The 62,500-nt window shown below is 38.2% G+C and overlaps 2 protein-coding genes across 2 annotated transcripts; both read right to left on the bottom strand.

Moving 5' to 3' along the window:
- Positions 1 to 15,093: 15,093 nt before the first annotated feature.
- LOC143022746 (nucleolar GTP-binding protein 2-like) lies at positions 15,094 to 30,741 on the bottom strand. The gene is made up of 6 exons (XM_076181093.1): positions 30,620 to 30,741; positions 24,705 to 24,833; positions 22,643 to 22,813; positions 19,929 to 20,162; positions 19,513 to 19,743; positions 15,094 to 16,091 (listed from the first exon to the last, which is right to left on the bottom strand). The coding sequence occupies exons 1-6, from the start codon at positions 30,656 to 30,658 to the stop codon at positions 15,258 to 15,260; spliced, it is 1,638 nt and encodes a 545-aa protein (XP_076037208.1). The 5' UTR covers positions 30,659 to 30,741; the 3' UTR covers positions 15,094 to 15,257.
- Positions 30,742 to 39,814: 9,073 nt separating this feature from the next.
- Positions 39,815 to 53,663, bottom strand: LOC143022745 (uncharacterized). The gene is made up of 3 exons (XM_076181092.1): positions 52,893 to 53,663; positions 43,586 to 43,603; positions 39,815 to 39,898 (listed from the first exon to the last, which is right to left on the bottom strand). Exons 1-3 carry the CDS (start codon positions 53,661 to 53,663, stop codon positions 39,815 to 39,817), a joined length of 873 nt encoding a protein of 290 aa, XP_076037207.1.
- Positions 53,664 to 62,500: the final 8,837 nt, after the last annotated feature.

The following is a 62,500-nucleotide window of genomic DNA, read 5'->3' as shown; positions in this document are numbered from 1 at the left end:
GGAAAAGTAGGAGATTGAAGAGAAAAAGGAGGAGGAAAAGGAGGAGGAGGAGGAGGAGGAGGAGGAGGAGGAGGAGGAGGAGGAGTGGGTGAAGGAATAAGAGTGTTAGCAGGAGGAGAAGGAGGTGGAGGAGGAAAAAGAGGAGGAAGTGGAGGAGGGAAGGAGAACGAGGAGAAGGAGGTGGTGAAGGAGGAGGAGGAGGTGGAGGAAGTCGAGAAGGAAAGAAGGACGAGAAGGAGGACGAGGAGAAGGAGGAGGTGAGGGAGGTGGAGGAAAAGAAGAAGGACGAGGAGAAGGAGGAGGAGGAGAGGGAGGAGGGGAAGGAGAAGGATGAATAGTTGGAGGAGGAAAAGGAGAAGGAGGAGGGTGAAGAGGATGAGGAGAAAAAAAGGAGGAGGAGGAGGAGGAGAAGGAAAAGGAGGGGGAGGATAATGAGGGGGAAAAGGAGGAGGAGATTGAAGAGGAGGAGGAGGAAAAAAAGGAGGAGGAGGAGGAGAAGGAAAAGGAGGAGGAGGATAATGAGGAGGAGGAGGAGAAGGAAAAGGAGGAGGAGGATAATGAGAAGGAGGAGGAGAAGGAGGAGAAAGACTATCAGAAAGAGTAAAGAAGAACATCTGAAGATGTATTTGACATCTTCTCACTCGCAGATCTTCAGCTCAGAGCGTCTGTGATACCGCGGTGGAGGTGGAGGGGGCCGTGGAGGAGGCATAAAGGCTTTAAGACGTGGAGGTGATGGAGGACATGGAGGAGGATCGGATGAACCCTTCAACTCCAAGAAGAGACAATTCTGAGCTGAATAAAATCGCCCGGCGTTTAGAAAAAGGAAATTTCTTAAAGAATGCAGAAGCTGATGTATACAAGACGGGAAGATGTCTTCTTTTGGTGGACGCCCAGTCATGGTCTCAGGGTCGAGGAGGCCAAGGAAGGCCCAACCGTTCTTAAAATGGTACTTTTTCTTTAAGAATTAAAGTCTTAATAAGCGCCTCAGAATTCTACGGAAACTTCTCCAAGGGGAGAGTAGAATTACGAATTTCATGTGTATCTGTACTGTGTAAGTGTTTGTGAAATGGGTGAGTGTGTGTGTGTGTGTGTGTGTGTGTGTGTGTGTGTGTGTGTGTGTGTGTGTGTGTGTGTGTGTGTGTGTGTGTGTGTGTGTGTGTCTGTGTGTGTGTGTGTGTGTGTGTGTGTGTGTGTGTGTGTGTGTGTGTGTGTGTGTGTGTGTGTGTGTGTGTGTGTGTGTGTGTGTGTGTGTGTGTGTGTGTGTTCATATATTCATCAAAAGCTTCAGTAACACAATCACATGCAAACTGTAAATCTAAATCTTTACCCTTCTGAGCAACCCGCACTTTAAGTGGCTGGGTATAAATGTGGTTCTTAACTCCCAGCATCGCTAGGCACGTCTCAAGCATCTGGTATTAGTTCTAAAAGCTTTCAACAAACTCTATTTGGTTTCATAGAAACGTTTATGAAAGTAGTCAAGTCAACACAGCGATACAATTTGTGTAACGGTGATTTAAACGTTTGTGCAGCTAGGGTAACGTTGTCTTAAACGTTGTGTGTGCAGAGGCATGAACGTTTCCTCTCGCACCCTTGGGTCGTTACCTGTGTTGTCGCAGGTCTAAGTAGAGTCGTTTCGCTTGCCTCTTTGGGAAAGCGTTTAATATCATCTTACGTCATCTTGTTCTATTTTATTTTATTTATTTTTTCTAATCTAATATAATTTTATTTTATTTAGTTTTGTTTTGTTTTATTTCATTTCATATTATTCTATCTTATTTAATTTTATCTTATTCTGTCTTATCTCATGTTATTTTACTCTATTTTATTTTGTTTTATTTGATTTCAATTTCAATAATTCAATTTTTCATTGTTTCTATTTTATTTGATATAATTTTCATTTAGTTTTACACTGTTCATTTTTAATCTATTTTGCTTCATTCTATTTTATCTTATTCTATTTCGTTCTATTCCATTCTATTTTATTTCGCTTTATTTAATCTTGTTTTAATTTTTACTATTCCACCTCTCTATGGCCCAGATGGTCTCTCTCCAGTCAGTCGCCCTCTCGTTCCGACCTCGTTTGACCCAACAAGAGAACAAACATACATACATACCATACCAAGGCTTTTTTCCCCCTTACCAGGGGGGGTAGCCAAAAAGGACAAGGCACAAAAACATTCCCACCCATTTCATCCCCGAAAACACTCCACACCCCTCCACCCTCCCTCCCATCTTAGCACCTCCTAGATGACGGGTCATCCCTGCACCCTGTCCACTGCCCTGGGTCAGAAGCAGTGTCGCAGGACACAGCACATCCACAAAGAGAACAAACAAATAAGGAAATCTTCGTGCTCCGCCTCCAGCCCATCAATAGTGCTGAGACCAACACGCACATTTCATCTAATATGTCCACTAGTCTACCGCGCGGCGCTCGGTCCATTCGTTTCTCTATATCCCAGAGTCTTTGGAGACTTGGATGCTCTTTCCTGTGACCCGAAAGGAGTCATGGACCTCTTTGCTCGTTCTGACGTCCTGAAGGGGAATTATATCTTGTTGGTTTGTTCAGCATCAGGGACCCTACGATGGGCTGCTTCCGTATGGGGGTCGAGGGCAGATGCCAGAAGCGTCGAGAAGATGGGCCAACTTCCGGGTCAGGAGCAATAGACGCGTATTTTAGTTTTTTTTTTTTTTTTTTTTAGTTTTTTTTTTTGAGATGGTGATGCTCCCTCGCCTGACCATATTTTATTATGCCGCTTTATTCTTTGCTTAAGGGCTCAGTTTTTTTTTTTTTTTTTTTTCTTGAGATGGTGACGGTCCCTCGCCTGGCCATGTTCTGTTAGGCAGCTTCATTCTTTGCTTAAGGACTCAGGTGTTTTTTCCGATTTTTTTTTTTTTTTTTAGACTTTTTCTCCTACGGACCTGAGAAATTCTTTTTTTTATTTTTTGTGTGGCATTTTCTTTTCTTTTTTTGGGGCTTGTGGGCTTTAAGTCACTTTTGTTGCTGCCTCAGTATTCAGCTTTCAGTCCCTGTGATAACAAATCCAACATTGAATGTGCAGTTCTTCGGGTCGTTTTAGCTTTTGTTTGATTTTTTCCAGATTTTCTTTTATTTGGCCAAACTTTCTGTCCTTTGGCTGTGGGCTTTCTGTTCCGGCACTTAGACACTTGATCAGTGTGTCCAAGTCGTCTTTATCGCTATTTTCGAGTTTTGTTATGAAGTCACGAGACTACAGCCACAACATTGTTTGTGTTGTTCGCTGTTTGTCTTTTGGCTTTTCTTCCATATTGCCACTGTGGACTTTCAACAGTCCTACCAGTTCTTCCTTCTTTCCTTCTAAGTGGTTTTGCTTTCTTCTATTTTTTTTTTTTTTTTTTTTTTTTTTTTTTCTTGCAGTTCTCAAGCTCGCGAAGTTCCTCGCCGAGCTCTCGGCCTCCTCGAAGTTCTCGGGTTCTTCGGGAGAAGTCTTCGTCGTGGGCCTGAGGTCGTGCCTGGCGAGCCTGAGGACCGAGAGTCGAGTTCGAGTGGTGAAGGAGCTCTTCTTCATGACTTCGACAAACCGATAGACATGGCCCGGTGATGACGTCATATCGGTTAGAGTGAGCGGACGGTGTTGGATAGTAGGAAAATAAAAGAGGTACGTATGCATTTATGTATGTATGTATGTATGTACAGTATGTATGTATGTATGTATGTATGTATGTATGTATGTATGTATGTATGTATGTATGTACGTATATACGTATGTACGTATGTATGTACGTATGTACGTATGCGCGTATGTATGTATGTACGTATGTACAGCTACACAGAAAACTATCGTTAGTAGGGATGTCGAAACATTCGCTAATGAACATAACCTTATGATACCGAAGGGTTGGTATTTCTGGGGTTCGAATTGTTCGAATTCCTTCTGAATGAATATGAATCGAATAATATGTCCGGAGTTCATATGGATTCACTATGACATGATAATCTTATTTCCGATGGAGACTTCAACTTGTCTCAAATAGTTTCGTTGTTTTGTGTCAAAATGATTAGCGTGATTTACTAACGATAGTTTTCTGTGCAGCTGTACGCATGTATGTATGAATATATGTATGTATGTATGTATGTATGTATGTATGTATGTATGTATGTATGTACGTAACGCACGTACGTAGGTACGTATGCATGTATGTATGTATGTATGTATGTATGTATGTATGTATGTATGTATGTATGTATGTATGTATGTATGTATGTATGTATGTATGTACGTATGTATGTATGTATGTATGTATGTATGTATGTATGTATGTATGTGTATATATGTATGTATGTATGTATGTACGTATGTATGTATGTACGTATGTATGTATGTACGTATGTACGTATGTGCGTATGTATGTATGTATGTATGTATGTATGTATGTATGTACGTACGTATGTATATGTGTATGTATGTATGTATGTATGTATGTATGTATGTATGTATGTATGTATGTACGTACGTATGTATATGTGTATGTATGTATGTATGTATGTATGTATGTATGTATGTATGCATGTATGTACTGTATGCATGTATTTATCTATGTATGTAACAAATAATGTAGGTACCCATGGGTTTACATGTGGCATTTCCCCATACTATATTTTTTTTTTTTTTTTTTTTTTAGAACTTGAGTAGTGTTGAGTTATGAAGGTTTCGTGTGTAAAGGAAATTATTATTTGTTGCTCTTTCGTTTACTGTAATGATCAAAACTTGTTTAGAGTGTATCCAGGGGTTTAAGTTGAATCGCATTAAATGACCATACTATGGACACTGACATATGAACACACACACACACACACACACACACACACACACACACACACACACACACACACACACCTCAAGCTGAAAGAGAAAGCGATGTTACAAACGAATAATCCTTATGAGGCTTGCAATGGTAGGTTTTGCAAGTCGTTCTGATGAGCATTTGCCCATTATCACGAGCATGAGGGCACTCATGATTCTAAACATCCGATATTCTTAATCTAGATGTTCCTAGTAGCCGCCTGATGATTTTATTCAGCTGAGGGAAACTTGTTCCACAACAAAAGGGATAAAAGCGAGCGAGTCTTCTGAGGATTGAGCTGAGGGGGCGTGGCCTGCCTGCCCGAAGAATGTCCTTCTCAGTGTTTGTGGCCTTGAAGCGCACTTGACGAATTCCAAGCTTCTCCGGACAGCTTAAAGTGGCTGTAGGAAGATTAAGTTTATTTCCTGCCCTTTGGACGGTTGCTACCCTTGTTGATCTGAAGAATGTGACTTTGTGCTCTTGTTCCTGCTTAAAGGTCGACTGTAGGATTGTGACTTTGATGAGTGTGTCTTGATGGTTGGTAATTCGATTTTTTTTTTCTGCTATAGTTTCGGGAACTATTGTCGGTTTGTTTGTGGTCGTAAATGAATGGTTGGTAGCTGTACTATTGGTTTGAGGATTAAAATCGTTCTGTTTGTGTAATTGATATTTGCTTTGGATATGGTATGACTGGTTTCTATTGTATGGATGGTATGTTTGGTCTATTGCATTAGGTACCTTGATCACAGGGAATAGAGCATAAATCACTTTTTTCTTCACGATCAAGGACCGTGAAGTAAACGTGACACATCACGTATTTTAATTTCATTTTCAGAATTACATTATTTTCGTGTAATTCTTTGGGCTACTTGTCCAGGGCTTTCTGTTCAACTTTTTCTTTTTTCTTTTTGGGCTTTAGTGCCCCCACTTCCCATAGTTCATAAAAGTTTTTTAGGGCTTATTTTTTTAGCCTGTTCCAGAACTGGACCCTTTCCATAACCCTTTTCAACCTCCTTGGCTTTTCACTGCTCTTTTCAGCTTCGTTTAACTCCTTTTCAATTTTCTTGGGCTAAATTTTGTCCTTTACAGTTGTTATGGCTTGTTTAGTTTTCTTTTTTAAAGCCAAATGGGTCTTTTTTAATTTTTTGATCAATTCTTCTTTCTTTTTGGGGCAATTTGTTTCCGGCACTTTGTTTTCACCTTCAAATTTTTCACATTCTGTTTTCGGTTCGAAACTGTTTTCAATCCTTTTCAGAGCTTCTTTTGACCGGTCTCCCTATATGAAATTTGCTTTCATTATGTTGCATTTTTTTACTGTTTTTAGGGCTTGTTTAATCTTCTTTCCTAAAGCCAAACGGGTCTTTTTTGATTCCTTGGGCAATTCTTCTTTCAGCTGTGGGCTATTTGTTTCTGACCCTTTCTTTTCATCTTCAACCTTTTCACTTTCTGTTTTTGGGACGAAACTTTCTTCAATCGTTTTTGGGGCTTCTGTTGATTGCTATTTCAACAAAGAAATATTTTCCATTATATCAAATTCAATGTCCAAGGGCTATACTCGCTTTCTATTGGGCTTTACTTCCCTTTCACCTTTCCTGCCCATTACCTTCTCTACGACATTTAATAATTTTCTAATTCTTTTTATTATTCTTTTTTTCAGGGCATTGGCGAGGCGTTTGGTAGCTCCCCAATGAAGCACCGGGAGAGTCTGTGCCTCGGGAGAAGTCAACTCCCAGAAGACTCGCTCCAGATGTTCCACTCGTCGCACTTGTGCTTCGAGCCAAAGGGTTAATTTCTTCAAGAGTTTTTCGAGCGCGGAAGCTCCCGTGGCTTCCGGCTCCTGAAGACTCTTGGGGATGGGTCCTGGAAACAGGGCAAGGGTCAAGCCCAAGGGCTCTTTGGGTAGAGCCGCGGTCAGGAAATCGACCTGCATGCCACTGACAAACAGGCAAACAAGCGCATTATCATGACGTCGCGATTCCGAGAGTGAACTGTCGGTCCTGGAAAGTCAAAAGAAGAAGAACAAGAACAAGAACAAGAACAAGAAGAACAAGAAGAAGAAGAAGAAGAAACATACAATATTCTGTCTCGCTCCTCCATTGTGATGTAATTCATAATTGACTTTGTAAATAAACATTTCCTTTCGTCTCTTTTTTTTTCAAAAATAAAGAAAATAGCAAAAATACTTCAAGACTTGCAGAATCTAATGAAAATGTCCTTCGACTCTTAAGATGAGGAATTAGGATCCCTCACCTAAATAGAATCACATTGCGTGGGTTTGTCATGCCTGCATTATGTATGTATGTATGTATGTATGTATGTATGTAGGTATGTAGGTATGTATGTACGCATGCATGTATGTATGTATGTATGTATGTATGTATGCATGTATGTATTGATGTATGTATATTGGTACGTACGTACGTACGTATGTATATATATATATATATATATATATATATATTATATATATATATATATATATATATGCTACGTATATATATATATATATATATATATATATATATATATATATATATATATATTACAAATGGAGAGATATTACAAAAGTCTGGTTGTCCACCTGCAAAACAAAACAAAACAAAACAAAACCTTAAAAATAAAAATAAACAATTATTGTCACAGGCCACCGTAGTAATATTATTCACCAAATTCGTTTTAAAGCGAATTTCTTCTTAACCGGAAGTTAAAAATTATAGTAACGACAAAGAAGAAAATACATTAGTAACGCTAATAACACATTAAAGACAATAATACCATAGCATAGGCTCTATAGAATACCATCTAAGAATACTCAAGTTGACTTTGACAAACTAGTACAGAGGGGGGAGGGGAGGAGAAAGGGGAGGGGGAAGGGGGGAAGGAGAGAGGGGGAAGGGGAGGGGGAAGGAGAGAGGGGAGGGGGGGGTCACCCGAAATGAGAAAGATCGTTCCGTCGCGTCGCTTCGGTGCATAAAGCGGCAGACGAGATTCGGCCGAGAGGAAGAAAACGGATCTCTCTGCCCCGTCGCAGGTCCTCGTCATGAATTTTCCAATCAGCTGAGCCAATTTTTTCCGGTTGATGGTAAAATGTGACAAGGCAGAAAATGGAACGGCTTTGTTTCGTTATGCACTTATCTATTCATCTATTTATTCATACAAATAGTATGTGTATATATATATATATATATATATATATATATATATATATACATACATATATATACATATATATATATATATATATATATATATATATATATATAATACATATGGATGAAAATGAGACTAGTACAGTCCTTTTGAACCATTCCATGTAGCATGGTCGCTAGCGTCTTGGCCTCGTGATTATCGACGCACGGGCCAGGGTTCGAATCCCATGGCAGAGCTTCTAAAAATGTTCAATCTGTCTTTAACATACACACACACACACACACATATATATTATATATATATATCTATATACATATATATATATATATATATATATATATATATATATATATATATATACACAGGCTTTCTAATTCCATAGTAAGCCACATAGATACACATGGCCACCTTCCGGACTGGGACAATACAATTGTAATAAATAAAATTCCAACGAAGAAATTAAGAAAACAATAAAAGCAGCATATGTTAATGCTAATAATAACATCAACCACAGAGAAGGTTTTAAATGCTTGGCAAGAGCTATAAGTTTATTTGTAGTCGAAGAAAAAAAAACGGACAAATGTTCCGAGCACAATGACCTTTCCTAGGTACCCTGTGAGATGACATGACTGTGTATAAAATGTCCATGTTGTACTTAATTGTTAAGCTTTGTGATCAAGACTCTAAGGGTTGAAACGTTAAGATAGTAAAATTCTTCCATTATTCTTCGTATACTTCCTCCACCTTCAGTTATATATATATATGTATATATATATATATATATATATATATATATATTGTATATATATATACATATATATATATATATATATATATATATATATATATATATATATGCGAAAAGATCACAAAACCACGTGATGTAATAAATTCCTGATAACCACAAAGGAAACTGGAAAAGAGACTAGGAATCCCAAGCGCTTTCGTGATATTTCACATCTTCAGAGGAATACGTATTCCCCTGAAGATGTGACATAACACGAAAGCACTTAGGAATTCTAGTCTCTTTCCCGGCTTCCTTTGTGGTTACCAGCAACATATATATATATATATATATATATATATATATATACAAATATATAAGAAAAATTGCGCTCAACTTATATCTCTCTTGATAGCCTAGTTGGTAAGTCACTACCACACTTGTCATGAGGATGCTGGGTTCGAGTCCTTGGCAGTACCTCATTTCAATTTCTGCATGTCGGCCTTTGATGGCTTAGAATAAAAGTGCATTGTGGTTGTTAAAATGTATATATATACATACATAATACGCATGTAATCAAACCCGGTTTTTGTGAAGCCTAGATCACGGGGCCTCCTGATCGTAAGACCCGCTCGCTATCATGTTGTTACACTCGACGTTGAATGAGTCTATCCCGGATACGAGATCTAGTATCATGAGTCGAGTCGACTGAAATCTGTAGTACAGATGTCCGTTTTCTACGACGCACAGCGTCATCAGTGTATGTGGCATCAACGAAACCTTCCATTTGTTTTGCCGTTGTAATGTAGCAAAGTTACTCCTTAACCCTTTACCTCCTTAAAAAAAAAAAATCAAATTTTGTTATAATCTTAGTATTATTCTATTGATTGTAAAAAAGATCAGAAAGACACCTAAAGTGAAATTTATATATCGAATATTGAGCTATATATGGTTACCTAAGGAGACAATGGACACAAAAAGTCCACATTCCTTAAACACTGCTTTATTGGCTATAAAAACAAACAATTTTCTGTGGTATACTTAAACATAACAAACGAAAATTGTCTCTTCTACTAAGATGACATTCCATTTTGTAACCTCTGTTGGCACTACTGGAACAAACAAACTTACATACACATGTGTATCTTAGATACGCTTATGGTAAGAAGCAAAACATGGAAAAAAGAAATAGTTTTCTGTAATGTACACGCACCATCAATTTCCAGTATTAATAATGATACATTTTCATCACTACTAGTTCGAATGGGTGACATTAATTAATACAGGAAATTAATGGTGCACGGAAATTACAGAAAACTAATTCCTTAAGGCGTGACCTTGCTACATTATATTACAGTAAAGCCCAAATAGATCGTGAAGCCCTTTCTGTCCTCTTTGAGGAATTTAGTTTTGTGCCGCGAGGCGTGTTTGCTGCGTCGGCCACGTTAATCCACGTGTCCAGATGATGTTAGACAACAAAGGGGAATCCTTTATACGAATCAAAGGCCATCGTCGATCCTTTGTTCCGGTTGACAACCCCTCCCCCCCTCCCACCAAAAAAATAAATGAATAAATAAAAAATGGAAATTGGAAAATCAGGAGACGATATTTGGACGGAAATTTGAGGACAGGAAGTAAGGAAAGTGGACAGATTAGGGACAAGGTAGATGGGAGGATAAAATTGAGAAATGAATATGGTTTTCCAGCGATTCTATATCCATGGGTGAAACCGAAGTAAATGTCGTAGGAAAGGGAAGGATAATACGAAAAAGGATCTTAATCTCTATATTGGAAAAAATGTATAAGATAATCAGAGAGAAACTTGCGTCACAAGTAGAGAGTGGGAAAGGGTGCACGTCAGCGTAGACAGCAGAATCCTGAGACCAAGGGTGTGGCGGTCAGAGCCCTCCAAAGTTCGGCCTTTTGACGTTTATACCTGTGGCAGGGATACCGTGTGCCTGACTGGTGTGCCATTGCACTGCAGGGCATCCCAGGCCGCCCCGGACCTGTGGGTGTCATAGCGGGTAAATCGGTGGAGGTGACCAAAATGACCCGAAATGCCCAAAATCTCAAATTCCCCCATGGAATTTGCGGGAAAATCCGAAGGTCAACGATTTGGTCCAAACTTGCGCCACAAGTAGAGAGTGGGATAGGGTGCACATCAGCGTAGACAGCAGAATCCTGAGACCAAGGGTGTGGCGGTGAGAGCCCTCCAAAGTTCCGCCTTTTGACGTTTATGCAGGGATACCGTGTGCCTGACTGGTGTGCCATTGCACTCCAGGGCATCCCAGGCCACCCCGGACCTGTGGGTGTCATTACGGGTAAATCGGTGGAGGTGACCAAAATGACCCATAAACAAAAAAACTCAAAGGGGGTACCCCATGGAATTTCGGGGGAAATCCGATGGTCAGCGATTTCCTCCAAACTTGCGCCACAAGTACAGAGTGGGATAGGGTGCACATCACCGTAGACAGCAGAATCCTGAGACCAAGGGTGTGGCCGTCAGAGCCATCCAAACATCGGCCTTTTGACGTTTATGCCTGTGGCATGGATACCGTGCGCCTGACTGGTGTGCCATTGCACTGCAGGGCATCCCAGGCCGCCCCGGACCTCTGGGTGTCATAGCGGGTAAATCGGTGGAGGTGACCAATATGACCCAAAACCAAAAAAATCTCAAAGGGGTACCCCATGGAATTTTGAGGGAAATCCGAAGGTCAGCGATTTGGTCAAAACTTGCGCCACAAGTACAGAGTGGGATAGGGTGCACATCACCGTAGACAGCGGAATCCTGAGACCAAGGGAGTGGCCGTCAGAGCCATCCAAAGTTGGGTCTTTTGACGTTTATGCCTGTGGCATGGATACCGTGCGCCTGACTGGTGTGCCATTGCACTGCAGGGCATCCCAGGCCGCCCCGGACCTCTGGGTGTCATAGCGGGTAAATCGGTGGAGATGACCAAAATGACCCATAAACAAAAAAATCTCAAAGGGGACCCCATGGAATTTGGGGGGAAATCCGAAGGTCAGCGATTTGCTCCAAACTTCCGCCACAAGTACAGAGTGGGATAGGGTGCACATCACCGTAGACAGCGGAATCCTGAGGCCAAGGGTGTGGCCGTCAGAGCCATCCAAATTTCGGCCTTTTGACGTTTATGCCTGTGGCAGGGATACCGTGCGCCTGACTGGTGTGCCATTGCACTGCAGGGCATCCCAGGCCGCCCCGGACCTGTGGGTATTCACTTTTGGGCCTGTGGCACTCATACCGTATCCCTGAATGCTGTCAAATTGGACTCCACAGCAGCCGTGGACGCCCTCGACCTGTGCGTGTAATGGCGGGTAAATCCGAGCAGGTGACCAATATGACCCAAAATCCAAAAAATCTCAAAGGAGAAATTATACGAATTTTGCCTAAAATCCGAAGGTGACCGATTTGGTCCAAACTTGCCTCACAGGTAGAGAGTCGGACAAAGTACAAAGCAAGGTTCACATAAACAGGCTTAGCCCAAGGGCGTGGCGATGGCACCCCTCCAAACTTGGGCCTTTTCACCCAGTATTTAATTTTGGGCTTGTGGCATCCATACCGCATCCCTGAGTGGTGTCAAATTGGACTCCACGGCACCCTTGGACGCCCTCGACCTGTGGGTGATATGGTGGGTAAATCTGAGCAGGTGACCAATATGACCCAAAATCCAAAAAATCTCAGAGAAACCATATGAATTTTGCCGAAAATCCGAAGGTGACCGATTTAGTCCAAACTTGCCTCACAGGTAGAGAGTCAGACAGAGTTCAAAGAAAGGTAGACATGAACAGCCTTAGGCCAAGGGCGTGGCGGTGGCACCCCTCTAAACTTGGGCCTTTTCACCCAGTATTCACTTTTGGTCCTGTGGCACCCATACCGTATCCCTGAGTGGTGTCAAATTGGACTCCACAGCACCCTTGGTCGCTCTCGACCTGTGGGTGATATGGTGGGTAAATCTGAGCTGGTGACCAAAATGACCCAAAATCCAAAAAATCTCAAAGGAGAAACCATGTGAATTTTGCCCAAAATCCAAAGGTGACCGATTTGGTCCAAACTTGCCTCACAGGTAGAGAGTTGGACAAAGTACAAAGGAAGGTAGACATGAACAGCCTTAGCCCAAGGGCGTGGCGGTGGCATCCCTCCAAACTTGGGCCTTTTCAATCACTATTCAGTTTTGGGCCTGTGGCACCCATACCGTATCCATGAATGGTGTCAAATTGGACTCCACTGCAGCCCTAGACGCCCTCGACCTGTGGGTAATATGGCGGGTAAATCTGAGCAGTTGACCAATATGACCCAAAATCCAAAAAATCTCAAAGGAGAAACCATATGAATTTTGCCCAAAATCCGAAGGTGACCGATTTGGTCCAAACTTGCCTCACAGGTAGAGAGTCGGACAAAGTACAAAGCAAGGTAGACATCAACAGCTTTAGCCCAAGGGCGTGGCGGTGGCACCGTTCCAAATTGGGCCTTTTCACCCAGTATTCACTTTTGGGCCTGTGGCACCCATACCGTATCCCTAAGTGGTGTCAAATTGGACTGCACGGCAGCCGTGGACGCCCTCGACCTGTGGGTGATATGGCGAGTAAATCGGAGCAGGTGACCAATATGACATAAAATCAAAAAAATCTCAAAGGAGAAACCATATAGATTTTGCCCAAAATCCGAAGGTGACCGATATGGTCCAAACTTGCCTCACAGGTTGAGAGTCCGACAAAGTTTAAAGCAAGGTAGACATGAACAGCCTTAGCCCAAGGGCGTGACGGTGGCACCCCTCCAAACTTGGGCTTTTTCACCCAGTATTCACTTCTTGGCCTGTAGCACCCATACCGTATCCCTGAGTGGTGTCAAATTGAACTCCATGGCAGCCCTGGACGCCCTTGACCTGTGGGTGATATGGCGGGTAAATCGGAGCAGGTGACCAATATGACCCAAAATCCAAAAAATCTCAAAGGAGAAACCATATGAATTTTGCCCAAAATCCGAAGGTGACTGATTTGGTCCAAACTTGCCTCGCAGGTTGAGAGTCGGACAAAGTTTAAAGCAAGGTAGACATGAACAGCCTTGGCCCAAGGGCATGGCGGTGGCACCCCTCCAAACTTGGGCTTTTTCACCCAGTATTCACTTATTGGCCTGTAGCACCCATACCGTATCCCTGAGTGGTGTCAAATTGAACTCCACGGCAGCCCTGGACGCCCTCGACCTGTGGGTGATATGGCGGGTAAATCGGAGCAGGTGACCAATATGACCCAAAATCCAAAAAATCTCAAAGGAGAAACCATATGAATTTTGCTGTATTCACTTTTGGTCCTGTGGCACCCATATGGTATCCCTGAGTGGTGTCAAATTGGACTCCACGGCAGCCCTGGACGCCCTCGACCTGTGGGTGATATGGCGGGTAAATCGGAGGTGACCAATATGTCCCAAAATCCAATACACAACCATTCTCCATTCATCCCTTTCTTCTGTCTTCTCCAGTCTTCCCTCCACAGACATTCCGCTTTCCCAATGCCCCTTTTAGCCCATCCATCTATCTCATCCTTGGTGCCCCCTCCTTCCACCTCTGCCTTCACTCATTCTTTCCATGTGTTCAAACCATCCCAATACTCTTTCATCAACCCTATCTCCCAACTCCCTTTCCACCACTGTTTTCCTCCTTGTGTCTCACTTTATCCAGCCTAGTAACCCCTATCATACTTCTCAGGCACCTCATCTCACTCTTTCAAACTCCTATGTTCCATGTTTCTACCCCATACAGTGCTGTCAGCACAATCACTCCTTCATACAATCTCTTAGCATCCATTCCCAAATGTCTATTACTCATTACTCTTTTTAATCTCCCAAGACATTTACTTGCTTCTCTCAATCTACATTCTACCTCCACTCCTCCCTTTTCCACCACATTTGTACCCAAGTATCTAAACCCATCTACTTCCTCCAGTCTCTCTTCCTTAATACTCACTTCCAGTCTACTGCCACTTTCTCCCCTTGTACATCTCGTCACCTTACTTTTACCCACATTTATTTTCAGCTTCCTTCTTTCACACACCTTCCCAAACTCAAGTCACTAACTTCCTCAATCCCTCCTCTGATCCTGCCACAAATGCAATGTCATCAGCAAACAACAACTGGCTCATGTCCCACTTTTCTCCATTTTCTTTAATCATCTCCAATCCCCGACCCATTACCCTTGCATTTACCTCGCACACCACCCAATCTATGTATAAATTGAGCAACGAGGCAACATAACACATCTTTGTCGAAGCCCCACCTTCAAAAGCCATTCTTACTAAAGTAATAATTTCCAAACTGTAAACACTTCTTTTACTACTAGTTCACCTTAGCTATAACCAAATATAGCAGTTTCCATCAACCCTGAAAATAAAACTACTATTTTGCAAGAGATGACCTTTTATTATCCTATATATCTCCATAATACAATAATTTATTGTGATAACGTGTGTACCCAGTAGATATTATTCTTTAAGATTTATTCAAAATCCAATGATATAGTTAACAAAAATAGAGATGCAACATTCTCCACTATTATTTCCCTTTCTTTTTATGACCTTGATTTCCTGCCTTCCTATAACCTCGCATTCCTAAGCTTGTATCTACTGGCTTGATTTTATTTCTATTTCTGTTCTTGACATTGGTCACTTCATAGAAGTTACTTCCAGTCTTCTTCCTTTTCTGTTCTCTCTCTATTCTTCTCTGCTGTTTGGATGTTAGTTTTACAACTTCCTCTTCATCATTATCATCTCTTCTCTTTTCACCTTTCTTTCTAAATGGTTTAGCTGTACTAACTTCAAACTTTCCTGTATTTGTGGTCTTCACAGTACTAACTTCAAAATTCCCTGCACTTGTGTTTATAAGCTTGTCACCTTTCTCATTTTCATGATCAGCTATATCAACTATATCTTCTACCTGACCTTCATTTTCTGTTTGTGCTTTAGTGTTTTCAACATTTTCACATTCCTCCTCCTCCTCATCAGATTCATTAAAATCACCATCAATTGGTTCCAGTGGCTTTTCATCCTCTTCTGAATACTCTACAGTTAGAGTAATCTTTGACAAATTTTGTTTAACTCCCATTACATCAAAGTGCGAGTTGAAAGTTTTCTGAAGCTCTTCTTCTTCAATCTGCAGCTCTTTTGCAACTCCCTCGGCCATTGCAGCATTCTCCTTTGACTTCAACTCCTCAAATGCTCCTGAATCATGGCCTGGTGGGGCCACAAAGTATGGGAGCTTCCCACGCTGCCAATCATTCAGAATCATCCTTGAAACGATATTCAAATCTGGCTCACCACCTTTTCTAAGCTTACCTGATCTTCTTGCAACTTTCTCCAAGAAATCATTTGGAATAATCCATTCCTCAATCTACAAAAAGTAAAGAAACACACAATTTTAATATTCTACAATGTAATAATGTTCTAAATACCCACAGTTTGAACAACTAAAATATTCAAGGTTGTCCTCCCATTAAAACTAAAATTAATTCAAACTGAACTAAGGTATCATTAATAATTTAGGTTTCTAGTGCAAATTATGATCTTTCATTCTTAGGCCAGTCAATAGGGGGTTGAATAAGGAAAAAAATTAAGGAAAGCTGCAATATGCTTTATTTTCTTCCTAATGTGGTTCTTAATAATGTATTAATTTTGCACCCCTCTACCTTCCCGGATTTAGCCGCCATTTTGAAAAAATGGCGGACAAAAACGGTTTTTTCCAAATATCTCGCTTGAAATGCATTTTACAGAGAAAGTAGTCGAAACAAAAAATAATCTACATAAAATTTCCTATAATATTTGTCCCTGTCATGTTTTCCATAGGTTGCACCGTTTTTGCGCTAGAGCTGTGGAAAGATTCACATATAATATTTTATACTTTCCATTTCCGAGTTTAGTCTCGAATATCTTCTCCCAAGGGTGTCCTTCCTCCTTGATTCTGGCTTAGGACAGACAGTGATTGCTCACTGGCGGAGTTACCACCCTTACACCCAACCATCCACCCAAAATGTGAAGTTATCAATTATAGTTATTGCTAGCCTATATCAGTTATCAATTTTATAGCAATTGTCTTGTTTGCTAGTACTTTTTTGCTTGTTATTTTGTAGAATTACAACAACAAGGAAATTGACTGTTGTCTTACAATATATTTTTTTCTGATTCAATGAGCTGTTTCACTTTCTGGCATTAGGAAGTTTTCTAACATGGCATCAAGAGGATCATCACAGTCATCTTCATGAATGATGATGTCAACATTTGAACATGACAGGCCCTTGCAAGAAGCACATATCATGGAACATTTTAAGCCTGCCTTTCTACAGCTGCAGGAGGTGGTCCCACAACCTTTGTGGCACTTGCAAGATACAATATTTATCAGTTCTGGTGGAGCAGGGTCTTTATCTGTAGTGACTGGTACCAGTCCTTTTGAAGTAGCCTTCCATCCCCACTGCGTAGGTGGCAAGTCATTTCCCAACCACTTCTGCACTTGGTGATAAGTACGTAAGGAATGAAATCTGGCTGCTGCATCTGTTGGAGGTAAAGAAGCCAAAGAGAAATTTATTTTGTTTAGCGCCTGGACAAAACACTGATATCGTGCATCACAAAGGGATTTGCATTCATTAGCTCCATATAGCTGAATAATGAAAGCCTCGCCTACTTCAGCAATCTGTTCAGGTACAGCAGATGGGTCTCTAAATTTACCAACAAGATCTTGCAGTTGTCCCCGTTTTTCCAATAGCTTTATGAACTTCAGTTTACCCTGTCTGAAGAAGGCTGAAGTAGTATCAGCCCCACTAAATGCATGTAAGAAAAGGATGTTGTCCTTGATAACTGAACCAAATTTCATGGAAGATGGTGTGTAGAGTTTACTTTCTATATTTCCTTTACCTGGTTTTAACATATAGATATTTGTGTTTGATTCACCCAAGGCTGTAAGGATAATTAAGAGGTCTACATCTTCTCCAACTATTGTTACAGATTTAGCTTTGGTTGACTCTTCAATAGCAGTTGCAACAATCAGTGTGTCTGCATCTTCAATTGCTTGTTTGACAGTAAACCCCTCGTTGGTCAATTTAGTGCTAAGCATTGCAATAAGTCGGCTCTTATTTCTTTCATTTAGAAGAAACTTACTTTGGCTTAATATTGCTGACATTGTTTCCTGTGTCACGGAAACAGATCACTGGTTTTCTATTTTTGTTCACAGAAACAATAATATCATGTCCATATCTCTCTATCAATTCAGATTTTATGGTTTTATCATTTGGTAGCTCACCCTCATATTCTGAAAAAATCTCACTGAAAGTAAACTGGCATTCCTCTCAATTTTCCTCCAAGTAGTTAAAAGCATGACTCATTGCCTCAGAAACCGTAGAGCTTTTGGGACGACCACGTTTCATACCAGAAGATGTTTGGTAGAATTTTTTCATGCAGGCTGAATGGTACCTTGCCTCAGCAGCAACTAAATCCACTACGTTACATATACGAGTACATACTTCTTTGCCCCATTCATCTTTTCTCATTTCACCAGCTTTCAAAATAGTATCCTTAACATGCAGCATCTCTATACAGTGCACAGATTCACGATCACCTAAATATTTTTTGCTTTCTTTTTTCAAAAAGTCACTTGATGCATCTTTTCCACAAAAGAGACAATCATGAAGAAAATAAAACTGTAATTCTTGACTTATCAGTGACGTTGTCGGCACTTGCGAGGTTTTCTGCCTTGCTTGGAAAGTTTCAGCTCTCCGTTCTTTTGTATACACTTTTCTACATTTTTCATGCACTTTCACACTTTTTAGTCCTTCTAACAGAGAATGTTTTCTGTCTTTCCACTTAATGCTATAATCAATCAGTGTCTTTATTCCTTTCTCTTTAACTTCTCTAGTCTCACCCACAGAAAGCTGTCCATTGCATGTTAAACATTTCCCCAATGAAGACATTTTGCACCAACAACTGCCTGGGGTTTCACTGAAGCTTTAACTATCTATTTTAATAGTTCTGAAACAAAAGAAAGACTATAATCAAGTTAGGAACTTAGATATTTTATTCAGTATAGCATACAAAGGAAATTATTATATGATCTTTGTGCACTGTAGGTATCAAATAAAGATAAACACAATCTTTTCGCACATTTAGCGCAAAAACAGTGAGGTATATCACAAAATTGAATAAAATAACTTTTGTAGGAAATTTTATGTAGAATAAATTTTGTTACGATACATTTTTCGTTAAAATTAGTTTCTAGTGAGATATTTGGAAAAAACTGTTTTTGGTCGCCATTTTTTCAAGATGGCGGCCAAATCCGGGGGGGTAGAGGGGTGCAAAATTAATGTTATTAAGTAAGGTATTATAAACACATTAAGCTTATTGCAGCTTTCCCTGATTTTTTTCCTTATTCGCCTTTTTTTACTCCTCTATTGACTGGCCTGATTTAATTTTAAATACTTCTACTGTATTCTTCTCATATATTGAAACATATTATGATGAAAATACAAAATATAACTCCCAGTTTCATAACCTATCTATATACCAAAAGGCATCTCCCTCCTTACAAAGAAGATAGCAACAGCCATGTAATTTGAAGTGCTCCATTAAGAATAGGGTCCATTTTTTTTTTCATTCTTAACCCAATCCATTTGAATAGCTTTTTTATTACTGTATTTGCAAATATTAAATTCCATTCAGTGAAAGTGAAACATTTTAAGACATGTTTCTTGGGCAAGATGCAGGGATGACCCCTCATCCAGGAGCCAAGATAAGAGAGCACATCGTGGATGACGGGTCATCTTACTTACCTTATAAGTCTTTTTGACGTAGTCATGCTTGACTCTTTCTAACACGACTGGTATATAGTCCTCAGGATTTTCTAAGTATTCTGTACGCACTGCTCCCTTGAGTACTACATCTACCGAGGTTTCATGTGATGGAGGAACGACACCAGGGCAATCAATGAGATATATCCGTTGCATCAGTGTCACATACTGCCATACCTTGGTTTCTCCAGCTATTGGGGCAACATTACACACCTGGAAGATCAAAGCAGACATGATTTGCACAAACTAAGTAAAAGCTGGTTGATGGCATTGTCAAATTGGGTAAAGGTTGCATTTTCTTTCCTCTAATATAACTATACATAAATATATATACATATATATACCAAAGGGCCTTTTTCCCATATATGGGGAATGGCCAACACATCTGGAAAATATACCTTCTTGGCTTTCAAGGTATTGATTATTGAACTCTTTCCAACATTTGGGTATCCGATAAGCCCGACACTAATCTGTTTCTTATCCTCGTGCAACTTTGAGAACTGTCGGAGGAGGGTAATACGTGAACCTTTACCAAATGGGTTGGTTATAGAAGCATGAAAGGCCATCGTGGGGTATTCGCTACTCAAGATTGCAACCCATTTCTGTGTTACCCAAACTGGAATCAGATCGACCTGAAAAAAATATGGGTACTTGAAACATCATGAAATAAAAAACTATACTCTTATTACAAACATTACAATTGGCCACCACATTAGCTAACAATAACTACATACATACATATACCAAGATACCTGTCCCCTTTATCAGGGAGGTGGCAGAATGATGAGGGGGCAAAGAGGGGGAGTCACCGATTAAGTGAAGCAGCGTTGCTGTGGATGTGTTGTGTCTTGTTGCATTGCTTCTGACCCAGGGCTGTGGGCAAGGATACAGGGATGACCATCATCCATGAGGAGCTAAGACGAGAGGGAGGAAAGGGTGGTGGATGGGAGTAGAATGGGTATATGCCTTCTGACTTTGGCTACCTCCAGATTTAAAGCATACACCCATCCCACACCCTCCCAAAACCCCATTTGCTGTCCCTCCCATCTTGGCTCCTCATAGATGAGGGGTTATGCAGTTATCCCTGTCCTCCCTCACACTGCCTGGGTCAGGGGCAAGGCAACTAAATACAATATTTCCACAGCAAGGCCCAACAAATGAAGGCAGTCTATCCCCCCACTGCATTACCATGTGACAACTCCCCTACCAACCCCTTATCCATTAAGAAATATATGGAGCACATAAAAATATCCTTTCAAGTTACATAATTTCTTCATCCATTTACAATCACTCTCGATTGACTCTTATCCTTTTAACTCTATTTTCCTTGCTTAACAGACATTACTCTTGCATACAGCTTTCCCTTCACCTAATCCATTCCATCAATTTCTGCTTCCTACAGTCTTTTTGCTTGCATCTTGCCCACTGCCCTGGGTCAGAAGCAATGCAGCAAGACACAGCACATCCACAACAAGGCTGCTGTGGATGTGCTGTCTCCATACACTCATGCAGAAAAAGAGAAGACGGGGAGAAATCACTTCAGGCTGCATCAAAATATCATTCACTTGTACTCCCTCATCCCCATCTCCCACCCACTCCCTTTCATGCATCCCAGCATCATCCATACACAACCATTCTCCATTCACCCCTATCTTCTGTCTTCTCCCTCTCTTCCTCAACAGACATTACCCTTTTTCCCAATGCCCCTTTTACCCCATCCATCCATCTCATCCTTGGTAGCCCATTCATGTTCATTCCTACACCTCTTTTACTAGTTGTTCTTCACTTATTATTTCCATGTGTCCAAACTATCCCAATACTCTTTCATCAACCCTATCTCCCAACTCCCTTTACACCCCTGCTCTCCATGTCACTTCCTTGTTTCTCACTTTATCCATCCTAGTAATTCCTACCATGCTTCTCTGGCATTTTATCTCACATTTAAACTCTTCCTCTCTTATGTTCCATGTTTCTGCCCTATACTGTGCTGTCTGTCCATTCCCAAATGTCTATTTCTCATTACACTTTTTAATCCCCAAAGGCACTTACTCACTTCTCTCAATTTACATTCTACCTCCACTCCTCCCTTTCGTGCCACATTCACACCCAAGTACCTAAAGCTATCCACTTCCTCCAGTCTCTCTCCCTTAATACTCACTTCCAATTTGCTGCCACATTTTCCCCTTGTGCATCTCATCACCTTACTTTTACCCATATTTATCATCAACTTCTTTCACACACCTTCCCAAACTCTGTCACTAACACACTCAATCCCTCATCTGATCCTACCACAAGTGCAGCATCATCAGCAATCAACAACTGGCTTATCTCCCATTTTTTTCCATTTTCCTCTTCCACCACCCCATCCATGTGTATAAATTGAACAGCCAAGGTGACATAACACATCCCTGGTGAAGTACCACCTTTACCTCAAACCACTCCCTCCCTCCATTCCTAATTCTAACACAGGCTCTACTACTCTCATAAAAACTTTTGACTGCTCTCAACAGCTTTTCTCTTGTCCCTTATATCTGCAATACCTCCCACAGTGCCTTCCTGTCTACCCTGTCATAAGCCTTTTCCAAATCCATATAGGCCCAAAAAACATCCATACCTTTCCCTAACGCTTTCTCACATATGTCTTACCACAAAAATCTGATCCACACAACCCCTACCTTTCCTGAACCAACACAGTTCCTCACCAATTACTCCCTCTGTTCCTTTCCTAATCCTTTCAATCAAAACCCTCCCATAAGCCTTCCCAACTACACTTAGCAAATTGATCCCTCTGAAACTACTACACTCACATTTGTCCCCTTGTAAAGTGGAACTATACAGGCATACCTCCAGTCCTCTGGCACTCTACTGTCTCTTAAACAAACATTAAATAACCTCACCATTCAGTCCACCATCATTGTATCTCTTTTTTTTTTTTTTTTTTTTTTACATTCTTTTTATTTTTTCGTTTAGGAATGTCCCCTGTGGGGCTACAGGAAGAAGGATGCCTAGTCCCACTCCCCATCCCTTTCTTCTTGCCTCTTACGATCCAAGTGGAAATACTTGGTGGCAGTATTCTTTTCCCCCACCACAAAAATAAATAAAATCAACACACCTTGTTCAGCACAAAAATAAGGTGTTTATGTGGCTTTTCAGTCTTCATATATTTTTCCACTAATTTTGATCTTGTGCCTTGTGGATCTCTTGCATCCAATACTTGTATAACAACATCTGAAGAATCAATGACTTTGTACAGTTCATTCCAGATACGTTTGCTTTTTCCAACCTGAAACAGAATCCAAAATAAATACTAATGTAATAAATTTCAATGAAATATATTTTCTATAAAGCAAACCTTACAAAACGGACTTCATTTTTTTTAGATATTTTTCTATGAAAAATATAAATTGTATCAACCATCAGAGAAAACTTTTTCTTTTTCTTTAAGGAAGGCTACTACATGAAGCAGATAATGAAACAAGTAAATCTAACTCCAATTATCCTCAATCTGCAGCTGGATCTAGCATAAATGCTCATGACAGAGACCTATTTAATGCATCTTACTATTAGAACCAATTGCTTTTTATGAAGATGGGTCTACAAAATAAATGAAGAATTAGAAAAAAATATATATACACACTGTTCAATCTTTTAACGAATGACCTCCCAAACCCAGTACCAGAACTAAACAAATGTTCTCTCCTATGTAGATGAAATGACAATAATAGCTCATACATACATATGTATACCAAAGGCTCTTTTCCCCTGACAAGGGAGGTAGCCAAAAAACAAAGGTATAAAAACAACTCCCACCCATTCCATCCCCACATACTCCACTCTCATCCACCCACTTCCCTTCCTCTTATCTAGACTCCTCCTGGATGACAGGTCATCCCTGCATCTCGCCCACTTGGCACAGTAAATATAAAACAGCAGCAATGGACATCCAAGCCTAATGAATAAACTAGAACAATCGGTCAAAAATAACAGAATAGACTTAAGCCCCAGAGAAAAAACCCTCCCTACTGCCATGATTACACTAGAGAATATTGAAACAGTATCAACACAGAATAGGCCTGACCACATATTCAAACTGCCTCGGATCCAACCACCACACAGAAGACAGAACAACTCGTACTTTAATGCTCCACACTAACAATCTAATGACAACAACAAAATACATCTTCCCTGAGTGACTTGTGGACCCATCCAGAGGCTATTGCCAGTTACCTAAAGGCTATGTGTCTTCCACAAGACACCAGGGATGATGGACTAATAACAGAATGAAGCCTCACCCCAGAAAAAAAAAAATATATATATATATATATATATATATACACACACACACACACACACACACACACACATATACCAAAGGCTTCCCCCCCCCTTACATGGGGGGTAGCCAAAAAGAAAAAGGCATAGAAACCACTCCCACCCATTCCATCCCCCTACATATTCCACTCCCACCCATTCCATCCCCTACATATTCCACTCCCCTCCACCTTCCTCTCTCCCTCTCATCTTGGCACCTCCTGGATGATGGGTCATCCCTGCATCTTGTCCACTGCCCTGGAAAAGAACCCTACAGAAAAAAAAAAGACTCCCACATCTGGTAAGAACCACATTGACATACTTGCATTTAGGACGCCATCCAGCACTGAAACAGACCAACACAAAATAGGCCTGGCCACAGATTAATCTTCCCCAGATGCAACCATTACACAGTGGATACAGAACACTTCCGGTTACAATGCCCCACAATAACAACCCCTAGGTAACAACACATCTTCCCTATGTAACTTTTGCATTTGCCCCAAAGCCTGTTACTGGTTACCTGGAGGCCAAACTGCGAGGTTTATTGCCTAATATTTTTATCCCAGTCTTAGGATTGTCCTCAGGGATACTATAGGTAGTAGTAAACACAAGCTGGTAACATAGAAATAGTCCCATACCAACACAAGAAAGTAATAATAAAAAAAGAAAAAAAAATTAAACCAAAAAAATAAATACATAAATAAAAAAAAATCCATGTTTCTTCCCAAAGACTATTGCTAACTACAAGTAAAATGGATATGATTTCAGGTCAGTGAAGTTCAAGGCAACAATTATTACAAATAAAATTCAACAATAAAAATATATACAAATAAAAATGATAGCTAGACAAGCTACTTTACCTTCATGAACCATTCTGGTGGTGTATCTTGGGAATCAGGTGCATTCTGAACTAAATCATTATCCTTCGAAACATCGTATTTTCCCGCCTGCTCTTCAGCATGTTTTGCAAACTCACTAAAATTACTTATCTATAAAAGAAAGAATTCAAGTGCTTACACTATCAATTAAGACATTGTAAGCTTAGACAGCATTAAAGTTCTCATGTTATCAACAAAGGTATCTGATCAAAATATACACATAAATTGAATGCGTGAAATACACAAGGAAACCTAGAGATGCATGAAATTCATTTAACAATCAAAATGTTATACAAAAATATTAGTTTATGCCATGATAAATGGTATCTTAATGGAATTCTACTTTATCTCTTTATGATAAGATCTCCATTTTGTTCTGACTATGGGTACTACACCATCCAGATGAAGTCAGGGTTATTGTAATTAACTCCTTCCATATGATGATACATTACAGATTTTGTGACATATTACAAGTAGAAGATTTTAATAATTTGTGTATAGAACACCATGCCAAAGGAATGTCTGAATTAAGATACAAGCATCCAATATCATTTCCAATGTTCAATGTAGAACTCGAGTTTGTGGTCGAGGAAATTACAGAAAGAAATGAAGGTCTACTGACTGGCTCTCTAATAATATTAAACCTTAGATATAGATATGGATGTGCCAATAACGTACTGATGACTAACATGACCTTTTCACCTTCATAAAGGAAGCAGAGTAAGATTACAACCCAATCAATCCATTACCCCAGTTCTCTTTTGCAGAAGACCTATGGCCTCTAGCAAACTGGCCACAGCCAGTGGTTCAATTCAATAGTAAATCAGTCAAGATGTTTTGTGGAGCTGTCTGGAGTAAGGAAGATGGTACAATATAAAGTGCCCTGTGTCTTCTGTGTGGCAGTATCTAGGATATCTAGAAGACAATCCTGATAATGCAAACATTTCGCATGTAATACAAAATTAAAATCCTGAACCATTTTTGGGCAACTGGAAAGAACTAATACATAAAACTTTAACAACTTAAGGTATCTAGAATAAGTGATGTTACTAATGACATGTGATGGTCACTCATACTCTCTATTTCTCACAGATAGAGAGAGGTGCATGTGTGTGTATTTACCTAGTTGTATTTTACGGGAAGGGGAGCTATGCTCGTGGGGTCCCGTCTTCATATCTCATTTTATCTAAACTATTTTTAAATTCATGTATTGTTTTTGCACACACCACTTTCTCATCTAACTTGTTCCAACTGTCTATTACTCTGTGAGGAAAGCTGTTCTTTTTCAAATCTCTTCTATAGCTGTCTTTTTTTATTTTCTTTCCGTATCCTCTTGTATTTCTGTCATCCCATTTTATCAGCTTCTCTCTATCAGTAATTTCCATGCCTTTCATGATTCTGTAAATAGTGTGTGTGTGTGTGTGTGTGTGAGAGAGAGAGAGAGAGAGAGAGAGAGAGAGAGAGAGAGAGAGAGAGAGAGAGAGAGAGAGAGAGAGAGAGAGAGAGAGAGAGAGAGGGAGAGAGGGAGAGAGAGGGAGAGAGAGGGAGAGGGAGGGAGGGAGGGAGGGAGGGAGGGAGGGAGGGAGGGGGGGGAGAGAGAGAGAGAGAGAGAGAGAGAGAGAGAGAGAGAGAGAGAGAGAGAGAGAGAGAGAGAGAGAGAGAGAGAGAGAGAGAGAGGAGGGGGGGGAGGGGGGGAGAGAGGGAGGGGGGGAGAGAGGGAGGGAGGGAGGGAGAGGGGGGGGCACTGCTAGCACTGGTATGCCTACATTTAGATAATCATCTTGCACTGAAATAGTATGTGTACCTGAGCAGAATCTGTCTGACAACAGACATGCTTTGCATGTAACCACACAGAAGATATAGAGCACATCATACAACACTGTCCTACACTCACTCCAGACAACTCCACAATTTTTTTATTCACAGAGTGACTTCCCTGTATCCTGCCCACTGCCCTGGGTCAGAAGCAATGCAGCAATACACAGTAAATCCACAGAAAGGCTATTTTATTGAAAAAGTGCCAAGGAATTAGGCTGGGATCAGACACTGGTGCTCCAGATACCATCACCATGGAGATGACTGAAGAATTCTCTTCCACTGCCCTGCACTTATTTCAGAATACCAGGCAAGTCCACAAAATCTTTTGAATGAATGACCCATAAGCTAACTTGGTGATTGTGGCCAGATTCCTCAGGACTCCAAGTCTCCATCAAAAGATCGGGGCAACAGACTGATTGATTAACCTTCATTAGTTACTCATACTGGTCATGGCTACAAAAATTTTAAATCTTTTTCTTCTCGCATTAACATTAAATTTTGAAATATTTACATCACAGATATGAAACCTTGGACATTTTCCTTAAATTATGAAAGCAAAGCTTCTCCAGCTTCACTCAACCTTACTTTTAAATTCGGCTTTTTCTGCATCTTTTTTGCACCAAAGACACTCTCAAAAGACTCAGTATCAAGAATGTGTACTCATGCATTCTTTGCTTTAGCCTCCAACAAGGATATAGGTAGTGTTGTCTGTCTCATCACCACCTGCTGAGGTAAAGAAATTTACACATGAACAGTAAGGGACCCAAAACCGAGCCCTGGGGAACTCAATTAATAACACTCCTCCATTTGGATTTTACGCTGTTAATAGTGACCTACTGTTTTCTACCACTGATCCATGCTTTAAACCAGTGGTTCTTAACCTTTTTCACTGCCTGTACCCCTTGACATCTCAAAAATAAAATTCCCATACCCCCACCCAATTTAAATACAATACAAACATATAAAAAGGATAGTGATACGAACCTTGCTTTGCTTTCTCATGGTAAATGTACAGTACCATTGCACTGGCTATCTTGTCATGTACCCCCTCAGGGTTCAAGGTTTCGTATCCCTTCAGGGTACAGGTACCCCAGGTTAAGAACTACTGCTCTAAACCATTCAAACACTTTTCCTCCAATGCCATGGGCTTTGACTTTATTTAGGAGCCTCTGATGGAACACAATTGTTTTGCTAAAGTCAAGGTAAATAACGTCATAACTGTCATGGTTAACTGACACCTTGTAGACATTAGTGTAAAGAGATAGCTGATTAGTTACATTTGACCTACCCTTGATGAACCCTTCATATAATCACCTCTTAGGATCCATTCTCAAATACTGTATCTAATATAAATTTTTTCATTACACTATTTAATCTCCCAAGGCATTTACTTGCTTCTCTCAATCTACATTCTACCTCTACCTCTACTCTCACACCACATATGCCCCCAAGTGTCTAAAGTTGTCCATTTCCTCCAGCCTCTCCCTTAATACTCACTTCCAGTTTGCTGCCATCCTTTCCTCATGTATATCTCATCACCCGTTTATCCATGTTTATCCTCAACATCTTCCTTTCACATACCTTCTCAAACTCCGTCTCTAGTTTCTTTAAGATTCCTCCTCTGATCCTCCTACAAGCAGTGTTGTCAGCAAACAAGAAGTGGCTTAACTTGATTTTTTTTTTTTTACCATCTCCAGTCCCCTTCCCATTACTCAAGTTGTATTTATTTGCATTTACCTCCCACACCACCCCATCCATGTACACATTGAACAGTCATGGCAACAGGACACATCCCTAGCAAGGTCCCACCTTTACCTCAAACCACTCAATCTTTCCACTTCTAATTCTAATACAGGCTCTTCTATTATCATAAAAACTCTTGACTGCTCTTAACAGCTTTCCTCCTAACCTATATGTCTGCAAAAAAAACCTATGTAAATACTGTGATAAAATATTTATTAAATGCCACACTCGTTATTTTCCCTGAATCTATCAAAACATCTTTATCGGCTTTAACCCATTCAACTCCGATGAAAAGATGTCTTGTCATTTGGTCAAATAAAACAAAAAATCATAAAACACCAAAATGTTTGATCAAACACCAGAAAAATATGACGTCAGTCCTCGCTTCGCTGCGAGCGAAGCGAGGATTGACGTCATATTTTTCTGGTGTTTGATCAAACATTTTGGTGTTTTATGATTTTTTGTTTTATTTGACCAAATGACAAGACATCTTGTCATCGGAGTTGAATGGGTTAATTGGGCCTAACATTTACTTATCTTTTGCATTGTAGAGATGATAGAAGACCTATGTAAATACTGTGATAAAATATTTATTAAATGCCACACTCATTATTTTCCCCTTTATGCAAAGGAAATGTTACCAGACTACCAAAATGCCAGACAGCACTACATCCAACCTATGGAATATAACATCATTTTTGGCTTCCAGCAGCTCATTGCTAACATGGCAAGTGTCAGCCACATTTCTACCCTTCAACTTTATTTGCAGAGAGTAGAGGCTTATTTATCGGTGGATCAGCAACCATCACCCATACACCAGCCAGAGGATACTGGCCTCTTGGGGTCTCACTAAACGCCGACCAAAGTCGACCAATGCCGACCAAAACCACACAATGATGTTTTTTTATCAAATGCATAATTTATATATTTAAAATAGCATATGGTTGCATTATTTGACCTATTTTCTTTAAAATGTGTGATTTCCATGTAAAATCATCAAAGATATGTTACGTTTTTATCCTCTGCAAAATTACCAACCGGCAACCAACGCCGACCAAACCCAATCAATGACAGCTTTTGCTCAAATGACAAAAACGTATTCTCTTTGATGATTTTACATGGAAGACACACATTTTAAAGAAAATAGGTCAAATAATGCAACCATATGCTATTTTTTATATACAAATTATGCATTTGGGCAAAAACCGTCATTGTGTGGTTTTGGTTGGCTTTGGTCGACGTTGGTAATTTTGCAGAGGATAAAAACGTAACTTCTCTGATGATTTTACATGGAAATCACACATTTTACAGAGTATAGGTCAAATAATGCAACCATATGCTAATCTTTATTTAAAATTATACATTTGAGCAAAAGCCGTCATTGTTTGGGTTTGGTCGGTGTTGGTTGCCGGTTGGTAATTTTGCAAAGGATAAAAACGTAACTTCTCTTTGATCATTTTACATAGAAGTCACACATTTTAAAGAAAATAGGTCAAATAATGCAACCATAAGGTATTTTATATAAATTATGCATTTGAGCAAAACCCGTCATTCTGTGGTTTTGGTCGGCTTTGGTCGGCGTTGGTCGACTTTGGTCGGCGTTTAGTGAGACCAGCCTCTTGTATGGTCAACCACATGCAATTGCTAAAAGTACTTGGCCCAGCAAGCTTTAAGCCCATCGTTACCCATCAACTGTTCAGACTTTGATCACTTGGATCTCATATTTGGAGCAGAATTTCTCCAGGTCTCAGTATTAAGTAGGTCTGAGGTCATTCACACTGATATCTCATCCAAGGTCTTCAACAATTCATTTGACATACTTCATCTTATCCCTCCTCAACAGAGTTCTAGCCCACCATTGCAGAGTTCAGGATAGGTGTAATACCATGTACAGTGTACAACCTAAGACCAAGGATAATGGAAATCCAATTCACCAAAAGAAGTTCAGATGTTTAAATGTGATTTCAGTAGAATTAAATAAAAGACACTGAACAAAATCACTATTATTTTGCTAATTGCTATCATTCATTTATATCAAGTATAACAATGCCAACAGGCTAAAAATTAAAATAAAATCACCAAGTCACATATTTCACTGAGAACTTAAGCTTCCTGTTATATATTCACACAAAAAAATTAAACAAATCTTTTGCATTTACACCAATAATGCATGCTTTCAAAGATATATTTGGTCATATTCCCAAACAGCATAATACAAGCTATTATTTCTTTTTTAATTTTTTTGACAACACTCATATATCAGTTGCTGCCATGTTATTTTCCTTTTCCAATGATTATGTAACAACTATTTACCTGTTGATTGATATGTGTCTAACCTGCTGATCTCCGAGAGGGAGAGCATTCAAGTCATTCATGTTAGTGGCGATGAACTGGGAAGAGACGACGTGATTTTTAGTGAAGTCATAATGTAACACTCCAGCAGCTGACACCACACACCACAGAACTAGTAGTCACATCTGCATTCTCTGCGATTGAAAAAATAAGAGAAATCATATGACACAATGAAACTGTTTTAACTACTAATGAAATATTCTATTTGTCGATGGTAATAAAGTTTTGACACTTTTTTTAGCGCCATCATTAGAATACTGTACAGTTTTTACGGTCCACTCAACACACATGGGTAACATGGGTGACCATGGCATTTAATTGCCCGTGGTACTTGCGCATGCGCAAACACACTGAACTACCACAAAATCGTTCGAAGAACTCGGTTTTCATTTTTTTTTTTGTAGTTTCATCACCAAATAATAGGTTTAGGGGCCCTAAAAGAGATATTTCTACAGGCGATTCTTTCAATATTCCATACATGTCAAACATTTAGTGAATATATTCAACCCAATGCGTACTTCATATTGGATATGTTTGATATCGTACCTTAAAAAAAACATTGCAGATAGACATTGCATATATTCTTATACAAATGATGAAATTCATCATTTGTATAAGAAAATATGCAATGTCTATCTGCAATGTAGGTACGGGCACAAAATAAAAATAAAAATTAACCCTTAAATTATTGTTGCATATTCTTTCAATATTCAATATGTTGCGATTCTTTCAATATTCCTTAAAAGTAATATTACATGTCAAACATTTGGTGAATATATTTAACCCTATGCGTACTTCATATTGGATATGTTTGATATCGTACCTTAAAAAAGACATTGCAGATAGACATTGCAATTTTCTTATACAAATGATGAAATTCATCATTTGTATAAGAAAATATGCAATGTCTATCTGCAATGAATATAGATTACACTCCTACAAGCAAAGGAATGGAAACAATTATTTGTAATATTGCACATATAACCAATTTGTAAATGAAAAGATTGGTACATGAACCTAAAGGTTAATGTGATTATATGAAAAGACAATCAGGTTATTTCAGGCCCAAAGGTAATTCATTATTTAAATACAAAGTTAAAATAAAAGTTCTGAGCTGTGTATGTGAGCAGTTAACCTGAATATCTCCATATGGTCAGGATACACAGAAGAAAAAGAAAATTATTTTGGATATCTTAAAATAAATAAATTCACATAAACATCATTGTAAGAAACATATTTCCAGAGGCTACAGGGGAGAAAATAACACAGATTTCACACACGAGATAAGGTATAAATAGAACGTGAAAGACTGAATGTTAAATCCTAACAGAGCAAAAGGTACAGTTAGGAAACGGGCTAATGTAAGTTACATGAGTAGCATGATAGTAAATGATCTCATCATGTTTACTAAAGATTACCTAAAATCCTACATTGCACACATACCAACGCATATACATACATAAATATATACGAGTACATATACATGCGTACACACACAATATATATATATATATATATATATATATATATATATATATATATATATATATATATATATAAACTCACCATCCCACTTCCACGAAATGGGAAGTGAAAAACCCCTGGGAGGACAAAGCCCTGTCAGTTGTGGCAAGCCTGATTTTTTTCTTTTTGGGGGGGGGGAGTGGATATTTACGTTTATAGCGGAGATTTGTTAAAATGTGCAATGAAAGGAAAATTGTGACAATGAAGGCAGTAATGAAAAAGAGCTACTAGAATAAGTATACGTGGGGCAGAGTGGTAGGTATGAGTTGAGGAGGCATTAATGAACTATAAAACGGTGCCCAAAATGAGGATTGGAAGAATTCTGGATTAACGTATTCAAAGGAGAGTGCATCGGATTGTTAGAAGGGAAATTGGAAGTAGAGGTTATGTAGAAGGGTCAGAAAAGTTAGGTGGGCAGAGAAGTGGGAAAGGTAAACAAACTAGATAAGGGAGGAAACGAGAGGAGAAAAAGAAAAAATAGAACATAAGAATAAAGGAGACTGCAAGAGACCATAAGGCCTACAATACGCAGCTCCGTATCCATCACCACCTGTCATCCCCATCCATAAAGTTGTCTAATCGTCTTTTTTTAAACAACTGATAGTTTCAGCGCTTACTACATGGTTACTAAGTTTATTCCATTCATCGACCACCCTATTAGTAAACCAATTCTTGCCTATTTCCAAGCAAAGCTGAGAAAATACAGTATGTAGTGAAAGATCAAGAAAGAACAGGAGTAGAAGAACAGTGGGTATGCTGTAAGGAGGAAGTGCTAAAGCTCGCAAAGACGGTACGTGGAATGAGGAGGAGGTGAGGGAATAGAAGGAGAGGGTACAGGCAATGAATTGAGGAATGAAAAGGTGATGGCAGTGTTGATAAAAAAAAGAAGCACATAGATATAGGTTGCAGTGTTGCCACTGTGATCTGTGCCAGTTCCCACAAATGAGCGAGATTTTTTCCACAAAATTCCCACAAGGAAATCTGGAATTCCACTTTTTTCCCACAAAAAGAAGTCATGATTATACAGACGCAAATAAGTTCATTGTAACATATAATTTGCTCACAAAACATCCCCTGTGAGCAAATTTCTCAGGCACAAATGTGTCGAAAATTCCCACAAAATGGCGTTGGTGATAGGTTGTGAAGAAGAAATGAGGAAGCATATGAGAAGTACAACATAAATAGAGTAGAACCAAAACGAGATGTGAGGGAGGAAAGAGGAGGTATAATGTAGGGCAGTCGTTTGACGGAGAAGTTTAAAAAGAATGAATAGATGTTTTAGAGTAGTGGTTCTTAACCTTTTTCACTGCCCTTAGTACCCATTGGCATCTCTAAAAAAAAATCCCGTACCCCCATCCAATTCAAATACAATGCAAACATATGAAAAGGATTTGTGATACAAACCTTGCTTTGCTTTCTCATGGTAAATATACAGTGTCATTGCACTGGGGCTATCTTGTCTCATACCCCTTCGGGGTACAGGTACCACAGGTTAAGAACCACTGTTTTAGAGGGAAATGAAATGTATGAAGGGAGAGGTTGTCTGGCAGAGAAAAGGTCAAGGGTGGAGATGGAAAGGTACAAATAAAAGGGAAGGCGGTACGGGAAATATGGAGAAAGTATTTCAGAGATTTCTTTAATAAAGAGATGGGTAAAGAGAGGCAGTACGAGATGCCAGGAAAAGGACTTTTTTGGGAGAGGAAAATAATAGGCCACAAAGGAATATTGATTAGGTGGGTATTGTTATAACACTTGTGTTAGATGGTTGCTATGTGGAGTGGTGTAGTGGACACCCACACTTTGTATTCCCGTCGTTTCTTTATTTCTGCCGATTAAGATCTATGCAGGTAACGAGGCCGGTCACGGCGTCTTTTGCCCCACAAAGAGCAAGGCGTTGCTGCTCCACAAAGAGTAATTGCCACCTCTCTTCCCCGTCTGACTTCGAGACATAATCGCAGTTTGCACAATAAAGTGAGCCAACACAACCAGTGTTTTTGTCAGCCTCACACCCGTTTGTGCTACTCTATTTCATTTGTACTATTCATATTCGTATCTGACCTGTTCGAGGTCGACTGATTCTAAACCTCCTTGACAATCCCTCCTCACTTTCCTCGAACGGTATTATCTCAACTTCTGACATCACAGATGCATGAACTAGCTGGTTAACAACTTTGTTAAGTCACATGCACACACACACGCACGCACATAGATACCTCCACACACCTACACGACATTGACAAATGTATACAGAACACGGGCGCATATAACTACATAGCAATGGCGGATTAAGGCTCTTGTGGCCCTAAGGCAAATTTCAAGATTTTTTTAAAATATGGCCTGAAATAATGATAACATTTATATCATTGTACAATAACAACTATCCATTAGTAAACATTTATTTCTAAACAAAACCTTATCAATTTTACATATGATAAGGTAAGGTACTACTACATACATGTGTTCTTGTATACATTATTAAATTTTCACTTTTCTTGCGTTGACAGTAGCAAACTCATCAAACTTAAGTCAATTTCGGATAGCAAATCTCTTACAATACACAGAAGTGCCAACACACCAAGGCGGTCCTGACTCATTGTGAATCGCTTTACAAACCAATATTAACTACACCCGGCCGGGGAATCGAACTCCTGATCTCTAGTTCGCGGGGCCAGCGCGTTAAAAATCCGCCACCGAACAATCACTCGTGAATGAGCGTGCGTGTGACTGTATCTGAGTGTGTGTAAAGATGTACAACAAAGTAATTGAGTGTAAATGAATGTCCCGTGGGAATGTCACCAAATCGAGCAGATTGAAAACCTTGATTGTGTAGTAGTACTTGACCTAGCATCTTTGATTTTCAAATGTTACGTTTCGAGGAGTTTACTCTTATCATCAGATCTTTTAAACACAAGAAGTAATATAAAACACACAGGTTACCTCTAAGCAGGAGATCTGGCGAATGATGATTAAAACTCAGTGAACCCAACATTATACATAGTACATACAGTACATAGTCTACAGACAGACTAATGAACTGGTTCTTGGTCGTTAAAAATAAAAAAAGATCCTTAAAACTCTTATTTTATATGTAACTAAATATATTGTGTCTAAAGAAATGAGAAAACGTTAATAGAACAGCGAGGGACAATTCTGTAAACAAAAATATGAATCACTTGACAAAAACGTCTCAAGTAAAACCTCGAAGCCTGAATGAATGATCTACTAGATCATTCATTCAGTGAAAAGTTTCTTTCTATCTACATCAGATCTAGGTAGAAAGAAACTTTAAACTGATTTACATATGATGGAACATAACGAGGAAAATGAGAAAATATTAATAGAACAATGAGGAACACTACTACAACAAAGATATGGGAACAAATTTCCGATGAATTATGTCAACATTTATTTTGATAAAACTGTAATAAATCAACTAAATATAAAATGAATAGGGGTTAGTTGGCAAGACCCAACTCTCTCCTTTGTTGTACATCAACAATAAACTTATTGAATTGAATGAACTGAATTCAATTTCCGATGAATCGTTTGGGCTCAAATCTTGCATTAATACATAGTGGTTATTTTCTTCCTCAGATATATAGAGAAGATTTACATGTTTATCTTTTTTCACTTTTGCAATTCTTAAAGGATACAAACTTTTATTTTGACTTTTATTTTGACTTTTATTTTCATCATCAAAGGCAGACATTAACACTGATGGGATTCTTCTTTTCAAATATGGTCATCTTATCTAATTGGACTGGCAATTCTATTCCACTCCAATCGTCATTTTGAGCAGCAGCCTTAACTGTGTTACTAATTCTCTCTTTGTTTTCTTCTTCTAAGCAATCTGACCGGGCAATGCACCATTTGAAACATTCTTGATCCTCATTTTTAATATTCACTAGTTTATATTTTGCCTTTTGATATTTATTAGGAAGTTCAATATAACTAGTCCCTTTCAATAGTTCGTATTTTGCTATTTTTAATTCAAAATTGAGAAGCTTCTCAATTATCCAACCTGAGCCCTCTCTGGTGAATTGATCAAACTTATTTTCTAATTTACCAATCAAATCTAGCACTACACTTTTTATTTCTGAAAGATCAGTGATCGGCTTCATCTTACCACTATTGAACCAGGGTTCTAGAATTGATCTCCTCCCATTTCCTAACTTTTTGTACAATCGAACTTTGAGACAAAGATATTTTCAAACCTTTCCAATTGTGCTCTTTGATTCTCTTCTCTATAACATCCACCATACTCATGATAAAGAGTTTTGGATCAATTGTACTAATGTCGGAATAACCTCCACAACCTTCCCGACTATTATCGTATTTACATGTCATTTTAGATTTGAGGTTCCGAAAATGTTTTTTTGTTCCATTGTGTTTTTTGAGGTTTGAGACTTCAATGTTACATATCCCACATTTTGGTTTTGATTTTTTAGGAATATCTTGGGGGTTAACCTTATAGTAATGTTTCTTGTGATAGACTGATTTCTCATGTCTTAAAGGGTTAAAAATGGTCTTGTTACGAATTTGACAATAGAATTTTAGACATACTGGTTTTGATGATTTCATCATGGTATTTCGGTTGATATTTGTATCCATTTTTATATATATAATTTTCTTGAAATCATTTTTTGTTTCTAAATTTGATTTTTTTTCGGTGACCTGTCAAAGATATAATTACCCATTGACTAATGAAAGAAAATGAGGGAGATAATACTTGGGTTCGATTCCCATGCTGGGTACGAATGTTTTTGATTAATGTATGAGTAGAGGGGGGAAAATATGAGGAGGAGAAGGAGGAGATGAATAAATTGAAGGAGAAGGTTCCAAAAATTGATGTGGAGTGAAATTACAGGGAACTTATTGTTAATTTTCTACCATGGTATTAAGTTCTAGATACTTGTTAGGTTGGGCACCCATGGCCAAGTGGACTACGATTGGACCTTGTATGTCCAAAGGTCCGGGTGCGAGTCTGCATTGAGTCCCTCGAGGGGTTATCTAAGTTTGAAAATGGTTACCAATTGCCGAGTGCACATTAAGCAATTGCATAAAATCATGTTCAGGCGTAGATGACTAGTAATACCAACCACATACTATCCTTCTCCCCCAATTCAGTACTAGTTCGACAGGCCATGCACAAGACTATGGATTACTGTCGGGTGGCTGGGTATAACGAATTGAGGTGCACTGTAACCCCTTCCGAAGCGGTTTGAAGATGTGCAGTTGGAGAGGGAAGTATGGAGGCAAGGGGCGCTTTTACTTTCATTTTGATTCAAGTTAGATTTGGTGGTTGACTTTAAAGACGATATATTAAAGTTAGATTTGGTGGTTGAATATAACCATGATATGTTAAAGTTAGATTGATGATATATTAAAAGTAGATTTTGGTGGTTGAGTGACAGTTCAAATGTCAAATGCACTGCTCTCCGATTGATACTACTTGGTGAAAAAGCCCAACTTTGGAGGGGTGTATCCGAATCTTTCCTTGTGGGAAAATTTTGGAGGAAATCGGTGACTTCGGATTTCGGCCGAAATTCCAAAGGTGTTTTTTTGGGTTCTGGGTCATTTTGGTCACCTCGACCGATTTGCTTGCTATTGGAGCCACAGGTCCGGGGCGGCCTGGGATGCCCTTGGGTGCAATGGCCGGGAAGTCCGGCGCACGGTATGGCTTTTAGAGGCATAAACGTCATTTTTGTGAACTTTGGATGGCTCTGACGGGGAGACCCTTGGTGTGAGGATTGCGCGGTCTTCGGTGATGTGGACCCTGTCCCACCGTGTACATGTGGCGCGAGTTTGGAGGAAATCGGTGACTTCGGATTTCGGCCGAAATTCCAAAGGTGTTTTTTTGGGTTCTGGGTCATTTTGGTCACCTCGACCGATTTGCTTGCTATTGGAGCCACAGGTCCGGGGCGGCCTGGGATGCCCTTGGGTGCAATGGCCGGGAAGTCCGGCGCACGGTATGGCTTTTAGAGGCATAAACGTCATTTTTGTGAACTTTGGATGGCTCTGACGGGGAGACCCTTGGTGTGAGGATTGCGCGGTCTTCGGTGATGTGGACCCTGTCCCACCGTGTACTTGTGGCGCGAGTTTGGAGGAAATCGGTGACTTCGGATTTCGGCCGAAATTCCAAAGGTGTTTTTTTGAATATTCTATATTCTATGTTCTACATTCTACATTCTACGCTCTACATTCTACATTCTACATTCTACATTCTATATTCTATATTCTATATTCTACATTCTACAGTCTACAGTCTACAGTCTACAGTCTACATTCTACATTCTACATTCTACATTCTATATTCTATATTCTACATTCTACATTCTACATTCCACATTCTACATTCCGTATTCCGTATTCCGTATCCCGTATCCCGTATTCCTTATTCCGTATTCCGTATTCCGTATTCCGTATTCCGTATTCCGTACTCCGTACTCCGTACTCCTTATTCCATATTCCATATTCCATATTCAATATTCCATACTCCATACTCCATACTCCATACTCCATACTCCATACTCCATACTCCATATTCCATATTCTATTTTCTATCTTCTATCTTCTATCTTCTATCTTCTATATTCTATATTCTACATTCTACATTCTACATTCTACATTCTACATTCTACATTCTGTCTTCTGTCTTCTGTCTTCTATATTCTATAGTCTATAGTCTATAGTCTATAGTCTATAGTCTATAGTCTACAGTCTACAGTCTACAGTCTACAGTCTACAGTCTACATTCTACATGCTACATGCTACATGCTACATTCTACATTCTACATTCTACATTCTACATTCTACATTCTACATTCTACATTCTACATTCTACATTCTACATTCTACATTCTACATTCTATATTCTATATTCTATATTCTATATTCTATATTCTATACACTGTATCTTGTACCCAATATCCTCTGTCCTGTATTCAATATCCTATATCCTACGAGTATATTATGTATTCTGTTTCATACTGTATCCTGTATCCTGTTTTATGTATCCTGTATCCTTTACCCTGTATATTGTATTCTGTATCCTGTATTCTGTATCTTGTACCACGTGTCCTGTATCCTGCATTCTATATCCTGTACCCTGTATCCGGCATTCCTTATCATATATTCTGTATACTGTATCATGTGCCCTGTATTATGTGTATCATGTATCCTGTATCACGTGTCCTCTATCCTGTGCTGAATACCCTGTACCCTTTAATATGTATCCTGCATCCTGCATCATGTCCCCTGTATCATGTATCCCGTATCTAGTACCCAGTATCCTGTGTCGTGTATCATTCATCCTGAATCCTGCATATTGTGTCCTGAATCCTGTATCTTGTACCATGTATCCTATATTCTGTTCCCTACATCTTGTATATTGTATACTGTATACTGCATCCTTTATTCTGTGTATTGTATCCTATATACTGTATCTTTTATTCTGTACCCTGTGTCCTGTACCATATATCCTGTATAATGTATCCTGTATCCTGTGCCTTTCATCATGTATCTTGTATCTTGAATCTTGTATTCTTTATCCTGTATCCTGCGTATTGTATCCTGTATACTGTATACGAGTATACCATTCCTTATCTTGTATCCTACATCATGTATCCTGTATCCTGTACCTTGCATCCTGTATCCTATATCCTATAACTTGTATCCTTTATCATATAACCTGTATCCTGGATCCTGTATACTGTATCCTGTATCCCGTATCCTATATCCTGCAACATGTATCCTATATCCTGTATCCTGCATCCTGTATCCTGTACCCTACACCCTGTACTCTATGGACCCTATCCTATTGTCCTTTATCCTGTATCCTGTATCCTGTATCCTGTAACCTGTATCCTGAAAGTTTGATAATTGTCCCTTTTTCTATACCTATGCTATAAATTCACTCAAAGTAGAGTACAAATGTTCTCAGGTATTTGCATTTGCTCACGACTTCAACGTTCGCACGTCATGTGAAGGTAATAGATAGCTACGTAGAGCCATGACGCAGTAATTTGGGGGTAATCATCAAGTACACTCACACCAACTGGCTTGCTCTGCACTTAGCAAGGGCCTGCAATTTCTGCCACCCCAAAAAGTCGATGCAGTTAGGTTTACGGTATAATGGATATTTTAAGTTCAAGGTTACGAAAGATTAAATGTTATTTTTGTTTTGTGTATGCCTTCTGATTCCATAGTGTGTTTTGTATCTACTTGCGTGTGTGTTTTCAAACTTGACTTCGTTGTTTCTGTTTTGCAAGCGATAATTCTGTGATTGTACTATAATGATGAATAATTAGGTTTCAGTCAAGCATATTAGTGAGCATTTATTTCTAATAAAGGATAGGATATGCACGAAAAATATCTTCCTTTAAATACGAAAAATATCTTCCTTTAAATACGAATTTCAGTAAACATGTTTTGGAGAATACTTAGACCACCAAAGTAAGTTATGTCTTTGTGGAAGTTAGGTTCAGTTTAGTCATAGTTAACAATGAGTGAGGATGGAAGCTTTCTTTTTATGAAAGTGGCAGTTGCCGACAAGATTGACGAGTTAAACACCAAATGAGGACGGAGCCTTTATTTGTACGACGTTTCGCTTATTACAGTTTTTTCAAGTACAAATGCTTGAGATTGAATAAGGGGAAAGGAGGAAACGGGGAGAGAAAAGAAGAAGGGGGGAAGGAAGAGGAGGAGGAGGAGAAGTGGGGGGGGGGAATTGAACACTGGGAAAGGATGAGAATGCTGGCCCAAACGTCCGAGTGCGAAATGTCCACAAAGGGTGGTTTAAATATTTGAATTCCCCTAATACAAATAAAGGCTCCGTCCTCATATGGTGTTTAACTCGTCAATGGAAGCTTTACAAATGTACAGCGTTTCGCTTGTTAAAGTTTTTTCAAATATACAGGCACAAAATACAACCTCTAAGCTATTTATAAAGCTCAGAATAGATTAGAAAGGCACTCTAGGACAGGGCATTCCGAGATGTATATAGCTTAAAGGTTGTATTTTACGTTTTTTTACTTGAAAAAGGTTCAACAATTGAAAAGTACATTTAAGAAAGCTTCCATCCTCACATGGTGTCTACTCTGACCATTCTGTTAGCAAAAGCTATTTTGAATCATAGGTTCAACTGCTCTGTGATTTTCATCTTCTTCCCATGTCTGAAAAGCACGATCCAATCTTTCTGAAAACTCTGGGAATTATCACATTTGAATACAAACCTACTTTGGATAAACTCTAGGCCACCCAAGTTACTTACGCGTTTTTGTTGTCGTTGTCTAAGACAGTTGTATCAGACGTTTCTGTATGACTTTCATTCTCTTTCTTTGTATGTCTCAAAAGATAGAAAAAATCACAATTCAATCTCACTGAAGGCTCTGCCAAACGCCACATCTGATTTATGCACGATCGGATGCCATTCCATTTACTATCACTCACTGTTTCATATCTTTCAGCCAACCATTTATCAAATTGATTCTACACTTTGATTTATCGGATGCAGAGAATAACGAGCATACCAGAGGACAGGGGAAAAGAAACAGGAAGACGGTTATTGAGACAGATAGTCATGCAGCCAATCAAACATACAGCTAGGGAGAAGCTTGCAGACGTCAACGGAATATTTGAAGCAAGATATAATATATGAAATTGCTTTAGGCAAAATAGTATATACGGATGGCTATGAAGAAAGACAGATAATGTAATTAAAGGAAACCAAAAGATTGAACGAATACTTATATAGAATATAAATCGATATATTAAGGTGATATTATATATTTGCACAAAAGAATTATATATGTACATATATATATGTATATATATATATATATATATATATATATATATATATATATATATATATATATACATGTATATATGTATTTATATATATATACGTATATATATATATATATATATATATATATACATACATATATATATATATATATATATACATATATACCTGTATATATATATATATATATATGTATATACATATATACCTGTATATATATATATATATTATATATATATAAATATACATATATATGTATGTATATATGTATATATATATACATATATATATATATATATATATATATGTGTGTGTGTGTGTGTGTGTGTGTGTGTGTGTGTGTGTGTGTGTGTGTGTGTGCGTGTGTGTGCGTATATATATATATATATATATATATATATATATATATATATATATATATATATATATATACATATATATAAAAGATGTATTCTCTTTTATATGGCTACATCCTGTATTAAGGTAAAGAAACCTTTCGAAATACAGATAAATAGAAATTTGTTTCTTTTTTAAACCTATTGATATTCGCAACTATCATGAAGCATATTCAGCAAAAGAAGATCCATGAGAAGATTTCTAGGAGTTCTGCTATTCAAGATTTATGAAATGATATATAAGTTTGTAATTCTATAAAAAGTCTGTATACAATATCTATTTTTCCAGATATTTTTCCTTGACATTTCTTTTTGTTTTTATGGTTCCTTCCTACTTATGAGCTGCATTTTTTAAATATATTTATGTATTTTTTACATTTATATTTTGCTGAGTCCTCAGTTATTGCAGTCAAAGCCATTTTCTGACAAACGATTGAAAACATAATTGAAGATGAAAACTGTGGAGTAAAAATCGTTTAAGAACAAAGTATTTATAACGTTCGTATAATGCTCGTATAATGTTTGTAAAACAGGTAACATATAACTCGCCTCTCGTTGGGTCTTTCCAAATATTTGAGAAAAAAATGAAGTCATAAAAACATTGTAAATTCAAGAAAAGATTCTTTCTCATACGGTGTTTACTCAGACCAAATACGACTTACGGACCTACAAAACATAAATCTGTTAAAATAATTTTCATTCGGCAGCTGTAACAAGAACGACTTGCGTTATCATAGTCTTCTAGTGTTATTAATTCATATCACGATTTGTTTACGTATTGTACGCCATGTTTGCCTCCAGTTGTTTGTTCAATCCTGTTGTTCAATTTGGTGTTATTTTCATGTGCTTCTCTTTACTCCGGGTTTGGCTCTCTGTTTTCACGGATGCCTTAGAAATCTTCATCTGGCAACGTTTACTTTAGAAAGTCACCAAATACTATTCTGAAACTGTTTCGGGAATGTACATTTGCTTAAATGGCATCATAATGAAGATAGTCTATGTCATTTGCGCGTATGTTGTGGCCCAAGCCGTCATCTTTGCCCTATGTGTTTGGACTGTTGGAGAATGTAACAGTCACTGCTGGGAATCGGGGAGTAGTGCGGGACTCGAACCCACAACTAATCAAATACAAGAACAGCACGCTTCAGACTACACCTCCAGTACACATCATAATTCCTTCACAATGCTTATGAAAGTTTGTTTTATGTTAAACTATAACTTACATAGTTTTCAGCATCTACCTGTTGAGATATCAGAAAGAACATGATGAATAACAACACACGCTTTATTCATCTGAAGCTCATTTAATCAACATTCAAATACTTTATTTCTTTGCATGTGTCTTGGAGTATAGAACCAATCAGAGATGCCTAGTGGAGTGCTTCTTCTTCGAGAGTATAATTCCTCCTTCTAAGTCGTATCTCTTTTTCTTTGCCAAACTCAACCTACGCTCCACAAGAAAAAACAGACATCAGGACGTCTTTACCAGAGAGTGCTTCCGTTTGCAACGACGAACGTTTCCGGTTATGAACTTGGAAAATGTCGCGTCTTTTACAGAGAAAGTTCAGAGTGGAATGAACCCCATTCTCCTCCCCCATTGAAGCAAACGAATATAGGAGATACATTTTCCTTTTGATGTAAACCTGTAAAGAGCGTCACCGTTGCAAAGGGCTTAAAAGTTACATATAAGAAACCGAATAGGATTTTTTCCCTTAAATCAGACTACAAACAAGCTAAGATAATATGATCTTATATATTCATATAGAGTATATAACAATAGGCTTCTTTCCCCTTATACAGAAGATAGCCAGTCAAGGTATACACTCACATCCTTCCGTTCCACTCCTTAGCTCTTTTTGGATAAAGGGTCATCCCTGTATCCTCTCTACTACAAGGTTCAGAAACAATAAAGCAGGAAACAGCTTCTGTATCTTAATCTGATCTTAATAATATTTTGCTTTGTTTCATCGTAATCCCATTCATTACGTGATATGAATATATTTTTTGACGAATTTCACTCACACTAAATCCCGTCCTTTTATCACAAGGATTTTTTTACTAAACATTTCATATTTGTCAACACCACTCAATATTTTCATTTTAGGATGCGTCACCACAAATATTGGGGATTATTTCGTGCTAATCCGGAGATGGACTGTAGCCATGTTTCGTTAGTGCCCAGCCGAATGCAGATCGTCATTGATGGCCATGAGAATTGGAGTAGCGCCGGACTTCCCGGCCATTGCACCCAAGGGCATCCCAGGCCGCCCCGGACCTGTGGCTCCAATAGCAAGCAAATCGGTCGAGGTGACCAAAATGACCCAGAACCCAAAAAAACACCAAGGGGGTACCCTTTGGAATTTCGGCCGAAATCCGAAGTCACCGATTTCCTCCAAACTCGCGCCACAAGTACACGGTGGGACAGGGTCCACATCACCGAAGACCGCGCAATCCTCAGACCAAGGGTCTGGCCGTCAGAGCCATCCAAATTTCACCCAAATGACGTTTATGCCTCTAAAAGCCATACCGTGCGCCGGACTTCCCGGCCATTGCACCCAAGGGCATCCCAGGCCGCCCCGGACCTGTGGCTCGAATAGCAAGCAAATCGGTCGAGGTGACCAAAATGACCCAGAACCCAAAAAAACACCAAGGGGGTACCCTTTGGAATTTCGGCCGAAATCCGAAGTCACCGATTTCCTCCAAACTCGCGCCACAAGTACACGGTGGGACAGGGTCCACATCACCGAAGACCGCGCAATCCTCACACCAAGGGTCTGGCCGTCAGAGCCATCCAAAGTTCACCCAAATGACGTTTATGCCTCTAAAAGCCATACCGTGCGCCGGACTTCCCGGCCATTGCACCCAAGGGCATCCCAGGCCGCCCCGGACCTGTGGCTCGAATAGCAAGCAAATCGGTCGAGGTGACCAAAATGACCCAGAACCCAAAAAAACACCAAGAGGGTACCCTTTGGAATTTCGGCCGAAATCCGAAGTCACCGATTTCCTCCAAACTCGCGCCACATGTACACGGTGGGACAGGGTCCACATCACCGAAGACCGCGCAATCCTCACACCAAGGGTCTGGCCGTCAGAGCCATCCAAAGTTCACCCAAATGACGTTTATGCCTCTAAAAGCCATACCGTGCGCCGGACTTCCCGGCAATTGCACCCAAGGGCATCCCAGGCCGCCCCGGACCTATGGCTCGAATAGCAAGCAAATCGGTCGAGGTGACCAAAATGACCCAGAACCCAAAAAAACACGGCCGAAACACACGGCCGAAACACGGCCGAAATCCGAAGTCACCGATTTCCTCCAAACTCGCGTCACATGTACACGGTGGGACAGGGTCCACATCACCGAAGACCGCGCAATCCTCACACCAAGGGTCTTCCCGTCAGAGCCATCCAAAGTTCACCCAAATGACGTTTATGCCTCTAAACGCCATACCGTGCGCCGGACTTCCCGGCCATTGCACCCAAGGGCATCCCAGGCCGCCCCGGACCTGTGGCTCGAATAGCAAGCAAATCGGTCGAGGTGACCAAAATGACCCAGAACCCAAAAAAAAAACACCAAGGGGGTACCCTTTGGAATTTCGGCCGAAATCCGAAGTCACCGATTTCCTCCAAACTCGCGCCACATGTACACGGTGGGACAGGGTCCACATCACCGAAGACCGCGCAATCCTCCTTATTATTGATTATGTATCGATGCTAATTATTATGTTGTATTGTAATGTGATATACCATGATATGATTTGGTATATTATATCATATATTATAATTTATATTGTATATTGTATCATAGATCGTGTTGTGTTGTATTATTATTATATTACTATTATTGTATTATATTGTACCGGTGCTGTTTGACATGTACTGGAACCAGCCACCAACCACTCCACAAGGAGGGAACGTGGGCCTGACTCACTATATACACCGCCAACTTCGACCCAGAGTAACACTCCTCTGAAGAAGCTATTGTAAGCGAAACCGGTCAGGAATAAACTCGATAATCAGATAAAGACCCGTGTTTCCCCCTCCACCTTTCCTGTATATATATATGTATATATATATATATATATATGTATATATATGTATATATATATATATATATATATATATATATATATATATATGTATATATTCACATATCATTTACATATCTGTAAAAAAGTTTAGGTCGGTCTTTGCATTTATCTTTTCCGTGGATTCTTTTTTCCTCCTTGCATATATTACCTATTTGTTTCTCACTTTGATATATGTTTACCATTTGGATTTTTTTCTTTCTTTTTTCCATCTTTCCAGGCTTTGTCTTTTCTATCTTTAGCCTCACTACACTTTTTGATATACCAACACTTTATGTAAACCCTTTTTTGTTTTTTCTTTTGTACATACTTATCTGTTCCCTCCTCGTATTTGTCTTTTAATATTTTCCATTTCTCTTCCATCTTTGTTTCTTCACAAATACATAAACACATGCAAACACACACACACATACACACACATAAAAAATATACACACAAACACACATACACACACAGACACACACACACACACACACACACACACACACACACACACACACACACACACACACACACACACACACACACACACACACACACACACACACACACACACACACACACACACACACACACACACACACACAAACATACACACAGGGATATACACACACACGCACACACACATACACACACGCATACACACAAACACACACAAAGGATTACAAAGGCGGAGTATGCCGACAAGAGACCTTTTGGTCCATATCTAGGTCGGATGCGAAAAAAAATCATAATAATAAAATAAATAAAAACTATAATAATATAAATAACAAATGAAATACATAAATAAATGCATAGGTATAGTTAAATAATAAACAAACAGGGAAATAGTAAATAATAATAAATTGACATATAACTAATAATAAATGAAAATCAGATAGACGAATGATAACAAGACAGAAACAAATAATATAATATAAATTATAATCATTACAGCATTTTGCTTAGGTGTTTATCTAAATGATTCTTAAAGCTTCGAACTGAACTACATTGCACTACCTGTGCAGGAAGTTTATTCCATTCATCAACTACACGGTTGGCAAAGTTGTTTCTTCCCACTTCCAAATGGAATCTATTTCCGGATAGTTTGAGACCATTGTTTCTTGTCTGATTCTCATTCAATGTGAAAATTTGGTCACTTTTGATGCTGTCAATTCCCTTTAGAATCTTAAAGACCTGTATCAAGTCACCTCTGAGTCTACGCCTTTTTAGGGAAAACAGATTCATGTGTTTTAGTCGATTTTCGTATGATTTATTTTTGATATTTGGAATCAGTTTTGTGGCTCGCCGTTATACTTTTTCCAGTCTGTCAATGTCTTTAATGAGATTCGGTGACCATACGGAAACAGCATATTCCAAATGTGGACGAACTAACGATTTATATAGCTTGTTAATGAGTGATGGACTTTTGAAATCAAAAGATCTCGCAATCAGTCCTAGAATCTTATTTGCTTTCTCAGAGGCTGAAACACACTGCTTGGATGATTTGAGGTCGTTACTGATAATTACGCCGAGATCTTTTTCACTATCCACTTTTGTTAACGAATTTCCAAATAACTTGTAATCGTACTTACTGTTCTTTTTACCTATGTGCATTACCTTGCATTTACTTGTGTTAAATTTCATTAGCCACTTTTCGGACCATTGCTGTAATTGATCTAAATCTTCTTGAATATCTAATTGGTTTGAGTGATCATTTGCCATTCCGCACATTTTTGTATCATCAGCAAATTTGGAAACAGTAGATTTTAGTCCATGGTCTATATCATTTATATATACTATGAATAGAAGTGGTCCAAGAACGGAAGCCTGAGGAACTCCACTTGTAACATTTTTCCATCTAGAAGTTTTTCCATTTAAAACAACTCTGTTTTCGACCATTCAACCAATTACTAGTCCAACCTAATAGGCTACCACTTATTCCGTGTAAAGCTAATTTAGTAAGTAGTCTTTCGTGTGGGACAGTATCAAAAGCTTTTTCAAAGTCTAGATATATTAGATCTATATTGTTTCTTTTGTCATAGTTCGAGATAACTGTGTTGTAGAATTTGAGTAAGTTAGTCACGCAAGAACGTTTCCGTCTGAAACCATGCTGGCTATCATTTATCAAACGGTTACTTTCTAAATGATGTTCAATAGCATCTCTGATGATAGTTTCCATTATTTTTCCTACGATTGAAGTCAAACTTATAGGCCTATAGTTATTTGGCTTCTTTTTGTCACCTTTTTTGAATATGGGAGTAACGTTAGCTAGCTTCCATTCTCTTGGGACATCTCCGGATATGATGGATTTCTTGAAAATAATTTCTAATGGAACAACAATCTCATTTTTCATTTCCTTTAAGATTCTTGGATGCCAACCGTCAGGCCCTGGTGTTTTATTAACTTTGAGTTTATCTACACCTTTTCATTTTTTTTTTTTGTTATATTTACCGTAGTAAGTTTACCCTAGACTTTTCACAGGTTTCAGTTTGGAATTCACTTTGAGGTGTTTGGTTTACGAATACCGAGCTAAAATAATTGTTTAAGATATTACACATTCCTTCATTTGAATATTCAAGTTGACCGTCAGCAGATAATAGTGGACCAATGTGATTCCTAACAACCTTTTTATCTCTAATGTAACTATAGAATTCTTTGGGATTCTCTTTGGATTTATCAGCGATGTTCATTTCGTATTGTCGTTTTCTTTTTCTTATTGTCTTTTTTAAATCTCTCTGTATTGATACATAACTTTCATAGTCATTAGATGCACCCGAGCATTTATATTTCTTATAAGCCTGTCTCTTTTTAGCAATGCTTTTTTTAGTTTCCTTGTCGAGCCACTTTGGGCGAGCCTGATTTGGGGGACGTCTGTCCTTAAAAGGAATGTAAGTTTGAATCATCTTAGTGAGCGTATTTTGAAATATTTCCCACATCTGATCTACAGGTCTTTCGTTTAAATTTGCCTCCCAATCTGTAAGCTGAAGCTCCTGACGTAGTCCTATGAACTGAGCTTTACTGAAATCGGGTATTTTAGAAACGCAAGTATCTATTCTAAAATTGGTTAGGAGTTTGAATCTAACTAAGTTGTGATCGCTATTTGCAACAGATTTACCAACTTCTACATCAGTTACCATGCTTTCGCGGCTAGTGATCAATAGATCGAGTAAGTTTCCATACGTTGTGGGCTCTTTTACATGCCGAATTAAGTAATTGTCACCAAGAAAATCAATCAAGCGACTACCTATATGGCCATGTTCAAGGGTCATCCAATCAATGTCAGTAAAATTGAAATCACCCATTATCAATAAATCCCGGTTGCAGAAACTAGATAGTTCTTGAAATAACAGTTTGTCGTCTGCTAATGATAATGTCTTTGGGCTATATATTACACCTATATTAATTATTTGTCCATTTGTTTGGGTTAACTCAACCCACAAACTATCATATGCATCCTGTTTCACTTTCTCTTTCTTGTGGTTTCTATCCTGATGAAAGTGTTTAAATCCTGCAATATTAAATTCAGCTTCGAACTCTGTACCATTTAACCATGTCTTTGTTACTCCTATCATATCGAGATTTTCGCTTTTGACATACGCCTGTATTTCTTGAAATTTGTTCTTAATACTACGAGCATTAAAGTACATGGCTTTAAGAAACTCGTGATTATTTCTTTTTGACACATTTTGAGTTTCAATATCATGTCTTTCATTATCATTTTGTTTTTCTACTTATACCTTGCTCTATATTATTATTTGGTCCTTCATTGACATTCAATGCCTCATTAACATTTCTCCCATCAAAATTAACATTAACATTTCCTTTTATCACGGACATCTGGTCGAACACGGTCATCCGATCTCTTTTGTACATTTTGTACACACACACACACACACACACACACACACACACACACACACACACACACACACACACACACACACACACACACACACACACGCACACGCGTATACATATATATATATATATATATATATATATATATATATATATATATATGAATGTATGTATATGTGTGTGTGTGTCTGTGTGTGTGTGTATCTATCTATCTATTTATCTATCTATCTATCTATCTATATATATATATATATATATATATATATATATATATATATATATATATATATATATATATTATGCGAAAGGTGGAGGCGGAAACACGGGTCTTTATCTGCATATCGATATTCAGATTCAGACCCGTGTTTCCCCCTCCACCTTTCCCATAACTTGTCCCAATGTCTAATATTATAATATATATATATATATATATATACATAAACTAATGAAAACCGTGTCAATAATTGTATATGAGTATATTATGACACCTAATATTGAACGTATCTAGATTGTGCATGCTGATGTAAATGGGTACATGTGGTTAATTTTTTCGATCACTAATTTTGGGGCCACCAGATTTTTTTTTTTTTTTTTTTTTTTATATGATGACAGTTTGTTGTTAGCTGGCGGGACTCCCGCCTGAGCCCACAACAGTGGCCCAAGCTGCAACGTGAAGAGCCTTTAAAAAAGGCCCAACAATTACATTGCTGTGACCGAGGCTCGAGCTGGTGGGAGCTTTCCCGAATTCCTGCAGCGACATTAATTTTGTCCTGCATGGGGTTTCCAGCTCTAGCCAACGGGAGTGAATCCCGTGGCTCCTTGATAAAGGAATCCAATACAGGAGGTTGCTAGACAGAACCTCGCTGTCGGAGGTCATGCAGCAGGGTTCCTCACGGGCATTGTATTCGACACTGAATGTGCGAGGTCCCCTGAAGAAAAATGAAAGGTTACAGGGAAGTTACCATTCAAAACGTGGAAAATTGAGTACCACTTACTCAGGGAACCTCGCGCAGTCAGCGTCGAATAAAATGCCCGTGAGGGACCCTGCTGCATGACCTCCGACAGCGAGGTTCTGTCTAGCAACCTCCTGTATTGGATTCTTCTATCAAGGAGCCTCGGGATTCAATCCCGTTGGCTAAAGCTGTAATCTCCATGCAGGACAAAACTAATGTCGCTGCAGGAATTCGGGAAAGATCCCACCAGCTGGAGCCTCGGTCACAGCAATTTATTTGCTGCGCCTTTTTTAAAGGCTCTTCACGTTGTAGCTTGGGCCACTGGCGTGGGCTCAGGCGGGAATCCCGCTAGCTAACAACGGACTGTCATCATAAAAAAAAAAAAAAAAAAAAAAAAAAAATCTGGCGGCCCCAATATTAGTGATCGAAAAAATCAACCACGTGTACCCATCTACATTAGCATGCACAACCTAGATACGTTCAATATTAGGTGTCATAATATACTCGTACACAATTATTGACACGGTTTTCATTTGTTTATATGTATTACATATATATATATATATATATATATATATATATATATAATACATATATATCATATATGTATATGTATTGTAAAAATAATAATAACATACAATATAATATATGATAATGCAATATAATTATATTACAGTATAATAACATAACATAATACTAATGATTAGTATCGATACAGAATGCATAATAAAATAATGAGAATAAAACATGATTTTTGATCAACGAAATGTCACCGTGATGTTTTGTCCTTGTATACAATCCCCGCGTTACGTCGGAGCTGTCCTGGGGCGTCTTTCTATATTTGCATATTTCACCGTGTATTCTGTCCACTTGATACTTCCTACTTTTTGGTTTATGTTGGGTTTAGTGGCTATGTGTAATGCTTCAACCGTTTTTCTTCTTCTCTTTGTTAATCCTTTTTCCATCACTTCTGATTGTAGCCAATCGGGCATATGACCTTCTTGTTCTATATGACCCACCATCGCGTTGGAAAGCCTGTGGTATTTTAAGTCTGCTTTGTGCTCTTTGATTCTGGTCATAAGCCCTCTGTGGGTCTCGCCATAGTAAGATTTATCACATTTGCTGCATGGTATCCTATATACAACACTTAGGTCGTTAATTGTTTGTGTAGTTGTTGTTGTTACTAGATTTTTAAGTTTCTTTCCTGCCTCGCTGATTATTTCTAGGCCTAATGGTCGTATTGCATCCCCCAGTGTTTGTGAAAAATCGGAGCCTGGTACGAGAAGGTATTTAGTTTCTTTCTTGACCACTTTCTCTTTTCGTTGCCTGATACTTTTTGCTTTTCTCAAAGATGTGGATATTAGCGCCTCTGGATATTGTAGCGCTCTGAAGGTATTCGTATTATGTAGAATTTCTTCGCTTAGAAATTCATTACTGCATATCCTTAGTGCTCTGAGAAAAAACCCAATTATTATTCCTATTTTGGTCCGTTCGTTGTGTGCGCTGTAGAAGTGTATTAAATCGTCTTTGTTTGTGGGTTTTCTGTAAACTTTGAAGAGTACTTTGTTTTCTTGTCTGTGTATTTCTGTGTCTAGAAATGGTAGGCGACCTAGAGACTCATTCTCCATGGTGAATTGAATATTATCGACTACCTCATTGAGTTTAGACAAAATATCACTGGTGTTATTTTCCGCTGGAAAAATGAGTAGGCAGTCATCCACGTATCGAAACCAATGTGTATCTTTAGGGATAATTTTGAGATAATGGTCTTTTTCTAGCATCTCTAAATATAGAGATGCAGCCACTGCACTTAATGGTGACCCCATAGGGAGGCCGTCCAAAAGGTGATATTCCTGGTCTTTGTATCTAAATGAACGGAACCTAATGCATTTTTCTACTAGCTGCATGTAATCCCTTTTGCAAATTGGTAATTTGTCATCATCAATGGTTTTTAAAGATTCTTTTATTGCGCTGATGGCGCCTGTTACGGATACATTAGTGAATAAGGATGTTATATCATAGCTTACTAACCTTTTTCCTGAGAAGTCTACGTTGTCAAGTTTATTAATTAGGTCTGCTGAATTACGGAGGTTTGTACTGCTTATGCTACCAAGGGCAGATGATAGTGGTTTTGCTAGAATCTTCGCCAACTTATGCGGGGCGCTTCCAATGCCTGAAGTGATGGGCCTCAGTGGAATTTCTGGTTTATGGATCTCGGGTAAACCTTTCATAGATGGTACCTTGGGGTTTTCTTCTAAAAGGTGAAATAGTTTCTTGCCTTTTTCGGTTCTCTTTAAAATATTTCTCGTAGATTTATTGAAGTATTCTGCTTCTTTCTTCGCTGTGCCGTCGCGTTGCTTGTTATATGTGTGTGTGTCGGACAAGAGTTCTTCCATTTTCCGGGTGTAGTCTGATTTATCCATGATGACTATTCCCCCTCCTTTGTCTGCCGATGTGATCAGAATGTCATCGTTGTCTTGAAGTTCTCGTAGTGCCCGCGTGTATCTTCTAGGGATGGTTGACTCGCTACTACACAAACAATTAACGACCTAAGTGTTGTATATAGGATACCATGCAGCAAATGTGATAAATCTTACTATGGCGAGACCTACAGAGGGCTTATGACCAGAATCAAAGAGCACAAAGCAGACTTAAAATACCACAGGCTTTCCAACGCGATGGTGGGTCATATAGAACAAGAAGGTCATATGCCCGATTGGCTACAATCAGAAGTGATGGAAAAAGGATTAACAAAGAGAAGAAGAAAAACGGTTGAAGCATTACACATAGCCACTAAACCCAACATAAACCAAAAAGTAGGAAGTATTAAGTGGACAGAATACACGGTGAAATATGCAAATATAGAAAGACGCCCCAGGACAGCTCCGACGTAACGCGGGGATTATATACAAGGACAAAACATCACGGTGACATTTCGTTGATCAAAAATCATGTTTTATTCTCATTATTTTATTATGCATTCTGTATCGATACTAATCATTAGTATTATGTTATGTTATTATACTGTAATATAATTATATTGCATTATTATATATTATATATATGTATATATATATATATATATATATATATATATATGCATCCATGTATGTATATATATATATTACAAAGGATTACAAAGGCAAAGCACGCCGACAGGAGACCTTTTGATCCATATCTAGGTCGGATGAAAAAAAAAAAAAATTAATAATAAATTAAAACTATAACAATGTAAATAACAATTAAAATACATAAATAAATGCATTGGTATAGTTGAATAACAAACAAACAGGTAAATAGTAAATGATAATAAATTGACATATAACTAATAATAAATGAAAATCAGACAGACAAATTATAACAAAACAAAAACAAATAATATAACATAAATTATAATAATTACAGCATCTTACTTAGGTATTTATCTAAATGATTCTTAAAGCTTCGAACTGAACTACATTGCACTACCTGTGCAGGAAGTTTATTCCATTCATTAACTACACGGTTGGCAAAGTTGTTTCTACCTACTTCCAAATTGAATCTATTTCCGGACAGTTTGAGACCATTGTTTCTTGTCTGATTCTCATTCAATGTGAAAATTTGGTCACTTTTGATGTTGTCAATTCCCTTTAAAATCTTAAAGACCTGTATCAAGTCACCTCTGAGTCTACGCTTTTTTTAGGGAAAACAGATTCATGTGCTTAAGTCGATTTTCGTATGATTTATTTTTGATATTTGGAATCAGTTTTGTGGCTCGCCGTTGTACTTTTTCCAGTCTGTCAATGTCTTTAATGAGATTCGGTGACCATACGGAAACAGCATATTCCAAATGTGGACGAACTAACGATTTATATAGCTTGTTAATGAGTGATGGACTTTTGAAATCAAAAGATCGCGCAATCAATCCCAGAATCTTATTTGCTTTCTCAGAGGCTGAAATACACTGCTTGGATGATTTGAGGTCGTTACTGATAATTACGCCGAGATCTTTTTCACTATCCACTTTTGTTAACGAATTTCCAAATAACTTGTAATCGTACTTACTGTTCTTTTTACCTATGTGCATTACCTTGCATTTACTTGTGTTAAATTTCATTAGCCACTTTTCAGACCATTGCTGTAATTGATCTAAATCTTCTTGAATATCTAATTGGTTTGAGTGATCATTTGCCACTCCGCACAGTTTTGTATCATCAGCAAATTTGGAAACAGTAGATTTTAGTCCATGGTCTATATCATTTATATATACTATGAATAGAAGTGGCCCAAGAACGGAACCCTGAGGAACTCCACTTGCAACACTTTTCCATCCAGAAGTTTTTCCATTTAAAACAACTCTCTGTTTTCGACCTTTCAACCAATTACTAGTCCAACCTAATAGGCTACCACTTATTCCATGCAAAGCTAATTTAGTAAGTAGTCTTTCGTGTGGGACGGTATCAAAAGCTTTTGCAAAGTCTAGATATATTAAATCTATATTGTTTCTTTTGTCATAATTCGAGATAACTGTGTTGTAGAATTCGAGTAAGTTAGTCACGCAAGAACGTTTCCGTCTGAAACCATGTATATATGTATATATTTTTGCTTGTAACCACGAGGAAATTAAAGATCGGAATACTGAACGTTCTCGTCTATTAAGACATTTTCGAAGTACATAGTGTCACAACAAAGTATAACTTAAATACAATAGTATAGAAAACAGGAGAGGTCACTCAACGTAAATACGTAAGGATTATCTTACAAAGAAAAAAAATAAAATAAAATGGGTGAAAATTGAAACAGGTGATAAAATGTCACTCAGCATAAATACATAAGGATGACAATTGACAAGGTGATAAAAGGACATTCAACATAAATACATAAGAAATATCCTACAAAGAAACAAAATATAAATGATAATATCATTTGTATTTTGTTTCTTTGTAGGATATTTCTTGTGTATTTATGTTGAATGTCCTTTTATCACCTTGTCAATTGTCATCCTTATGTATTTATGCTGACATTTTATCACCTATTTCAATTTTCACCCATTTTATTTATTGTTTTTATTTATATATTTTTTTCTTTGTAAGATAATCCTTACGTATTTACGTTGAGTGACCTCTCCTGTTTTCTATACTATTGTATTTAAGTTATACTTTGTTGTACTTTGAAAATGTCTTAATAGACGAAAACGTTCAGTATTCCGATCTTTAATTTCCTCGTGGTTACAAGCAAAAATCTTTATTCACGTGTTTTATGTGATTACTGTTGCATATATATATATATATATATATATATATATATATATATATATATATATATATATATATATATATATATATATATACATACTATATATATATATATATAGATAGATAGACACACACACACACACACACACACACACACACACACACACACACACACACACACACACACACACACACACACACACACACACACACACACACACACACACACACTCACACACACACACACACACACATACACACACACATATATATATATATATATATATATATATATATATGTATATATATATATATATATTTTGTGTGTGTATGTATGTGTGTGTGTGTGTGTGTGTGTGTGTGTGTGCGCGCGTGTGTGTGTGTGTATGTGTGTGTGTTGTGTGTGTATGTGTGCGTGTGTGTGTATATATGTGCCTATGTATGTGTTTGTGTCTGTATGTGAGTATATATGTGTAGGTGTACGCTCGTGTATATATATGTGTGTGTGTTTGTGTGTTTGTGTGCCTTTGTGTTTGTACGTGCGTGTGTCTTTGTGTGTGCGTGTGTGTGTTTGTATGTGTGTGTGTGTGTGTGTGTGTGTGTATGTGTATGTGCTTGTATGTGTATATATGTGTGTGTGTGTGTGTTTGTGTGTGTGTTTGTGTGCCTTTGTGTTTGTACGTGCGTGTGTCTTTGTGTGTGCGTGTGTGTCTTTGTATGTATGTATGTGTGTGTGTGTGTGTGTGTGTGTGTGTGTGTGTGTGTGTATGTGTATGTGCTTGTATGTGTATATGTGTGTGTGTGTGTGTGTGTGTGTGTGTGTGTGTGTGTGTGTGTGTCTGTGTTTGTATGTATGTTTCTTGTGTGTTTGTGTATGTATTTGTCCGTGTGTGTGTTTGCATATGTTTATGTATTTGTGTGAGTGTGTGTGTGTTTGTGTGTGTGTGTGTGTGTGTGTGTGTGTGTGTGTGTGTGTGTGTGTGTGTGTGTGTGTGTGTGTGTGTGTGTGTGTGTGCATGTGTACGCAAAGGAAATAAATTGGGAAGAAATGACAGTAAAAGGTGGAGGGGAACCCTTGGGCAACGCTGCACTGGATATGATCACTGATTAATTATACATGGACTCAACGGGTCAAGAAAAATACCAGATGTAGAAATAACGAAGAACCGTCGAGACTAGACTTAATATTCACATCTGAGCCTGAAATCGTGGAGAAATTGAATTACAAGGCACCAATTGGGAAAAGCGACCACATAGAAATAGAGTTCGAACTAAAAGAATAAAATGATGTGAGAAGAAATGAGAAACATAGAGAAGGAAGATTAATGTACAAAGTGGCTCGACAAGGAAACTAAAAAAAGCATTGCTAAAAAGAGACAGGCTTATAAGAAATATAAATGCTCGGGTGCATCTAATGACTATGAAAGTTATGTATCAATACAGAGAGATTTAAAAAAGACAATAAGAAAAAGAAAACGACAATACGAAATGAACATCGCTGATAAATCCAAAGAGAATCCCAAAGAATTCTATAGTTACATTAGAGATAAAAAGGTTGTTAGGAATCACATTGGTCCACTATTATCTGCTGACGGTCAACTTGAATATTCAAATGAAGGAATGTGTAATATCTTAAACAATTATTTTAGCTCGGTATTCGTAAACCAAACACCTCAAAGTGAATTCCAAACTGAAACCTGTGAAAAGTCTAGGGTAAACTTACTACGGTAAATATAACAAAAGAAAAAATGAAAAGGTGTAGATAAACTCAAAGTTAATAAAACACCAGGGCCTGACGGTTGGCATCCAAGAATCTTAAAGGAAATGAAAAATGAGATTGTTGTTCCATTAGAAATTATTTTCAAGAAATCCATCATATCCGGAGATGTCCCAAGAGAATGGAAGCTAGCTAACGTTACTCCCATATTCAAAAAAGGTGACAAAAAGAAGCCAAATAACTATAGGCCTATAAGTTTGACTTCAATCGTAGGAAAAATAATGGAAACTATCATCAGAGATGCTATTGAACATCATTTAGAAAGTAACCGTTTGATAAATGATAGCCAGCATGGTTTCAGACGGAAACGTTCTTGCGTGACTAACTTACTCAAATTCTACAACACAGTTATCTCGAACTATGACAAAAGAAACAATATAGATCTAATATATCTAGACTTTGAAAAAGCTTTTGATACTGTCCCACACGAAAGACTACTTACTAAATTAGCTTTACACGGAATAAGTGGTAGCCTATTAGGTTGGACTAGTAATTGGTTGAATGGTCGAAAACAGAGTTGTTTTAAATGGAAAAACTTCTAGATGGAAAAATGTTACAAGTGGAGTTCCTCAGGCTTCCGTTCTTGGACCACTTCTATTCATAGTATATATAAATGATATAGACCATGGACTAAAATCTACTGTTTCCAAATTTGCTGATGATACAAAAATGTGCGGAATGGCAAATGATCACTCAAACCAATTAGATATTCAAGAAGATTTAGATCAATTACAGCAATGGTCCGAAAAGTGGCTAATGAAATTTAACACGAGTAAATGCAAGGTAATGCACATAGGTAAAAAGAACAGTAAGTACGATTACAAGTTATTTGGAAATTCGTTAACAAAAGTGGATAGTGAAAAAGATCTCGGCGTAATTATCAGTAACGACCTCAAATCATCCAAGCAGTGTGTTTCAGCCTCTGAGAAAGCAAATAAGATTCTAGGACTGATTGCGAGATCTTTTGATTTCAAAAGTCCATCACTCATTAACAAGCTATATAAATCGTTAGTTCGTCCACATTTGGAATATGCTGTTTCCGTATGGTCACCGAATCTCATTAAAGACATTGACAGACTGGAAAAAGTATAACGGCGAGCCACAAAACTGATTCCAAATATCAAAAATAAATCATACGAAAATCGACTAAAACACATGAATCTGTTTTCCCTAAAAAAGCGTAGACTCAGAGGTGACTTGATACAGGTCTTTAAGATTTTAAAGGGAATTGACAGCATCAAAAGTGACAAAATTTTCACATTGAATGAGAATCAGACAAGAAACAATGGTCTCAAACTGTCCGGAAATAGATTCTATTTGGAAGTGGGAAGAAACAACTTTGCCAACCGTGTAGTTGATGAATGGAATAAACTTCCTGCACAGGTAGTGCAATGTAGTTCAGTTCGAAGCTTTAAGAATCATTTAGATAAACACCTAAGCAAAATGCTGTAATGATTATAATTTATATTATATTATTTGTTTCTGTCTTGTTATCATTCGTCTATCTGATTTTCATTTATTATTAGTTATATGTCAATTTATTATTATTTACTATTTCCCTGTTTGTTTATTATTTAACTATACCTATGCATTTATTTATGTATTTCATTTGTTATTTATATTATTATAGTTTTTATTTATTTTATTATTATGATTTTTTTTCGCATCCGACCTAGATATGGACCAAAAGGTCTCTTGTCGGCATGCTCCGCCTTTGTAATCCTTTGTGTGTGTTTGTGTGTATGTGTGTGTGTGTGTGTGTGTGTGTGTGTGTGTGTGTGTGTGTGTGTGTGTGTGTGTGTGTGTGTGTGTGTATTGATTGATTGAGGTATGAAGATCGAATGAGTGGTAAGGTGGTGAGTTTAAACGCCAAGAATCCGTTGAAGCTTTACTTCTGTCGTTTCGTCCAACTAAAACTTCTTCAGGGCATACACAAATAAGACAACGACAACTTATATAATTACACAGCTCACCCCGTTCCTCCCCGGTCATGGCAACAACATTGACCGCAGAGGAACGGGGTGAGCTGTGCGATTATATAAGTTGTCGTTGTCATGTGTATACTCTGAAGTAGTCCTAGTTGGACGAAACGTCAGAAATAAAACTTCAACGGATTCTTGGCGTTTAAACTCACCACCCTACCACTCATATATATATATATATATATATATATATATATATATATATATATATATATATATATATATATATATAAATATATATATATACACATATATATATGTATATATATATATGTATATATGTATATGTTTATATATATTTATATATATATACATATATATGTACATATATATATATAAATATATATATATATATACATATGTATACATATTATATATATATATATGTATATGTATATATACATACACACACACACACACACATATATATATATATATATATATATATACATATATACATATCTATATGTATATGCATATGCATATGTATATATACATATATATATTTATATATATATATATATATATATATATTACAGCTGAATAATATAATCACACATTTGTCAATCACGTGAGAGCCACTGTTGGAGTAAAAAAGACTGGGGACGGGGAATGTATATATTTCGATTACAAACTGCAATCCTCTTCAGTAGATACAAATAGGAATAGTGAGTGTTACTTAAGTAGCACCCTTGACATGAGAGAGGGGAACATTGGGAGAGGTCTCCCCCTCGGCTCACTCCGTATGTGAGGTCAGGAGGCAAATGTCTTTTTAATAGGCTGGCGATGAAAAGTCCTGAAATTATATCCGGGGACCATTGGCCCTTTGAAATATTGATATTGGGCTGGTATTCAATTATAGTAGATTCTACCATTTTCCTCCTGAACTCACATCTGGATTTATAAATAATCTCAGCTTTGTCCCAGTCTAAACAATATTTAAATTGTTTAATAACATGTTGTAACACAGCTGAGCTTTCTTGTCCATATTTAATGGAACGTTTATTTTCGATCATCCTAGTGTCCAAATCCATCCCAGTCTGTCCGATGTAAACTGAGTCACAACCTTTACATGGAATCGAATAAACCCCTTGACTATGCTCTTCTTTTAACCTTTGGTGGACATTTACCACCTTGTTATTAATGGCGTTAGGGTAATAATTAATTAGATTTAATTCGTCTTTGGGAAGAAACTTGGTCGAAGAAATAAATGAATCAGAAAAGGGAACGATTAAGGAGCTCTTGTCCAATTAAAATTTAGAGGAAATGGGGGCGGTGTTGAAAAAATTGGATCTCGTTCGGCTGAGGGCTTTGACCAAGAACCAATCCGGATAAGCTAATTTACTAAGTTGATATTTTATTATATTTAGTTCTCCTTCAAGAAACTGTGGGCTGCAAATTCTAAGAGCTCGAAGAAATAACCCTGAGGCGACGCTACTTTTTATTTTGTCTGGGTGACTGCTGAAGAAATGAAGATAACTACCAGAATGGGTTTCTTTTCTATAGACGGTAAAAGCAAGCTTGTCCCCGTCACGAACAATGAGAACATCTAAAAAGGATACCTTACCTTGTTCTTCTCATTCAACTTGGAACTTAATGTTGGAGGCTAACGAATTTAAATTAGCAAAAAAAAGTTATCAAATGAACCCCAATTTTCATCCCAAAGTGTAAAAATGTCATCTACGTATCTAAACTAAACCATGTCTGGGGGTTTAATGGTTGGTAGAGGAAGAGACTCAAAGTATTCCATGTACAGATTGGCCAGTACAGAAGAGAGATTTGAACCCATGCTACAACCAAATTTTTGTCTGAAAAAATAATTCTGAAAGGAAAAAACATTTGAAGTAACACAAAGGCGAATGAGCGCAATGATTTTCGTAACGGGGAGTGGGAATTTGTCCTGAAATGGTTGTAGCTTGGTTTCCAGGAAGGATAGAACGTCATCTATACAAGCATGTGTAAAAAGAGGAATCACATCCAGGCTAAGCATTTTTCTGCTAGAAATATTCACTTGTTTTGATTTGGTGATGAAATCCTCTGAGTGCTTTAAATGGGAATCGGAAAAAGTACCAACAAACGGAGATAAAAGGTTTGCTAACCATTTGGAAAGCTTGCTGGTACAAGATCCCCGGTTGGAGATGATAGGTCTGAGGGGGATATCAGTTTTATGCAATTTTGGAAGGCCATAGAAATAAGGCAACTTGGGATTAACCACTTTGAGTTTCAATACCTCTTCGTCTTTGGTGATGTTACAAACTTCCTTGTTG

This window comes from Oratosquilla oratoria, unplaced genomic scaffold (assembly GCF_046742065.1).
Source record: "Oratosquilla oratoria isolate Oo_2021 unplaced genomic scaffold, ASM4674206v1 SCAFFOLD157, whole genome shotgun sequence".
NCBI lineage: Eukaryota > Metazoa > Arthropoda > Malacostraca > Stomatopoda > Squillidae > Oratosquilla > Oratosquilla oratoria.
The sequence above is the reverse complement of the archived record's forward strand: the minus strand, read 5'-3'. Positions and strand labels throughout refer to the sequence as shown.

Bases quoted from the DNA above. Each gene is read 5' to 3' on its own strand.
- LOC143022746 (XM_076181093.1), bottom strand. From the start codon at position 30,658: ATGAATGACTTGAATGCTCTCCCTCTCGGAGATCAGCAG. The intron at 19,744-19,928 runs GTATATTTTCCA...TTGATCTTCCAG, and splicing joins ATACCTTGAAAGCCAAGAAG to GTGTGTAATGTTGCCCCAAT. The intron at 16,092-19,512 runs GTAAGTAAGATG...TACTTTTTGTAG, and splicing joins ACGTCAAAAAGACTTATAAG to ATTGAGGAATGGATTATTCC.
- LOC143022745 (XM_076181092.1), bottom strand. From the start codon at position 53,663: ATGGATAAATCAGACTACACCCGGAAAATGGAAGAACTCTTGTCCGAC.